General features: G+C 43.1%; 2 protein-coding genes and 1 long non-coding RNA gene across 8 annotated transcripts; all 3 read left to right on the top strand.

Moving 5' to 3' along the window:
• The first annotated feature begins 5 nt into the window (after nt 1-5).
• On the top strand, nt 6-26,364 carry LOC109895571 (lactoylglutathione lyase). 2 transcript variants are annotated; one of them, XM_031830544.1, is made up of 7 exons: nt 235-467; nt 1,872-1,937; nt 15,954-16,036; nt 16,557-16,697; nt 19,516-19,583; nt 19,998-20,087; nt 25,964-26,364. In XM_031830544.1, the coding sequence occupies exons 1-7, from the start codon at nt 399-401 to the stop codon at nt 26,053-26,055; spliced, it is 609 nt and encodes a 202-aa protein (XP_031686404.1). In that variant the 5' UTR covers nt 235-398; the 3' UTR covers nt 26,056-26,364. The 2 variants fall into 2 exon arrangements, with proteins under 2 accessions (XP_020344944.1, XP_031686404.1); XM_020489355.2 differs by lacking the exon at nt 1,872-1,937 and having other exon boundaries at nt 6-467.
• A 7,637-nt stretch (nt 26,365-34,001) lies between these two features.
• On the top strand, nt 34,002-35,129 carry LOC116374770 (uncharacterized). The gene is made up of 3 exons (XR_004210710.1): nt 34,002-34,106; nt 34,276-34,433; nt 34,787-35,129. It is a non-coding gene; the product is annotated as an uncharacterized LOC116374770 (long non-coding RNA).
• A 19,188-nt stretch (nt 35,130-54,317) lies between these two features.
• LOC109895572 (BTB/POZ domain-containing protein 9-like) lies at nt 54,318-67,735 on the top strand. 5 transcript variants are annotated; one of them, XM_020489360.2, is made up of 11 exons: nt 54,319-54,497; nt 57,429-57,641; nt 58,339-58,702; nt 58,992-59,262; nt 60,361-60,580; nt 60,943-61,062; nt 61,354-61,463; nt 64,706-64,895; nt 65,061-65,168; nt 66,228-66,306; nt 67,141-67,735. In XM_020489360.2, the coding sequence occupies exons 2-11, from the start codon at nt 57,457-57,459 to the stop codon at nt 67,318-67,320; spliced, it is 1,827 nt and encodes a 608-aa protein (XP_020344949.1). In that variant the 5' UTR covers nt 54,319-54,497; nt 57,429-57,456; the 3' UTR covers nt 67,321-67,735. The 5 variants fall into 5 exon arrangements, with proteins under 5 accessions (XP_020344945.1, XP_020344949.1, XP_020344948.1 ...); XM_020489359.2 differs by having other exon boundaries at nt 66,228-66,333; nt 67,141-67,472; XM_031830543.1 differs by lacking the exon at nt 54,319-54,497 and adding an exon at nt 54,984-55,179.
• Nucleotides 67,736-72,089: the final 4,354 nt, after the last annotated feature.

Genomic DNA, 72,089 nt, shown 5'->3' with positions numbered 1-72,089 from the left:
AACTCAATTCGACCTTGCACTCTTTCTAAACAACACAATTTTTAAATACTTTGGCATAGCGTTTGTCTATAAAACGTAGTCCACTGTGTTCGTAACATATTATAGTTATGGGAACATAAACATGTATTGAGATCAGATGTTTCTTCGATGAGAGAATTTGCAGAATGTCGTCCCAGTTTCACTTAGTTCCATCCTCTTCTCTCACTCCCATATATGGTGGTGAGAACACGTTCTGAACGGTTGCTTAGCTGTTTAGCCCTGACTGACGTAGCTAGACGCTCCCAGTCGAGACGTTTTTGGAGGGGCTCTTTACTTCCTCACTTCAGTGGCCGTGCCTTGCTGCTCACCAACAATCTAGCACTCCTCCGTCTTCTTCTAGAGGTAGATATCCAAGCAAAATGACCGACCAAGGCTTATCAGACGAGGCCGCGGCAGCAGCGTGCAAAGATGGAAACCCACTTACGAAGGTGAGTAGCTATATCTAGCAGTCCACTCTTGAATTCTGCCCAAGTGGAACTCGCAATACTAAAGTTAGGCACATAGGCCGGTTATGCAGTTATGCAGTAGCTTTACAGCTGGGCTCACGCGCAGGTGAACGTCGTCTGCCAGATGCAACGTTTGCAAAAGTGAAATAGCTTTTGCTGTTTGTGTCTTATTTATAGACTTAGTGCATTCTACTGATACACTGTCCGCAGTGCTACTAACTATGAAACTCTATACTTCGAAGTGACATTTGGACTTTGTAGGGATACATCCGACCATGTTTGTTGTGCCTCTGCTAGCACTGATAGTGTATGCAACTGCAAAACAGGAACTCGGTGTACATTTTTTGCCCACTCTTCTATAGAAATTGACACACACACTTAGGCTTTACATTGACTTACTTTACTCCATTTCTGTTATGTAATGATGCCGTATTGGTGGTGTTTATTTGCCAGCCAGACCTAAGTCTGTGATAAGCAAGTCCGTGTTGAGCGCTTGTGTAGGCCAGAGCGTCCCTGTATTACTGATACTTGACTGTATATCATGCTATTACAAACTCGCATCTACGGTGTTTGTAGTCGCAACAGTTTTTTAATAAGAACTTAAATGTTTCATTCTCGTACACCTTTCCGGACATTAAGAAACGACGTGCTACCTTTTTGTAGCATTTCTATGTTCTATAACACCAGATCGGTTGCTCAGCAACAACACAGCTGCTTGCACCACGCTGCCAGTCGTAAGAATTGTATGCGAACAAGCCTAGGCTATTGTGTGTATATAGCTTACTGTGGTCAATCAATACACGCAAACAGGTATTTTGATTAGCTAGCTAATGTTACCTAGCTAACGTTAGCGTGCTTGGACAAAGTCCAGCAGCTAGCCTCTGACTGTAACTAGCTAAAACCAGTCAACTGAAAGCTAACCTAGCTAACGAACGGGCAAGTACGTTAAAGGTAGCTACCCAATGAATGTGTTTTTTTGCTTATCTAGCTAAGGTAAAGTTATACCAGTCGGATGAGAGCTGAAATATGCTAGATCTCGGCCCAGGCGGCATCCCTAGACGTGTCCTCAGAGCATGCGCAGACCAGCTGTCTGGAGTGTTTCCTGACATTTTCAGTCTCCCTATCCCTGCCTGCTGTCCCCATTTGCTTCAATATGTCCACCGTTGTTCCTGTACCCAAGAAAGCAAAGGTAACTGAATTAAATGACTATCGGACTAATTTCTGTCATTATCATGATGTGATTTTGAGGCTCCACCTTACCTGACACCCTAGACCCACTGCAATTTGCATACCGCCCCAATAGACCCACAGATGATGCCATCACACTGCCCTATCCCATCTGGACAAGAGGAATACCAATGTAAGAATGCTTTCCATTGACTACAGCTCATCAACCCTGTCCTGTGCAACTGTGTCCTGGACTTCCTGACGGGCTGCTCCCAGTTGTTGAAGGTAGGAAACAACACCTCCACTTCGCCAATCCTCAATGCAGGGGCCCCTCAAGGGTGCGTGCTCAGCCCCCTCCTGTACTCCCTGTTCACCCATGACTGCGTGGCCACACATGCCTCCAACTCAATCAAGTTTGCAGACAACACAACAGTAGGCCTGATGACCAACAATTACGAGACATTATACAGGGAGGAGGTGAGGGCCCTGGGTGAGAGATTATTTTCCTGGTACCAAACTCAACAAAACAAAGGAGCTGATCGTGGACTTCAGGAAACCGCAGAGGGAGCACACCCCTATCCACATCGACGGGGCCGCAGTGGAGAAGGTGAAAGCTTCAAGTTCCTTGGCGTACACATTATTGATGTTCTGAAATGGCCCGCACAAGCAGTGTGGCAAAGAAGGTGCACCGGTGCCACTTCAACCTCAGGAGACTGAAGATATTGGGCTTGGGCCCTAAAACCTTCACACAATTTTACAGATGCACAATTGAGAGCATCCTGTTGGGCTGTATCACCGCCTGGTACGACAACTGCACTGCCTGAAACCTGCAGAGCTCTCCAGAGGGTGGTGTGGTCTGCACAACACCTCACTGGGGGCAACCTACCTGCCCTCCAGGACACATACAGAACCCGATGTCACAGGAAGGTCAAAAAGATCAAGGACATCAACCACCCGAGCCACGGCCTGTTCACCCCGCTATCGTTCAGAAGCCAAGGTCAGTACAGGTGCATGAAAGCTGGGACCGAAGCTGTTTTCTAACTCAAGGCCATCACGGCCGGCATCAAGGCCGGCTTCCACACGGTTACTCAACCCTGCATCTTAGTGGCTGCTGCCCTATAAACAAAGACTTGTAATCACTGGCCACTTTAATAATGTTTACATACTGCTTTATTCATCTCATATGCATTCTATTTGAGCAATGTCGGAGTGGCATTTACTGAAACTAATATTTATATTTTTCTTCCAGTCTTTTACTTAAATTTTTGTGTTGTAAATTGTTTGAGTTTTTTATTTTTACAGGGACAGTGCACATTAATCAACGTTTCAGTAAAAGTGACGGTTTTAGCCAGCCGGCTAAATTTCAACCGCAGTCCCTGGGCAGGTTATTAAAAACAATTACAATATAGACAATAGCAACATAGAACAAGCAAGACATAGGACAAGCAAGACATAGCATACAGACAGAGCAACATAGGACAAGCAAGACATAGCATACAGACAGAGCAACATAGCATACAGACAGAGCAACATAGGACAAGCAAGACGTAGCATACAGACAGAGCAGCATAGAACAAAAAGCAGCAAGTCAAACATACTACTGCACTGTTAGATACTACACCACTGTTGAAGCTAGGAACACAAGCATTTTGCTACACCCGCTATATATACGCACACAGTTGAAGTCGGAAGTTTACATACACCTTAGCCAAATACATTTAAACTCAGTTTTTCACAATTCCCGACATTTAATCCAAGTAAAAATTCCCTGTCTTAGGTCAGGACAGGTCAGGTCTTATTTTAAGAATCTGAAATATCAGAATAATAGTGGAGTGATTTATTTAATCTTTTATTTCTTTCATCACATTCCCAGTGGGTCAGAAGTTTACATACACTCTATTAGTATTTGGTAGCATTACCTTTAAATTGTTTAACTTGGGTCAAACGTTTTGGGTAGCCTTCCACAAGCTTCCCACAATAAGTTGGGTGAATTTTGGCCCATTCCTCCTGACAGAGCTGGTGTAACTGAATCAGGTGTGTAGGCCTCCTTGCTCACACACACTTTTTCAGTTCTGCCCACACATTTTCTATAGGATTGAGGTTAGGGCTTTTGTGCTTGGGGTCATTGTCCATTTGGAAGACCCATTTGCGACCAAGCTTTAACTTCCTGACTGATGTCTTGAGATGTTGCTTCAATATATCCACATTTTCACATTTTCATGGCAGTTTCGGAGCAGTGGCTTCTTCCTTGCTGAGCGGCTTTTCAGGTTATGTTGATTTAGGACTTGTTTTACTGTGGATATAGATACTTTTGTGCCTGTTTCCTCCAGCGTCTTCACAAGGTCCTTTGTTGTTTTTCTGGGATTTATTTGCACTTTTCGCACCACAGTACGTTCATCTCTAGGAGACCGAACACGTCTCCTTCCTGAGCGGTATAACGGCTGCGTGGTCCTATGGTGTTTATACTTGCATACTATTGTTCGTACAGATGAACGTGGTACCTTCAGGTATTTGGCAATTGCTCCCAAGAATGAACCAGACTTGTGGTCTTCAATGTTTTTTTTTAGGTCTTGGCTGATTTTCCCATGATGTCAAGCAAAGAGGCACTGCGTTTGAAGGCAGGCCTTGAAATACATCCACAGGTACACCTCCAATTGACTCAAATTGTAGAATAATAGTGAAGGCATCAACTATGAAATAGCACACATGGAATCATGGAGTAACTTTTTTTTTTAAATGTTTTGGTTTCTTCCAAGTAGCCATCCTTTTCCTTGATGACAGCGTTGCACTCTCTCAAGCAGCTTCACCTGGAATTATTTTCCAACAGTATTGAAGGAGTTCCCACATATGCTGAGCACTTGTTGGCTGCTTTTCCTTCACTCTGCGGTCTGATTCATCCCAAACCATCTCAATTGGGTTGAGGTCGGCGGATTGTGCAGGCCAGGTCATCTGATGCAGCACTCCATCATTTTCCTTCTTGGTAAAATAGGTCTTACACAGCCTGGAGGTGTGTTGGGTCATTGTCTTGTTGAAAAACAAATGATAGTCCCACTAAGCCCAAACCAGATGGGATGGCGTATTGCTGCAGAATGCTGTTGTAGCCCTGCCTTGAAATCTAAATCAATCACAGACCGTGTCACCAGCAAAGCATCCCCACACCATAACACCACCTCCTCCTTGCGTTATGGTGGGAAAAACACATGCAGTGATCATCTGTTCACCCACTCCACGTCTTACAAAGACACGGCTGTTGGAACCAAAAATCTCACATTTGGACTCATCAGACCAAGGGACAGATATCCACTGGTATAATGTCCATTGCTCATGTTTCTTGGCCCAAGCAAGTCTCTCCTTATTGTTGTCCTTTTGTGGTGGTTTTCTTTGCAGCAATTGGACCATGAAGGCCTGATTCACGCAGTCTCCTCTGAACAGTTGATGTTGAGATGTGTCCATGATGCATTTATTTGGGTTGCAATCTGAGGTGCACCAGAGGTACCTCTGGGTCTTCCATTCCTGTGGCTGTCCTCATGACAGCCAGTATCATCATAGCGTTTTTGCGAATGCACTTTTTCAGTATTGACTGACCTTCATGTCTTTAAAGTAATGACGGACTGTTTGTTTCTCTTTGCTTATTTGAGCTGTTCTTGCCATAATTTGGACTTAGCCCTATTTGGTTAAAGACTGTCTTCTGTATACCACCCCTACCTTGTCACAACACAACAGATTAGCTCAAACACATTAAGAAGGATAGAAATTCCACAAATGCACTTTAAACAAGGGACACCTGTTCATTGAAATGCATTCCAGGTGACTATCTCATGAAGCTGGTTGAGAGAATGCCAAGAGTGCAAAGCTGTCATCAAGGCAAAGGGTAGCTACTTTGAAGAATCTCCAATATAAAATATTTAGATTTTATTTTTTTGGGTTACTTATTTGGTTGTCTTCACTATTATTCTACAATGTAGTAAATAGTAAAAATATAGAAAAACCCTTGAATGAGTAGGTGTTCTAAAACTTGACCGTGTGTATAGGTATAATTTCCAATTTAACTTAATGATTTCTACCCATTTTGATTTATAAAATAAATCCCTTCTGAGCCTAGTTTAACTGTAGTTCTCTATCAGAACCCAAAATACAAGCTTGGTTAACTCTGATGTTAATAAAAAAAACACAAACAAAATTCTCACAACATGGTTAAAAGGATAATTTTCATACCATGGATGGTCAGTCCTTGCATTCTTAACTCTGTCTAAACATTTTAGTGGTTACATTTCTCCAGCCCTATCCCAGCTTTTTACCCGAACAGGGCTGGGAAAGCACTTTATTGTTTCAATTGCTGATTGGCGCTTTAAGAGGGTGATACTTTGGCAGATAACTTTAAGATGGGTAAGGTAACTTAAACAAAAAAACACCATACAATTGTTTTTATTTATCTGAACGATTGTTCGTTTTGCTGTAAATGGCTATTTTATGGTTGTAAGTGAGAATTAACTGACACTTTATGTTTTGCGGTTCTGAGTAATTATTTCTTCAGTAAGGATTACTATACATGTATTCGTGACCTTGGCTATAGAAACTTGTTGATTGTATGATCAATATATTTTTTGTGGTGCTGCTAAATATTTCCAATAGGTTATTTTTATTTCACCTTTTATTTAACCAGGTAGGCTAGTTGAGAACAAGTTCTCATTTGCAACTGCACCTGGCAAAGATAATGCATAGCAGTGTGAACAGACAACACAGTTACACATGGAGTAAACAATTAACAAGTCAATAACACAGTAGGGAAAAAAAGGGAGTCTATATACATTGTGTGCAAAAGGCATGAGGAGGTAGGTGAATAATTACAATTTTGCAGATTAACACTGGAGTGATAAATGATCAGATGGTCATGTACAGGTAGAGATATTGGTGTGCAAAAGAGCAGAAAAGTAAATAAATAAAAACAGTATGGGGATGAGGTAGGTAAAAATGGGTGGGCTATTTACCAATAGACTATGTACAGCTGCAGCGATCGGTTAGCTGCTCAGATAACAGATGTTTGAAGTTGGTGAGGGAGAGAAAAGTCTCCAATTTCAGCGTTTTTTTTTTTTTTTTTTTTGCAATTAGTTCCTTTCACAGGCAGCAGAGAACTGGAACGAAAGGCGGCCAAATGAGGTGTTGGCTTTAGGGATGATCAGTGAGATACACCTGCTGGAGCGCGTGCTACGGGTGGGTGTTGCCATCGTGACCAGTGAACTGAGATAAGGCGGAGCTTTACCTAGCATGGACTTGTAGATGACCTGGAGCCAGTGGGTCTGGCGACGAATATGTAGCGAGGGCCAGCCGACTAGAGCATACAGGTCGCAGTGGTGGGTGGTATAAGGTGCTTTAGTGACAAAACGGATGGCACTGTGATAAACTGCATCCAGTTTGCTGAGTAGAGTGTTGGAAGCAATTTTGTAGATGACATCGCCGAAGTCGAGGATCGGTAGGATAGTCAGTTTTACTAGGGTAAGTTTGGCGGCGTGAGTGAAGGAGGCTTTGTTGCGGAATAGAAAGCCGACTCTTGATTTGATTTTCGATTGGAGAGGTTTGATATGAGTCTGGAAGGAGAGTTTACAGTCTAGCCAGACACCTAGGTCCTTATAGATGTCCACATATTCAAGGTCATAACCATCCAGGGTGGTGATGCTAGTCAGGCGTGCGGGTGCAGGCAGCGAACGGTTGAAAAGCATGCATTTGGTTTTACTAGCGTTTAAGAGTGTTGTATGGCATTGAAGCTCGTTTTGGAGGTTAGATAGCACAGTGTCCAAGGACTGGCCGGAAGTATATAGAATGGTGTCGTCTGCGTAGAGGTGGATCAGGGAATCGCCCGCAGCAAGAGCAACATCATTGATATATACAGAGAAAAGAGTCGGCCTGAGAATTTAACCCTGTGGCACCCCCAGAGACTGCCAGAGGACCGGACAGCATGCCCTCCGATTTGACACACTGAACTCTGTCTGCGAAGTAGTTGGTGAACCAGGCAAGGCAGTCATCCGAAAAACCGAGGCTACTGAGTCCGCCGATAAGAATATGGTGATTTGACAGAGTCGAAAGCCTTGGCAAGGTCGATGAAGACGGCTGCACAGTACTGTCTTTTATCGATGGTGGTTATGTAATCGTTTAGTACCTTAAGCGTGGCTGAGGTGCACCCGTGACCGGCTTGGAAACCAGATTGCACAGCGGAGAAGGTACGGTGGGATTCGAGATGGTCAGTGACCTGTTTGTTGACTTGGCTTTCGAAGACCATAGATAGGCAGGGCAGGATGGATATAGGTCTGTAACAGTTTGGGTCCAGGGTGACTTCCCTTTTGAAGAGGGGGATGACTGCGGCAGCTTTCCAATCCTTGGGGATCTCAGACGATATGAAAGACGTTGAACAGGCTGGTAAATAGGGGTTGCGACAATGGCGGCGGATAGTTTCGAGCGAGTAGCTGCGGTGGTGGTGGGGGGGGGGGGGCGCGGAGCTGTTGGCCGAGGTTGGAGTAGCCAGGCGGAAGGCATGGCCAGCCGTTGAGAAATGCTTGTTGAAGTTTTCGATAATCATGGATTTATCGGTGGTGACCGTGTTACCTTGCCTCAGTGCAGTGGGCAGCTGGGAGGAGTTGCTCTTGTTCTCCATGGATTTCAGTGTCCCAGAACTTTTTGGAGTTGGAGCTACAGGATGCAAATTTCTGCTTGAAGAAGCTGGCCTTAGCTTTCCTGACTGACTGCGTGTATTGGTTCCTGACTTCCCTGAACAGTTGCATATCGCGGGGACTATTCGATGCTATTGCAGTCCGCCACAGGATGTTTTTGTGCTGGTCGAGGGCAGTCAGGTCTGGAGTGAACCAAGGGCTATATCTGTTCTTAGTTCTGCATTTTTTGAACGGAGCATGCTTATCTAAAATGGTGAGGAAGTTACTTTTAAAGAATGACCAGGCATCCTCAACTGACGGGATGAGGTCAATGTCCTTCCAGGATACCCGGTCCAGGTCGATTGGAAAGGCCTGCTCACAGAAGTGTTTTAGGGAGCGTTTGACAGTGATGAGGGGTGGTCGTTTGACTGCGGCTCCGTAGCGGATACAGGCAATGAGGCAGTGATCGCTGAGATCCTGGTTGAAGACAGCGGAGGTGTATTTGGAGGGCCAGTTGGTCAGGATGACGTCTATGAGGGTGCCCTTGTTTACAGATTTAGGGTTGTACCTGGTGGGTTCCTTGATGATTTGTGTGAGATTGAGGGCATCTAGCTTAGATTGTAGGACTTCTGAGGTGTTAAGCATATCCCAGTTTAGGTCACCTAACAGAACAAACTCTGAAGCTAGATGGGGGGCGATCAATTCACAAATGGTGTCCAGGGCACAGCTGGGAGCTGAGGGGGGTCGGTAGCAGGCGGCAACAGTGAGAGACTTATTTCTGCAGAGAGTCATTTTCAAAATTAGTAGTTCGAACTGTTTGGGTATGGACCTGGAAAGTATGACATTACTTTGCCAGCTATCTCTGCAGTAGACTGCAACTCCTCCCCCTTTGGCAGTTCTATCTAGATGGAAAATGTTATAGTTGGGTATGGAAATCTCAGAATTTTTGGTGGCCTTCCTGAGCCAGGATTTAGACACGGCCAGGACATCAGGGTTAGCAGAGTGTGCTAAAGCAGTGAGTAAAACAAACTTAGGGAGGAGGCTTCTGATGTTGACATGCATGAAACCAAGGCTTTTTCGATCACAGAAGTCAACAAATGAGGGTGCCTGGGGACATGCAGGGCCTGGGTTTACCTCCACATCACCCGCGGAACAGAGGAGGAGTAGTATGAGGGTGCGGCTAAAGGCTATCAGAACTGGTCGCCTAGAGCGTTAGGGACAGAGAATACAAGGAGCAGATTTCTGGGCATGGTAGAATATATTCAGGGCATAATGCGCAGACAGGGGTATGGTGGGGTGCGGGCACAGCGGAGGTAAGCCCATGGCAGTATAAGACCACAAATGAAATGTATGAAGGTTACTCATCCCTGGAAGCACCCCCTAATTTTAACAGGTTACTATAATGACTGTTTGTTATTACTATGTCTATCTTGAACATTAATGCAGTAACCTATGGTCCAGGATAAACACATTTTCCTATTGTGTTCAATGCCAAATCAACCAGCATCGAGCCACTGCCTTGTCGCACAAGTAACGTAAACTTACCCCATTCCGTACAAATGTGCGCAACCGCAACATTCAAACGAGGCTACAAAGAAAACTAATGGGACTGTAGCAACTGCGTTGACGTCAAAATCGGGGGTGTGTACTAGGTTTCTATTCAAGCGTTGATCGACATGGTAATGGCTCTATAGTACTGGAGAAAAGTTCAAAACTGACCCTCCATTACATCTTGACGTGTCATGTCGTAACGTACAGCACGCACAAAGCAACTATTTCTGTCTTACAATCTCTTTCCACCAGGTGTAGCACCTCGATCATCCTTTAAAAACAAGAAATGGACAGTGACAGGGGTAAGGGGGGGGGGGGGGTATACCTAGTCATTTTTTGCGTCATTATTCTCATTCTCATCATTCTCAGCTGCTGTTCACAAACCTTCAAATAGGTATGTAATGACACATTATATAAACTCTTAATAGTGTTTTATTTACATTTTAGAGGCGATAAGTTGGACAGATCGAGTGAAAAAAAGCAATTTTCCCACACAACATCTCTCCTTCTCACTATCACGCATTAGTTTAGCTTCCCCACCCGACATTTTTAAAAAGACCCGACGGGGCTCATTGCCTGCTTGAATTATGCAGAAACAGGCAGCGTTTAGGTCATGTAATTGATTGTTGGAAATGGGATAAATTGAAACTGATCAAACTGTACTGACTGATCAACCGTGTCAAGTTACTTTTGAAGTGTGTTCACAGAAAATTTGAATTCGCCATGCACAAGTAAAATGTAGTCGGCTGCACATGGTGCACCAGGGTAAAACATCAGAATCATTGCTTGCAGGACATGCTGTTTGCCAGCCTGGTCTCACACTCAAGACGTGTAAAGTGTCTAGCAACCATGAGATTTGAGTGTTCAAATCGCATCATGGACAACTTTAACATTTGAGCTAAATACCAACTTTGAAACTACTTACTACTTTTATTGCAACTACATACTACTTTGCAAATACTTAGCATGTTAGCTAACCCTTCCCCCAACTCTTTAACCAAAACCCTAGCCTAGCTAACATTAGCGTTGGCCACAAATTGAAATTCGTATCGTATGCATTGGAAATGTATAACATACTGTAAAAATTGTAACATAGGAGAAATGGATGATGGACATCCACATTTAATATACATCATACCAAATGAAGTATTTTGGTTTACATTGGATTTACGTACAGAAGGATATGAGATCAGGTTGCAGCAGCGTGAGGTCAAAAGGAAATTAGATGTTTTGACCATTCTTTATTTAATAGTTTAGACAGCCCCCTCCCGACAATAATTAATTAAAATATATTAGGTGACTCTTAAAGTCTTTGGGTTTGAAGTGGCAGTGAGTGTGATGGTGCATCTCACTAGAGACCAGCTTTCAAGGCCTTGATACATTGGATATTTTTTAGGCAATGTTGCTGGCAACGGAGTGGGATATGAGACATTTGAGCAATTAGCACATGGACATAATAGATTTCATACGAATCATATGTTAACTACATTTTCCCATTTATTTACTCCTCTCCTATAGCTTCTTGTTGCCTGTTGACTGCCACATCTGTACTGGAATTTCTTAGCTTATAGACAAGCAACAGAGGTGTTGCCGCTGCCCTGGGCATCCACTCAATCTACTGCCAGGCAAGTCAATGGCAATGCAGACAAAAGGATAACTAGAGTTAGAAAATGTTTTACTTCAAAATTATAAGCTAGGAAGTGTAAATGGTATTCATCAAGATGGCAAGCTTGTTAAACATACAAAAGATAATCTAATACAGAACTAAATGTACAATCTACATGGCTAGCAGAATACCAGATCTTATAGCCTTTAGCCATACCCTCATCCTACTCCTCTGTTCCTCTGGTGATGTAGAGGTTAACCCAGGCCCTGTGTGCCCTCAGGCGCTCTCATTTGATGACTTCTGCAACCTTCTGTTAACGTCAGAAGCCTCCTCCCTAAGTTTGCTTTATTCACTGCTTTAACACACTCCGCCAACCCTGATGTCCTAGCCATGTCTGAATCCTAGCTTAGGAAGGCCCCCCAAAATTCTGAATTTTCCATCCCCAATTACATTTTCCATCAAGACCGAACTGCTGAAGGGGGCGGAATTGCAATCTACTGTGGAGAGAGCCTGCAGAGTTCTGTCATACTATCCAGGTCTGTGCCCAAACAATTTGAGCTTCTACTTTAAAAAATCCATCTCTCCAGAAATAACTATTGATTTCATCCTGTCAAAGACTGGCTTTTCCATACACATTTGCATCCTGCAGCACTAATTCCAAAATGTTTTGGGACATTAAAGTCCATGGAGACTTTACAGTGCCCACTGCACTGAGACTAAGAAACACTGTCACCACTGATAAATCCACGATAAGCTAGAATTTCTCTACGGCTGGACATGCTTTCCACCTGCCCCCCCCCCCCCCGGCTTCTCCTTCACCCAAATCCAGACATCTGTTCTGAAAGAGCTGCAAGATCTGGATCCCTACAAATCAGCTGGGCTTGACAATCTGGACCTTCTCTTCCTAAAATTATCTGCCACTGTTGTTGTAACCCCTATTACTCGTCTGTTCAACCTCTCCTACGTATGACCTGAGATTCCTAAAGATTGGAAAGCGGCCACGGTCATCCCCTTCACAGGGGGAGACTTTCTCTAGACCTAAACTGTTAGACCTATAAAGCCAAGTGAACAAACAGATCACTGACCATTTCGAATCCCACAGTACCTTCTCCGCTATGCAATCTGGTTTCCGAGGTGGTCACGGGTGCACCTCAGCCACACTCAAGGTCCTAAACGACATCATAACCGCCATCGATAAGAGAGCGTACTGTGCAGTCGTCTTCATCGACACTGTTAACAAACCTCCAAACGACCTTCAACGCCATACAACACTCCTTCCGTGGTCTCCAACTGCTCTTAAATGCTAGTGAAAAGAAATGCATGATCTTCAACCGATCGCTACCCGCCCTCCCGACTAGCATCACTACTCTGGATGGTTCTCACTTAGAATATGTGGCTAGACTGTAAACTCTCCTTCCAGACTCACATTTAAGCATCTCCAATCAAAAATGTAATCTAGAATCGGCTTCCTATTTCGCAACAAAGCCTCCTTCACTCATGCTGCCAAATTTACCCTGGTAAAACTGACTATCCTTCCGACCCTTGACTTCGATGTCATTTACAAATTAGCCTCCCACACACTACTCAGCAATTTGGATGTAGTCTATTACAGTGCCATCCGTTTTGTCACCAAAGCGCCATTATACTACCCACCATTGCGAACTGTATGCTCTCGTTGGCTGGTCCTCGCTACATATTCATTGCCAAACCCACTGGCTCCAGGTCATCTACAAGTCTTTGCTAGGTTTAGCTCCGCCTTATCTCAGCTCACTGGTCGTCATAGCAACACCCACCCATAGTACATGCTCCAGCAGGTACGTCGGAAGTTTACATACACCTTAGCCAAATACATTTAAACTCAGTTTTCACAATTCCTGACATTTAATCCTAGTAAAAATGTCCTGTTTTAGTTCAGTTAGGATCACCACCATACATTCATCTCTAGGTGACATAATGCGTCTCCTTCCTAAGCGGGATGCCGTCTGCGTGGTCCCATGGTGTTTACACTTGCACACTATTGTTTGTACAGATGAGCGTGGTACCTTCAGGCATTTGGAAATTGCTCCCAAGGATGAACCATACTTTTTTTCTGAGATCTTGTCTGATTTCTTTTGATTTTCCCATGATGTCAAGCAAAGAGGCAGTGAGTTTGAAGGTAGGCCTTGAAACACATCCACAGGTACAACTTCAATTGACTCAAATGATGTCAATTAGCCTATCAGAAGCTTCTAAAGCCATGACATAATTTTCAAGAATTTTCCAAGCTGTGCACAGTCAACTTGGTGTATGTAAACTTCTCACCCACTGGAATTGTGATACAGTGAATTATAAGTGAAATAATCTGCCTGTAAACAATTGTTGGAAAAATGAATTGTCATGCACAAAGTAAATGTCCTAACCGACTTGCCAAAACTATAGTTTGTTAACAAGATATTTGTGGAGTGGTTTAAAAACTAGTTTTAATGACTCCAACCTAAGTGTATGTAAACTTCCTGACTTCGACTTTATATTTCACTGGTCATCCCCAAAGCCAACTCCTCCTTTGGCTGTCTTCCAGTTCTCTGCTGCCAATGACTGGAACAAATGGCAAAAATCACTGATGTTGGAGACATATCTGCCTTACCATCTTTAAGCTGCTCTGACAGCTGATGCTTACCGATTGCTACAGCTGTACACATCCCATCCGTAAATAGCCCATCCAACCAACTACCTACCTCATTCCTGTACTTTTTTCTGCTGTTTTGCACACCGGTATTTCTACTTGCACATCCTTGCACATTAAATTGTTGCTAGCAGCACAGTTGGTCACTAACGTTCTGGATAACATGAAAACAGCCTAACTTTAGCCCGTTTGGGCTCTTGATTGCCTTCGTGAGGTCGCATCAACGCTCGCATCAACCCGACTCCTCGGCCAGAGCGTCCAGTGTACGCTCTGAATTTCCGAACAGCACAGAGCGCACTCTGACACACTGGAGGCAATTTTAGGAACGCACCCTTTAAAGGCGCTACATGGTCATTTCGATGTCTACATTGGCCATGCAACATTTGCGTTGTTTTGGCCTCTGCAGAGGTCACGGCTATCTGGCTATGCCTCCGTAGGCTTCGCGATTGCGTCACACCATCCATACAGCGTCTCCGACCACATTTTCGGATCAAGCATGAATTGTCTCTTTATGCCAATTCAAATGCTTGAGGTACACATGGTACTTTTGTACACTATCAATACTTAAAATGTATGCTCTGTTCCAAATCTGAGTTCTCCCACCTGTTTTCATAATAATGCTGCCATTTATAAATGAGGCCATGTGCTCTTTTACTTGAGTTAGACAGCTGTGTACTACATTATTTAGGACATTTTTGTAGCTCAAGTTCTTTATTCAAGGATTTAGAGCACCTATCCAATTTCAGATTTGTAAATAAGTCTTAATTGTACAAAAGTGTTCAACATTTTTAATGACTATTTTACAGGTGTTTCTCAGCAGTTTAATTTTGAAGTGTTTGTACCAGGAGTTAACAACATTGCTCTTGATGATCCACAGCGGTATGCAGGCTTTTCTGCCCAGTGCTACCACACCTGATTCTACCACTCAGCTGTTCATCAAGACTTCAGCTCTTCAACGAGGCCATCAATTAGGTGTGGTTAGAACTGGGCTTGAACAAAAAAAACTGTATAAACCTGTAGCTTGTCTAAAGCAATTGTGGCCATCCCTGAGTTGTATTTACAAAGTTGACTATATCTGATGAATGTACATGTGGTTGTACATTTTTTTTTTTATACGTTTTTTGTTGTTCTACCTCAATTTTGTTTACAGGTAATGTACTACTAGTCATTTTCCCAGTGGAAAATCAGCTGTTAATATTAAATCAATACTAACTACATTATTTCTGACGCCAGTTGTCATTATTGTTTAAGTTTACTTTTATTGCTGTATTATGTTGCATCATCACCAAGGTTTTCCAGCATTCAGCTTTGACCTACTACAGTAGCTGTGTTGGTATTGTACTTCAAACTATGTGTGGGCAGTTTGCTTAGGATTCAAACCTTCTCAAACAGCCCAATTCATAATCTTCAGAGTGATACAGGCATTTACAGTGTCCTGCTGTTAAAAGGATGGGGGGGTGTGGGGGTTGCCTGAGCTGCAGACAGCTGTTTTGGTCCTCTAATACAGGACGATTTAATGGCGCAGTGTACAAAACAGAAACATTTTTATTTATTTATTTAGGACCGTATGACAAATCCTGCAAAGCACGACTGTCTCGGAATGTGCAGCGTGAGACTCCCATTACTGTACTGAAACATAATGATTAATCTTAGATCATTGTAGTTAGGAGTATGTTTGCTCCGAAACATGTCAGCAAGCATGAACGATTATTGAAGGAAATCAAGTTGCCACCCTGAATTTACAGGTGTACCTGTTTTTCAATGCTCACTTCTTTTTGGGGTAAACATAAGTCCTAGAATTAAGAATAATTCTTAGAATTGGGAATTCTGTTGTGTTCCAGGATTTCATGATGCAGCAGACCATGCTGAGGGTTAAGGATCCAGTGAAATCCCTGGACTTCTATACCAGGATCATGGGAATGACGTGAGTGCCAACCGTTGCCCCACCAATGTTGTCTCGTCATTGGATCACGAAATACAGTACCTCTACTCTTTCAAATAAAACTTTGACTAGATTAATTTCATGACAGTTTTAACCAAAGGAAATTGATTTAGGACGAGCAGTAATAGAAATAGGACGAGCTGGAGGCACTTATTTACTAACTTGACAGTTACTTAGTAAAATGCTACAATAAGCTAGCTTTGGTACCTGACTGGTCCTGCACTTCTTGGAATGAAGATGACAAGTTGGCTAAAGTATTAAACAAATGGCATAACCCTGAAACCAGCCTGAACTCTGTGCTCAACACGTGGCACACGTATTGAGCGCAGCTGTCAGGCTGGTTCATGAGACTATCGACTGGCAATAAGCAAATGGTGAAACACTACAATCCTCCTGACGGGTCAAGTGAGCAGATACTTTGTGATTTTCCAAAATGTAGTGCTGTTTCTCCCCTCATGCAGTCATACAACATGGGTAACTTTTCTTTGTCCCTTCCCTCCAGGTTACTCCAAAAGTTTGACTTCCCCTCCATGTACTTCTCCCTTTACTTCCTGGGTTACGAGGACAAGAAGGAGATCCCTGCTGATGTGAAAGAAAGAACGGCCTGGACCTTCTCCAGACGAGCCACCATTGAGCTCACACAGTAAGGCCGCTTTGGATTTTGGCCAATAGGCAAAAGCGCTCCTCACTATTCACAAGAGGCCTGGGCTTGATCAGAAGGTCTACTCTTACTCCAGTCCTAGAGATATCCTTGAAATGGTTTTTAGTGTGGGCGTGGTGTGAATAATCAGAGGAGCCAGGGGGGCTCAACTCCCCTGAAGGAGACGTTGGCTGCCCTAAATGCAACAAAAGTAAAACTGGGGGATCTTCTAAATAATTCCAATTTAACCATTCTCTAATTTGTTTAAAATGCAGTGGTAAATATGAACATTTACAAACACCCCCACCTCTGTCATGGTTTAAACCATTTTATTTGTGGCGGCGATGTCCATGCAGATTTTTGTTTTTGCCTCTGCTGATATTTGCCTTTGTACTTCCTCTTTTTTGCCAGTTGTTTTGACATGCGTCCTCGATAAAAAAAATTAAAAAAAATGCATTAGATGTACAGTGCATTTGGAAAGTATTCATACCCCTTGACTTTTTCAACATTTTGTTACGTTACAGCCTTATATTAAAATGAAGTACAATGAAGTACAATGAAGTACACAAAACAACCCCACAACATGTTGCCACCACCATGCTTTACCGTAGGGTTGTTGCCAGGTTTCTTCCAGACGTGACGCTTGGAATTCAGGTCAAAGAGTTCAATCTTGGTTTCGTCAGACCAGAGAATCCCTTTAGGCCCTTTAGGTGCCTTTTGGCAAACTCCAAGCGGGCTGTCATGTGCCTTTCTTAATTGAGAAGTGGCTTCCATCTGGCCACTCTACCATAAAGGCCTGAGATGCAGACATGGTTGTCCTTCTGGGAAGTTCTCCCATCTCCACAGTGGAACTCTAGAGCTCTGTCAGTGACCATCTGATTCTTGGTCACCTCCCTGACCAAGGCCCTTCTTCCCTGATTGCTCAGTTTGGCTGGGCGGCCAGCTCTAGGAAGAGTCTTGTTGGTTCCAAACTTCTTCCATTTAAGAATGATGGGGGCCACTGTTCTTGGGGACCTTCAATGCTGCAGAAATGTTTTGGTACCATTCCCCAGATCTGTGCCTCGACACAATCCTGTCTTGGAGCTCAACAGACAATTCCTTCAACCTCATGGCTTGGTTTTTGCTCTGACATGTGTTGTCAACTGTGGCACCTTTTGTATAGACAGGTGTGTGCCTTTCCAAATCATGTCCAATCGATTGAATTTACCACAGTTGGGCTCCAATTAAGTTGTAAAAACATCAAGGGTGATCAATAGAAACAAGATGCACCTGAGCTCAATTTTGAGTCTTCGTAAACGGTCTGAATACTTATGTAAATAGGGTATCTTTTTAAAATTCTTAATACATTTGCAAACATTTCTAAAAAGCTGTTTGCTTTGTCAATATGGGCTATTGTGTGTAGATTGAGGAAAAAATGTATTTAATCCGTTTTAGAATAAGGTTGTAATGTGGCGAAGGGGTCTGAATACTTTCCGAATGCACTCTGTTGATTTATCATTGTTAAATCAGCTGTTTAGCGCTCATTGCTTTGTTTTTCAGGTGCGTGCAGGTTTTAAAACTTTATTTTATTTTTTAACTTGAATACCTGATGATCGACAATATTACTGGACAACTAGCTACAGCTGGACAACTAGCTACAGCTGGACAACTAGCTACAGCTGGACAACTAGCTACAGCTGGACAACTAGCTACAGCTGGACAACTAGCTACAGCTGGACAACTAGCTACAGCTGGACAACTAGCTACAGCTGGACAACTAGCTACAGCTGGACAACTAGCTACAGCTGGACAACTAGCTACAGCTGGACAACTAGCTACAGCTGGACAACTAGCTACAGCTGGACAACTAGCTACAGCTGGACAACTGCATCCAAGTATATGTTAATGACATTAGGCCGATAGTTGACTCTTTCGGTCAGAAGCATTACATTTTGTAATGGCATTGGCATACATTATTTGGGATTTGTGTGCCCATGAGAATTGTTTTTACGGCAAAATGTAATTAAATGTTACATAGTTACGCTTACAGTGCATTTTTGAAACTTCCAAGATATGATTCGTACAGGGTTTAAGTTCTCTATTAAATTGCTAAATGCTTAATAATGTCATTGTCGATAAGGAAAGGTGTGTGACAACACTAATCTGTGAAGACTCCACGCATTAACTCATGAATTACGGACAACTCATGAACTACGGTGTAAAACATGTTTTGAATCAATTCTTGTGTTATATTGTATGTGGGCTACCTATTCTGCGTGTTCCTGTTTGCCTTGGCTGAGAGGGTAGGCTACCGGTAGTGGTATAGCCCACTTTTAAATTTAACTTAAAAAGCCATTGAAAGCATGGTGAGCGTTACTTTTTTGACCGCGACTGGCGAATCAGTCAATGCTACATCACTGGCTTCTGCTAGGCCTATTTGAAGTTCACAGTAATACACATTGTAGGCCAGCCTAATAAGTTGACCTTGTGTTTAGGGTGACCTTCCTGTTTTTCCTAGAAAGGTTTCAGCCTCATTTCAGGTGCCCCAACTTCTCAGGCTAAATTTATTTTAAATTTGTCAGCAAGACACACGTCTTACCATTCATCAAATGGCATGAGTAGACATGCAGTTTGGATGCTGGAATTGTTTTGAAATGGACGTACATGCCTACTTTTTAAAGGGATTTGTTTGACAATCAGATAAATGTCATGATGGGTTGTGTTCATGCCACATTAAAAGGTCCTTTTTTAAAATATTTTTTTTAAAATATCGGATGTGTGATCTTACATTCCTATAATTTGATAGTTTTGTATTGCATTGTTTTTTTTCTGTGCCTCCTAGTAACTGGGGCTCTGAGAGTGATGCTAGCCAGTCTTACCACAATGGCAACTCGGACCCTCGTGGCTTCGGTGAGTCTCTACTCTGCACTGAAGCTCAGTAATCATCCCATAGTACCTTGCCGTACCACTGTACATAAAGTCTACTGGAATAATCAATAATATTTTTCAGTTATAATGCATTGTAAGTCTTCTCATTGACATGTTTGACCCACTTTTGTCTTATTGTATATCTGTAAGAAGGACACTTTTTAAAAGGCCCATGCATGCTTATAACAAGTTATAAAGCATTATATCTGCAGGGTTCATTGTTACCCACCCTGACATTTTATATATTTTGGATTGTTATTCATCCTAATGGATAGTTTTTGTTCAAGACTTAGATATACACCCCAGCTGTTCTCCAAGTCGTTGAGGTGATTAACTGCATAAGTGGCGTAAACTAGTTAGTCAGCAATGTGCTATGTTCATTCTCTCGCATCATAGGGCACATTGGAATTGCGGTGCCTGACGTCTATGCTGCCTGCAAGCTGTTTGAAGAGCAAGCAGTCACCTTTGTCAAGAAGCCTGATGATGGTAAGAGTAGCCCCACAGTACTACTCACACTTGGCTTTTTTTGTAAGCAAGATTTGGGTGTGTGAAACATTTGCCTGGTGTCATAAAATATTTGAGACAAGATTGAAAAAGTGGGTTAAAAAGTGTGCGTGTGTTTGGACACCTACCCATTCAAGGGTTTTTATTTTTGTAGATAATATTGAAGATATAAAAACTATGAAATATCACATGGAATTGTGTAGTAACCAAAAAAAGTCTAAATCTATTTTAGATTCTTCAAAGTAGCTGCCCTTTGCCTTTGACAACTTTGCACACTCTTGGAATAAGTAGGCGTCTTCAAACTTTTGACTTGTACTGTATATGCAGTAAAAGTCAAAGAAGTTTGATAACATGACAATTCCCATTATTTGCTTGACTATGCCTTCTGGATACTTTCCTGCTGGGTTCCACAAAAATGAAGGCCCTAAGAAACCACCTCATGCTTTCACCCAGTCTTCCCCGTCAGACCCCAGGCTCCCAGAGGTGTTCCCAAGCCATTTTGTCATTTTCACTTTGCTCCCGATCTCCTTCCTCCATAGCCACCCGATCAATATACACGTGCGTTGGCCTTAATCATCTTTACTTTAAGATGAGGTAAAGTTGATTAATTCAGCACTGTAGCACTGAGTCATCTCACACTGCAGGAGATGTGATGCTATTATTACAGCAAACTTCCCCTTCGGTGATGTGGCCTCCTGTATACAGGGATCTGTGGCTGTTCTTTTAAGCGTTGTACCTTCTTTGACAAACCCATCACTAAAAGTTGACAATAGTGTCTGAAATGACAACACTATCTCTGCTACTCACCATGATCTGTGTATGTTTGACATTCAATTAAATTCATAGTTGTCTCTTGTGCACAGTTAGCTGTCCTTCCTCTCCTACAAGCCATCCCCTGTAACAATATACATAAAGTGGTATAGTTCCCCAGAGACTCTATTACCCACTTCCTTAATTTATGACCCCCACTTCCCTGTAATGTTAATGCATTGGTTTTTGGGACTCCACAGAATACACTGTCGGTCCTGCCAGACTCTGCAATTATAACAGCCTTATGCAAACATTGTCTCAAACACAGGCACTGCATGTACCTCGCCACCTGCTACAAATACATTTGTACTTAAATCATTCCAGCTCACCCATAACACATTAGTCACGACTACTAATCCACATCGTTATGAACATACTAAAACATTCAGGTCAAATAGTTCATTTCCACCAATCCTTCCTTTGGAACAATGATCACTCTTATGTTCCACGACACCTAGAAACATATTGACTTGAACATGGAAGATAGACAATACATGTTTAATAATTTCACACTACCCTTGATGCTACTAAGACTGGGGAAAGAACCATTTGTTCTGTTCTATGCCCATGGAATGCTAGTCTCCAAGCCAGTCTCCTTCCTCATCCTCGGGTGTTAACGCAAGACCGACTATGAGCCTTGTATGTAATTAATTGTACTGTATCATCCATTAATCCATATGTATTGATGCGCTTTAACATTAGGTTTCAGATGACAAAAACATCTGGTAAAACAAAACCCCTTCATCCAGTATCCCCTCATGGTTGGCCCAAGCTATCATATAGTGGCTTCTCTAACCTCCCTTCTTCAGCACTCATCCTTTTAGCGTCTTCATTGGTTCTTCAGATAAACTATCTTCCAAACGGCACATGGGTAACTCATGCCTGTCACAGTTGATGCCATGATAATGTCCCGATTTTCAATATCTGAGGACATTTTCAGATTTTTCCAAGTACACGAGTCTCTCACCTGAGCCGCTACCACCATTCTGTACAGTCTATTCTGTCTGGCTATAGTACATCAGCAGTATGAGAGGAGTTTGACCTTGATCTCACTTCACATGCACAGCCTCATGCCATACTCGTCACAGGTAGGAGTGGTGAGAAACAAGGTCGTAGTGAACGCCTTTGTCACTATTCTTCAGCCGGTTAGGGAGGGTTGAGGTTCACAATGTTCTTGGTCAAATTATCCACCCTATGCATCAAGATACCATCTGTGGTCACCTTCGCCATCTCGCAGTTACCGGGTCAGGGAGTTTGAGCTCTAACCCTTCGGGAGAAATCCCAACAATACAGCAGACCCAATCTGGTGAGATTTGTATCGAAACAGAGACAAGAACAACAGCAATACACATCACAATCCATTTGGAGTAACTGTCAACCATTACTAGCATGTATTTTCCTTTTTATATGCAGACTGAACTAAATACATTTGCATATTTACCAATGGGCAGGGTCCCAGGGAACTGGTTATTTCCCCTTGAACACTTGACTGTCATAGTGATTAAAAAACAAACACTGCCTGTTAAATCAAAAATAAACTAATTAGAATTACAGCTCTCTAACTCCATAAGGAAATAATTGTATCCCAATAGGTAATGGTAAAATAGACTATAGACAGATGTCCCTCATTCATATTAAACTTAAATCTCACAATTTCTATTGAGGTTGATCAGGCCTCACCAGAAAGTCAGGACCAAGGTCATTCAACACCATTAAGTGTTTTCTTTCCCTGTACTTCTTCAATTACCTTTTAACAACATTTCAAACATTTTCCATCATTCTGCAAACCCAGTTCACAACCAATTTTTAAGACCCCATACAATAATTCAAACACGATATTAACATATATTCATAACCGATGAGGTTGTGTGAATGGTAAACACTCGGGCTAAAACACACACATAGCCAGGCCTTACTTATCTGGGAGCTCCCTTTTACGGCCTAATCCGGATACTTTTATACTTAAAACTACAGAATTCCACTAACTGCTCTCCCAAGACCACAGTCTCGGGAAACATTCCAAAGAGATAGACACCCCCTCTCATGGAAGAGAAAGTGTACATTTTCGTTAGCATTCACTATGCTGCATCTTAATCAGAAACCCAAACGTTTTAATGAAACCAAACATTTTAAGTTCACTGTCCACCCTCCAATCATTGCTGTCAGAGCAGCGTTACCGATGGCTGTGTACGGGTACAGTGAATCTGTAAATAGCATGCCCAACTACCTCATCCCTGTGGTGTTATTTATCTTTTTGCTCTTTTGCATGCCAGTATCTCTACTTGCACATCTATCACTCCAGTGTTAATGCTAAATTGTAATTATTTCACCTCTATGGCCTATTTATTGCCTTATTTTCTGAGTTTGCTAGGAGTGTTTGGCCTGGTAATTTAATTTAGTATTTTTAGAATCTATTCGCATTTAATTTCGCATAGATTCTCAAACCCCAAGATGTACAAATTCTGTCAATGTACTCACGTACCCAGTCTTTTTGCAGCTGAGTACATCTACTAATTTTGGGTTTATCGGTTTCTTTTTTGTTGATAGAATGCTGACTTCAAAACGCTAGTGTATTGAGCTTGGGATTTTTCATTCATGTCGTTGTACCATATTACAACAGCATCTGAGTTCTTTATTTGATTGGAATTTTCACTCCGTAGGGAAATGCTGACCAATTTGCAAAAATGTTATGCATATTTGAGCCCAATTAGTAGATTCCTTGTGCACTTGGTTTAGTGCATCAATGGCTTTATTAAACTTTTCTTCTTCTCTTCTTTAAAAGGAGAATCCCAGCTGTCAGTCTCCATTTCAAAAGTTATTCCAACACCTCTCCGGACGGTGTCCAGGGTGTTTAGATCTTCTCACCCACGGCTCTAATACGCGCCAATTTGAACTATTTCATGTTGTGATATCCACTTCCCAGAGTAGTTATGGTATAGGTGCCTAATCATTTGGTCACGGGACCTGATACCTTATTAGAACCAGAACTAAAGTGTCTGCAAATGTATTACTGGAGGACACAGGTGACCTAATGTCTTCTTCCAGTGTTACGCCTCAAATATCACTGTTGTTGACAACACACACTACCAAAATTATTCAGTTGTTGTCTCCACAATCTGTCACGGTTCCTTGCCCCAATGGGGCATAAATCAACCTCTCTCCTTATTGCTACTGCTAATACAGACAATGTTCGAATATCTTCTTGCTTGAATTTTTTTTTTTACGATAAGTGTGGCTCTCATGAACATGCTGTGCTCCAATCTAAAATATTAGGGGGCTAAACCCTCCTAGGTATGCAGTGCCTGCAGTACCTAGTCCTACATCTCAACTGGGTTGAGGTCGGGTGACTTGTGGAGGCCAAGTCATCTGATGCAGCATTCCATCACTCATTATTGGTCAAGTATCCCTTGCACAACCTGGAGGTGTGTTTTGGGTTATTGTCCTGTTGAAAAACAAATGATAGTCCCACTAAGTGCAAACCAGATGGGATGGCGTATCGCTGCAGAATGCTGTGGTAGCCATGCTGGTTAAATGTGCCGTGAATTCTAAATAAATGACTGACCGTGTCACCAGAAAAGCACCATCACACCACCTCCATGCTTCATGGTGGGAACCACACATGTGGAGATCATCCGTTCACCTACTCTGCGTCTCACAAAGCAAGTCTCTTCTTATTGGTGTCCTTTTAGTAGTGGTTTCTTTGCAGCAATTTCACCATGAAGGCCTGATTCACGCAGTCTCCTCTGAACACTTGATGTTGAGGTGTGTTTGTTACTTGAGCTGCAATTTCTGAGGCTGGTAACTCGAATGCACTTATCCTCTGCAGCAGATGTAACTCTGGGTCTTCCTTTCCTGTGGTGGTCCTCATGAGAGCCAGTTTCCGCATAGCGCTTGATGGTTTTTGCGACTGCAAAAAGAAAGAAGAAACATTCAAAGTTCTTGCCATTTTCCAGATTGACTGGCCTTCATGTCTTAAAGTAATGATGAACTGTCGTTTCTCTGATTTATTTGAGCTGTTCTTGTCACAACACAACTGATTGGCTCAAACACATTAAGAAGAATAGAAATTCCACAAATGTACTTTTAACAAGGCACACCTGTTAATTGAAATGCATTCCAGGTGACTACTTCATGAAGCTGGTTGAGAGAATGCCAAGTGTGCAAAGCTGTCATCAAGGCAAAGGGTGGCAACTTTGAAGAATTTTAAATATAAAATACATTTTGAATTAATTTTTGGTTACTACATGATTCCATGTGTTTTTTGATGCCTTCACTATTAAAAACCCTTGAATGAGTAGGTGTCAACTTTTGACTGCTACTGTATTATATTTATATATAAACAGACTTGAGGATTGTTGTGCTAGCTAAGCTGCTGGCATTCCTCAATGGTGTTAGTGTTCATAGCTTAGCATGTTGCCAAACGGGTGAGGGAATCGTCATATTTGTCTAGAGTTCTCTGTAGTCAGGTAGTTAAAACAGGATTGGGTTACATGTAACCATTACGAGAACTGCCTTGGCAACATGACAGATCATTGATTTCACAAAGTGAGGCAGTTTTGGTCAATAACATTACCACTTCATGGCCACATTCAGAGGCATGTTCTATATGACATATCAAAGTTCACAACGTTGGGCCCTGCTGAACGTGGCCCAGGTGTTACTGTTGGTGGGTATGATTAACACCTTTTCAATGTGTGTTGCTTCAGTCACAGGGAAATCATCATCCTGGTGTTTTTATGGTTATTTATGTATGAAACCAGGAAGAGTCCATTTACTGTTTGGAGTTTACAGAAACGTTTTTGTAAATTCAATGAAGTAAATGGATAATGCAATTCTATAAATATATTTTCTTAGACGCAACAGTTCATTTAGGATATTTCTTACTCTGGAAATACTTTAAATCAGCTCATGTGTTCTTTGGATGTTTATATTCTATTCTTGCTGCAATGTGTATCCTGACCATTTTAATCAGGAGCATTTCTATCTATCTCATGGTGTTTTGTCTTCTACTCCATTCTCATCTCTATCGCCCTCTGCTCTACTCTCAGGTAAAATGAAGGGGCTGGCGTTTGTACAGGACCCTGATGGCTACTGGATCGAGATCCTCAGCCCCAACAACATGGTCTCCATCACCTCTTAAAGAGGCAACAAGGACCCCCCCCCAACAATTTAGGAAACCCCCCCCCAGTTCCATGAAGGATACTTATGGGAGTAGCAGTGACACGACATAAGGACAAGGCACACTTTTCTATTGTCTTGAGAGCTCGTGGCAATGAAATTCAGCCCGGCATTGGGAAAAGGGCCAATCGTAAAGAATTAGGGTTGTATTTCTCATTGAGTTTAAATGTCTGAGCGCAGGTTTGGCGGACATTTTGTTTTGAGTATACAGTGATGCCTGACTTAACCTTCTAATGTGCAGTAAAGCTAAACACCACTATTCAAAGCTACAGTTACTGTTGTCGTTTTTTCTTTACTTAAACTCTGTTTTACATGAAGGTAGAGTGAGCAATATAACATTAGTGGTAGTCTTGGCAGATTGGAATTCTGCTGTGGACCCTGCCACAATGCTGTCTGAAATGTCAAATTGTGGAGTCTACCTTTTTACGGTAGACTTATGCAATCATCAAACCTGTCTTTCGGTTTTACTTGTCCTGGGCCCGGTTTCCCAAAAGCATCTTAAAGAAGGCTAAGTTTATTGTTAGGATCCCATAGTTCTATTGTTCTAACGATGAGCTTTGCCGGAAGATGCTTTTGGGAAACCCGGCCCAGGGACTGTATCCACAAAGCGTCTCAGAGATGGAAAATTTGGTCGTAAGTGCTGAGAAGAGACATTTTACACCTAATCTTATGCTAAAAGCTATGCATGAAGCCTCTAGTCATAGGGGTCCTACCTAGTCGACATATGTAGGACACCTCATGAGGAGTTGGAGTTTAGTTGAAAGAATGTTTTGATATTTCTGTATGAATAATCTGGATCTACATGCTTTTGAAAATGATTTCATATGATAATCCTCCATTGTTTTGTCACCTACACCAGAGAAGTGCAGTGAAATGTGCTAATTTACAGGGTCAGCCATAATGGTACGGAGACCCTGGCGCAAATTAGGGTTATGTGCCTTGTTCAAGGACACCGACATTTTTCACCTTGACAGTTTAGGTAATCGAACCAGTGACCTTTAAGTTGCTGGCACAACACTATAACCGCTAGGCTAACTGCTGCCCTATAACTGCAGGTTAATAAATTAACACTTATTTTGATGATTTAATTAACCTTATCCTACATCTTGTGTCAAATATCCATTTGTAGCGCAATAACATGTTTTTAAAAAGTGCCTAAATTGGGCCTTTAACTTTGATTCTGTAAGATGAAAGATGAAATGCAACATTATTGGCAAGGGAAATGCCAGCGGTACCAAAGCGTGTGTTGATAAAGCTAACAGCTGCAACTTTAGTTTTAGGGGGGGGGGGGGGGGCATCATTTTTATTTATTTTTTCAGGGGTAGATCAGCTTTTATATTGTAGATTGTGGTTTACAGCAATGTAATGGTCTGCATTTCCAATTCCCCCCCCCCCCCCCCCCCCCCAATTTATTTGGAATATATATTTTCCTTTTAACCCTACCATTCCTCCACTAATTGAAGTAAACTAATGGACACTTAGGTTTCGACTTCCAGCTTATACATACTATATACATTTCACGGACACAGTATATTTGACGATAGATGTTTTGTTTTTAGTTCCATCCTTCAGCTCCACTCATGCCCTCCCAAATCTGAACACCATTGCCATCAATTTTTTTCAACTGTGCTGTGATGTTTCACAAGTTCGGCGTCTCTTTATTCTCATAGATTATACATATTGTAAATTACGTCCCTGCCTGCTTCTGGATTTACTGCCACCTGTACGGACACGTGTGAGTGTGTAAGAGAGAAAGGGTGAGAACATACAACTGACAAGTCCAAAATCGATGTCTACCTCTCAACAGATGTTATTTAACTAGGCAAGTCAGTTAAGAACAAATCCTTATTTACAATGACGGCCTGGGATTTAAATAAATAAAATAGAAATATAGGACCAAACACATTACAAGAAGACACAACACTACATGAAGAGAGACCTAAGATGACAACATAGCAAGGCAGCAACATAGCATGGTACAAACATTATGGGACACAGTCAACAGCACAAAGGTCAAGAAGGTAGAGACGACAATACATCACACAAAGCAGCCACAACTGTCAGTGTCCATGATTGTCTGAATGAAGAGATTGAGAACTGTCCAGTTTGAGTGTTTGTTGCAGCTCGTTCCAGTTGCTAGCTGCAGCGAACTGAAAAGAGGAGCGACCCAGGGATGTGTGTGCCTTGGGGACCTTTAACAGAATGTGACTGGCAGAATGGGTGTTGTATGTGAAGGATGAGGGCTGCAGTAGATATCTCGGAGGGTTTTATAAATAAGCATCAACCAGTGGGTCTTGCGACAGGTATACAGAGATGACCAGTTGACAGAGGAGTATAGAGTGCAGTGATGTGTCCTATAAGGAGCATTGGTGGCCAATCTGATGGCCGAATGGTAAAGAAAATCTAGCTGCTCGAGAGCACCCTTACCTGCCGATCTATAAATGCTGTCTCTGTAATCTAGCATGGGTAGGATGGCTGAATCAGGGTTAGTTTGGCTGCTGTGGTGAAAGAGGAGCGATTTTTTTTTTTTTTTTGTTTTGTTTTGTTTTTTTAAATATTTTTTTTAAATATATTTTTTAATTTTTATTTTATTTTTTAAAATTGAACCTTTATTTAACCAGGTAGGCTAGTTGAGAACAAGTTCTCATTTGCAACTGCGACCTGGCCAAGATAAAGCATAGCAGTGTGAACAGACAACACAGCGTTACACATGGAGTAAACAATTAACAAGTCAATAACACAGTGGAGAAAAGAAAAACAAGTCTAGATTTAACTTTAGCCTGCAGCTTTATGTGCTGAGAAAAGGACTGTCCACCTTCTAGCCATATTCCCAAATACTTGTATGCGGTGACTACCTCAAGCTCTAAACCGTCAGAGGAAGTAATAACACCTGTGGGAGGAGGGACATTCTTCTTACCAAACCACTACCTTTTTTATTGCTCTGTGCATCTAGTACCCGGGTGCGTTTAGTTTTTAGATGCACACACTAATATATTTGCCTGTGCTGTTATGTTGACTGTCTACACCCCAGCTGTCTTCGGTTAAAGTGTTAGACGCCCATCTAGGGTCAGCTGAGTCACTGGGACTGACTGACCTTTGAGCGCGGCCCACACACACAGGTCGGCCAGTGTCAGGCTGTGGCCCACCAGGAATGTGCGCAGAGCCAAGGCCATGTCCAGCTCCCCCAGGGCCGTAGCTAGGCCCGACTGGCCACACACGCGCCGCGTACTAAACTCCATCCAGTGGTCCACCTGGAGAGAGACAGAGGGGATGAAGGGGAGGGTATTGAAAAATAGACCAGTTGAGCAATAGTAAGGAGGGGAGGGGACCGAATGGCACACAATCTGAAATGCCTTGGATATAGCTGCATCGCAACTGATAAGGCTCAAGTAATAATAAGTTGATCCATTAAATAGCAGTGAATGGCTGAATTAATTTAGTGAAGGCCTCCAGAGTGGGGGATCGGTCTAAGGCACTGCATCATAGTGTTAGCTGCATTACTACAGATTCTGGTTCGATATCGAGCTGTGTCTCAGCCGGCCGCGACTGGGAGACTCATGAGGCGACGCACAATTGGCCTAGCGTCGTCTGGGTTAGAGGAGGGTTTGGCCGGCAGGAATGTCCTTGTCCCATCGCGCTATAGCAAATCCTGTGGCGGGCCAGGCGCATGTACGCTGACATGGTCGCCAGGTGTGCGGCGTTTCCTCTGACACATTGGCGTGGCCGGCTTCTGGGTTATGTATGCATTGTGTCAAGAACCAGTGCGGCTTGGCTGGGTTGTTTTTCGGAGGACCTTCGACAATCCTGAGTCCGTACGGGACTACCAATTGGATATGATAAATTAAGGATATTTTTTTATATAAAAATGTATTTAGTGGGGTCTCCATAACACGGCGAGAGCTAAATCTAATAATGCTGGGTAAATTATATTGATCGGATGACTATGACTTTGTAAATCACCCAGCAGTGCTATTTGTAAAGGGGGACAACTTGGCAGGGGCTCTGGGGGTCCTCCTGTTTTTTGAGGCAACTTAAGCACATTTCCTGCATTTCTACACAATCTAATATGGCCTTTCAAGCCATCTATTTAGAACAACAAAAAGCAAGCAAAAATGCCCACAGTCATCAATTTAGGTAAGAGGTTATTAAATGTTTAATTGATTGTTAAAGACTGAACTAGATCCATGATTATTCAATAATTAATATGGTGTTGCAACTTTTCCCAACAAATGAACTCATACAAATAAAGTACAAAGACAACCTTTGATTCTCAAGACATCCAAATTTCAGCCAGACCGCCCAGCCAACCCAAGCCTCCTACATGCCCGACCGCCACCAGTTTAATCAATAACTCAACTTTCTCCCCAACACAACTTCCTTCCCATCTTTTTCTCAAGGGAAAGTTTTGGAAAACAAAAGTTGAGTTAAAACGCATACACTATAACAGTGCACCCTCCATACAATTAATATCATAGGCCTAATAGTACTATAGAGCTATTTTTACTTGCACCGAATATACAGCTGGGTCACCCAGTCCTGCTCCTAGGGGTCCACGGCCCTGCAGTGCACCCAACACGCCACACTCAGCTTTAGGATCTTAGTGAAACATTCCTTATTGGTTTCATGTGTGTTAGGCGATGGCCAGAGTGACAACAGTACAGCAGATCCACAGGGCCAGGACTGAGCTGCCCAGCAGCAAGGGATTGCCTAAATCTCTTGACGTGGGTATGTTTTCAATAGACACTCTTAATCTTAAAACAAATCTAGTGATAAATCTACTGAACATAACATTTCTTCCATACATTGTGGGATGAAAACCAACTTTCCAATGAATGGCAATGCATTTATTAGCCACCACAAATGCTAGGTTACACAGTTTATTCTGATTAAATGTCCTGTATCAACATTTCCAAGCAAACAAAAACAGGGAGAATCTGTAGACAGAGTATCTCAGCCTTTGTCAGAATTCAGCCAGCCTTCAAAAGACCACAACATATGCAAATGTGTCCCCTTTTGTGCTTTACACCTCCAGCAGAATAATACCATTTCTGAGTGCATGATATTCAGTCTTAAACTGCCCCCAAAGGTAAGACTTTGTAGAGCTGCCTTTTGCAGCAATTACAGCTGCAAGTCTCTTGGGGTGTCTCTATAAGCTTGGCACATCTAGCCACTGGGATTTTTGCTCATTCTTCAAGGTAAAACTTCTCCAGCTCCTTCAAGTTGGATGGGTTCTGCTGGTGTACAGCAATCTTTGTCATACTACAGATTCTAAATTGGATTGAGGTCTGAGCTTTGACTAGGCCATTACAAGACATTTAAATGTTTCCCCTTAAACCACTCGACTTTTGCTTTCGCAGTATGGTTAGGGTCATTTTCCCGCAGAAAGGTGAACCTCTGTCCCAGTCTCAAATCTCTGGAAGACTGAAAAAGGTTTCCATCAAGAATTTCCCTGTATTTAGCACCATTCATCATTCCTTCAATTCTGACCAGTTTCCCAGTCCTTGCCGATATATAAAAATAAAAAAACATCCCCATAGCATGATGCTGCCACCACTATGCTTCACTGCGTGGATGGTGTTCTCAGGTTGATGTGTTGGGTTTGCGCCATGTGTTGGGTTAATTGGCCAAAAAGCTACATTTTAGTGTCATCTGACCAGAGTACCTTCTTCTGTATGTTTGTGGAGTCTTCCACTTTTCCAAACACCAAACATGTTTGCTTATTTTTTTTCTTTAAGTAATTGGAATTTTTCTGGCCACTCTTCCGTAAAGCCCAGCTCTGTGGAGTGTACGGCTTAAAGTGGTCCTGTGGAGCTTTGCAGCGCCTTCAGGTTTACATTTGGTCTCTTTGTTGCCTCTCTGATTAATGCCCTCCTTGCCTGGTCCAAGAATTTTGGTGGACGGCCCTCTCTTGGCAGGTTTCCATTTTTTAAATAATGGATTTAATGGTCCTCTGTGGGATGTTCAAAGTTTCTGATATTTTTTTTATAACCCAAACCTGATCTGTACTTCTCCACGACTTTGTCCCTGACCTGTTTGGAGCGCTCCTTGGTCTTCATGGTGCCACTTGCTTGGTGGTGCTCATTGCTTAGTGGTGTTTCAGACTCTGGGGCAGAACAGGTCTATATCTACTGAGATCATGTGACAGATCATGTGACACTTAAATAAAATCAACCTGTGCCCACCTAACTAATTATGTGACTTCTGAAGGTAATTGGATGCACCAGATCTTATTTAGGGGCTTCATAGCAAAGGGGGTGAATATATATGCATGCACAACTTTTCCATTTTTATAGAATTGTTTTAAAACACGGTTTTTTTTCGCTTCACTAATTTGGACAATCTTGTGTGTGTCTATTACATGAAATCCAAATAAAAATCTGCTTAAACTACAGGTAGTAATGCAACAAAAAAGTTACAACTCCAAGGGGATGAATACACTATGTGCTGCATCCTCTCAGGCACACCCTTCTCATTAACCCGTGGTGAGTTATTCACAATTTTCGTTGAACAAATGTTTTATAGGTAAGATGGTTAAATAAAGAGCAAAATGATTGATTATCCGGCCGCGACCGGGAGGTCCATGGAGCGACGCACAATTGGCCTAGCGTCGTCCGGGTTAGGGAGGGTTTGGCCGGTAGGGATATCTTTGTCTCATCGCGCACTAGCGACTCCTGTGGCAGGCCGGGCACAGTGCACGCTAACCAGGTCGCCAGGTGCACAGTGTTTCCTCTGACACATTGGTGCGGCTGGCTTCCGGGTTGGATGCGCGCTGTGTTAAGCAGTGCGGCTTGGTTGGGTTGTGTTTCGGAGGACGTATGGCTTTCGACCGTCGTCTCTCCCGAGGCCATACGGGAGATGTAGCGATGAGACAAGATCGTGAGTTGGCTTCAAACCAAGACAGGCCATTCCTTTATAATTTCTTTAAAATGTTCAGATGTTCAGAATGTGTGTCCTTTCCCTCTCCATTCTGCAGGACTACCTTCTGTATGGATCCAGATGTGACTGTCACAGCTGCAACATAACTATTCAACATGATAGCGTGAGTAGTTATTGGACGTTGAGTGTTTCCTTGAACTATGAATACTGCTCCAGTGTTAATGTTATGGTGTGACATTGGGTGTGCCGTGTTTTGGTAGCTTTCGTTATACTCAGGGGACCTGACTCAGACACAGTGTGGCAGCTTTATCCACCTGGTGGCCTGTAATAAGAATGGAGGCAACAGAGACAATGGGAGGAAGTCCTGCAAAGAGCTAATCTTTTTTCCATACTTCCTTATCGGCACGTGAATGTCATTTATGGTTTAGGTTCACATGCCACTTACCGGAGGTCCTCCTGTGTGTTCCAGTCTCCTGACCCCTGAAGCAACACTGCCACCACTGCTGCACCTTCAGCCCAGACAAAACGTTATACTCTGCTAGTGTCTCATGTAAACAAGGATGGACATTTCAAATTCCTTCATTAGAGTGTGACCACTTACATTGTTAATCACATGCCATTTATCCTACTTCCACTTGTGTGTTCCAGGCTGCCTGTTGCCAGAGCTCCGGAGACTTTGATTAACTGACTACAGTGAACCTGCAGGCCGCTGTTGTCACCAGGCTAAGTTCCCACACTTTCTTAGCAGAGAGGATCCGAGATGGACAAACTTAGCAGAAAATCAAATGGTACATTAGTACAGCATATTGGTTAAGTCAAAGATTCTGTTTATATCTTACTCTCTACATTTGGTTATGTGTTGTCTGACTAGTACACCCTACTGTCTTTCAGTTGGCTTTAGTTCTGCATTGACTGAACACATCTTTATCATCGAGTTTAGTTTTAGCACTACATACATACAGTACATTTGAAATGTTCTGTATTCTAGTGTCCCTGTGTGTCTACTCCCACTGTCACTGAGGTCGCTGAGCCGTTGGTGAGAAACAGGGCATCGGTCAACGTAGCTGACCTGTGGAATTTCGCCTCTCTGAGGCTGCAGCCAAGGGAAAATAGCTAAGAGATCTGCTGATGCTCAAGGTTAGTCTTTCTTCCTGTGCCTTTCCTAATGGATCTTCAAAAATAATTGTTTGATTGACTGAAGGCTACTTGGATGCTTTAAAAAAAAAGGTCATTACCATGCTCTATATATATATATATATATAAATAATGATATCCTAATCTGTCTGTGTGTATCCCCACCAAGAAGAACTGTAATGGTAACATGTCTTTGGACATGGTGAAGGAGGGAGACACGGGCATCCAGGACAAGCTGGAAGGAGATGCTGCTCTCCTTGAGCACGGGGCGGACGACAACGCTCAGGTCAAAGGAGGCTCATCTCCCTGCGCAACACAGCCTGATATGGGGTGAGTCACTACAAAGAATACATCAGGCCCTTGAAGACGTTTTACATACTGTACGGTTTGCTATAAGGTTTTTACAAAGACATAGATGACGCATACAAAACACATACTCTGACATTGGCCTATGTAACGGCTTGGATGTCATCAGGCTTTAGAAGACATTGTATGCATTGTTTAGTTCAGAAAACCATCCCTTCCATCACTTAAAATATCACACATTCTGTGATGAGACAGTGGAAAGCCTGCATATGTATTAGTGTGAATGTCATCAAGTCTTTAGGCATGTCATGGGGATATTAAATCATGTCCTCTGTCTCTCTTGCTTTTTTTCTTCTGTCCTCTTCTCTCCTCTACAGCACATGCACATTGCGGCCCTCCTGATCAAGTACAATGTCCGTTTGAACACCACAGACAAGTAGTTAGCCTTCAACCTGCTCCGCATGGCAGTGCAGAATGTAAACATAGTGAATGTATACATGTTATCTCTATTTGAACAAGTCTTCGACTTGCAATGACATAGTCTGGTCACAATATTTCCAATCCAATATAATTTGACACACATGGCTAGAGAAAACCCTTATCACCCAGTACCTCTCCATCTGATCATGTCCTCCTCCTTCCTCATACTGGGGCGGCAGGGTAGCCTAGTGGTTAGAGCGTTGGACTAGTAACTGGAAGGTTGTGAGTTCAAACCCCCGAGCTGACAAGGTACAAATCTGTCGTTCTGCCCCTGAACAGGCAGTTAACCCACTGTTCCCAGGCCGTCATTGAAAATAAGAATGTGTTCTTAACTGACTTGCCTGGTTAAATAAAGGTACATTTGTTTTACAATTTTTTTTTTATACTGAAGATAATGTATATGTGCCCTGTTGATAGACACTATGCCCCGAGAAGCGGGATCACCAGCTCAAACTGTCCAATCTCTGGAGTGGACAACAGACATTTCTCAAATCTGTGCTTGACTCGGCCCATGTGCCACCCAGCCAAATGGACTAACGCATGAATAATTTAGCTGAATATTTTGTGTGTATTTCATACAAGCTTGCAGGTTATGTTATTTCTTTGCAACTCACAGAAAATGTGTAATCATATTCTGTAATCGTGTCCCTCAGGGCTACAATGTTAAAAGTCCATTCCCTTATACACTGAAGTGAACTGATGCACAGTGGACCAGCAGCAGTCAGTTTGTAACCTGACACCACTGGAGGTCTTGATGGTATTTGTGAACAAGAAAGAAAACAAGTAGGCACTCAGTAAAAGCACAAAGCTTTTGGGAACTATTTACAGGTAACATATATAAAAGAATACATATAAGTAGGACCAGATCAGCCTATAGTTTACAGCAACATGAACGTGACCATATCCCTGGCCAACGCCAGGGAGCTCCCTCATCCCAATACCACTCCTCCTCCTGTATGTCCTACTCGCCCATTAGGAGTGCCCACTGAAGCTCCCTTGTCTTCATTTGTTCAGGGTTTGGGAGGGCACTGGGTAAGGTCCGCATGCTTCCCAGCCAAAACACGCCACCTCATCGGCGATTGGTCAACAATAGAGACTCTTTAATGAAGTGCCTGATGTTGTTCATCGAGAGACGACTCGAGAAATACTGCACCAAACATCCTAGTCAGATGCAAAATTGTGCGACTAAGATCTCCTCGGCAAAAAATGTTGTGCCCGAATAGCCGGGAAAAAACTTAACGAAGTCCAAAACGATCAATAATCGTCACAAAATGTTTGTAATATATGCACTGTTATTTGAACTGTTTGGGCTTGGAAGCAAGCGGACACTTTTAAGCCATCCTCACATAAAACGTAATGGCCCTGGCCTATTTCTGCGTTTTTCACCCCTTGAGGCAATTCTATATATTTTTAGATGCCATCCACCATAGCCTTAAAGAGTTTATACAGTGAGGGGAAAAAGTATTTGATACCCTGCTGATTTTTTGTACTTTTGCCCACTGACAAAGAAATGATTAGTCTATCATTTTAATGGTAGGTTTATTTTAACAGTAAGAGAGAATAACAACAAAAAAAATCCAGAAAAACGCATGTCAAAAATGTTAGAAATTGATTTGCATTTTAATGAGGGAAATAAGTATTTAACCCCCTCTCAATCAGAAAGATTTCTGGCTCCCAGGTGTCTTTTATACAGATAACGAGCTGAGATTAGGAGCACACTCTTAAAGGGAGTGCTCCTAATCTCAGCTTGTTACCTGTATAAAAGACCTGTCCACAGAAAGAATCAATCAATCAGATTCCAAACTCTCCACCATGGCCAAGACCAAAGAGCTCTCCAAGGATGTCAGGGACAAGATTGTAGACCTACACAAGGCTGGAATGGGCTACTAGACCATCGCCAAGCAGCTTGGTGAGGAGGTGACAACAGTTGGTGTGATTATTCGCAAATGGAAGAAACACAAAAGAACTGCCAATCTCCCTCAGCCTGAGCTCTTTGGCATCAACTCAACTCGCCGTGTTTGGAGGAGGAGGAATGCTGCCTATGACCCCAAGAACACCATCAAACATGGAGGTGGAAACATTATGCTTTGGGGTGTTTTTCTGCTAAGGGGACAGTACAACTTCACTGCATCAAAGGGACGATGGATGGGGCCATGTACCATCAAATCTTGGGTGAGAACGTCCTTCCCTCAGCCAGGGCATTGAAAATGGGTCGTGGATGGGTATTCCAGCATGACAATGACCCAAAACACACGGCCAAGGCAACAAAGGAGTGGCTCATGAAGAAGCACATTAAGGTCCTGGAGTGGCCTAGCCAGTCTCCAGACCTTAATCCCATAGAAAATCTGTGAAGGGAGCTGAAGGTTTGAGTTGCCAAACGTCAGCCTCAACCTTACTGACTTGGAGAAGATCTGCAAAGAGGAGTGGGACAAAATCCCTCCTGAGATGTGTGCAAACCTGGTGGCCAACTACAAGAAACGTCTGACCTCTGGGATTGCCAACAAGGGTTTTGCCACCAAGTCATGTTTTGCAGAGGGGTCAAATACTTATTTCCCTAATTTAAAATGCAAGTCAATTTATAACATTTTTGACGTGCGTTTTTCTGGATATTTGTTGTTATTCTGTCTCTCACTGTTCAAATAAACCTACCATTAAAACTATAGACGGATCACTTCTTTGTCAGTGGGCAAACGTACAAAATCAGCAGGGGATCAAATACTTTTCCCTCCTCTGTGTGTGTGTGTGTGTGTGTATATATATATATATGAGAGAAGCACATCATAGACAAGGGCTATTAGTTTTATGTGAGGGTGCGGGATGTTGAGATTGATTAAATTACATAGTTTTTAGTTAAAATATTCCTTTGTAAATAGATATCTGAACCAGGGTTACTCTGATTAAGCAATTGTTGATTGTTTTGAAAACAGGATATAAAGAACCTCATGCTGAACTCATTGAATTGACAGGCTGAAGAGTTCTGGCAGGGGTAAGAGAGGATGGTCCACCTATATTCACAGAAAGTCGTATCAGACATCACTCCTAATATTGGTTTGACATCACTCACAATATCAGTGGCTATATATGTTGTGAGCGTCTTATAGAATCCTGGTGGAGTTGATAAACTAATAGTACAAAAAGCTTTTATCATATTCTGTATGTCTTTATATTAGCCAGGTGACTGTACTGATTAATTGGGACACAGCTTGAATTATACATTGGTTTGTTAAATTGGTATATCAAAACTGCATACGTTTTTACTAACTTTATTTTGCATTGTGTTAAACAGAATATATCATACAAATGTCTCCTGAGGTGCACATACAGTTGAAGTCAGAAGTTTACATACTCTTGAAGTAATTCAAACTAATTTTTCAACCACTCCACAAATGTATTGTTGACAAGTTTAGTTTTGGCAAGCCGGTTAGGACATCTACTTTCTGCATGACACAAGTAATTTTTCCAACAATTGTTTATTTCACGTATAATTCACTGTAACACAATTCCAGTGGGTCAGAAGTTTACATACACTAAGTTGACTGTGCCTTTAAACAGCTTGGAAAATTCCAGAAAATGGTGTAATGGCTTTAGAAGATTCTGATAGGCTAATTGACATCATTTGAGTCAATTGGAGGTGTACCTGTGGATGTATTTCAAGGCCTACCTTCAAACTCAGTGCCTCTTTGCTTGACATCATGGGAAAATCAAAAGAAATCAGCCAAGACCTCAGAAAAAAAATGTAGACCTTCACAAGTCTGGTTCATCCTTGGGAGAAATTTCCAAATGCCTGAAGGTACCACGTTCATCTGTACAAACAATGGTACGCAAGTATAAACACCATGGGACCACACAGTCGTCATACCGCTCAGGAAGGAGACACTTTCTGTCTCTTAGAGATGAACGTTGTCACGTTCGTCATAAGAATTATCAGACCAAGGTGCAGCGTGGATATGGTTTCCACATATTTATTAACTGAAATGCACAGAAACAATAAAGAATGAACGAAACGCGAAGACAATGAAGTGCTCACAGCAACGACACAACCAAGATCCCACCAACACAGGTGGGAAAAATAACTATTTAAATATTATCCCTAATTAGAGACCACGACTACCAGCTGCCTCTAATTGGGAATCATACAAAACACCAACATAGAAACAAGAACACAACATAGACATAGATATACTAGATCACCGCCTAGTCACGCCCTGACCTCATACACCATAGAGAAACAATGCCTCTCTATGGTCAGGGCGTGACAAACGTACTTAGGTGCGAAAAGTGCAAATCAATCCCAGAACAACAGCAAAAGACCTTGTGAAGATGCTGGAGGAAACGGGTACAAAAGTATCTATATCCACAGTAAAACGACTCCTATATCGACATAACCAGAAAGGCCGCTCAGCAAGGAAGAAGCCACTGCTCCAAAACTGCCATAGAAAAGCCAGACTACGGTTTGCAACTGCACATGGGGACAAAGAAATGGCCTCTGGTCTGATGAAACAAAAATAGAACTGTTTGGCCATAATGACCATCGTTATGTTTGGAGGAAAAAGGGGGAGGCTTGCAAGCTGAAGAACACCATCCCAATCGTTAAGCACGCCGGTGGCAGCATCATGTTGTGGGGGTGCTTTGCTGCAGAGGGACTGGTGCGCTTCACAAAATAGACGGTATGAGGAAGGAAAATGATGTGGATATATTGAAGCAACATCTCAAGACATCAGTCAGGAAGTTAAATCTTGGTCGCAAATGGGTCTTCCAAATGGACAATGACCCCAAGCATACTTTCAGATTTGTGGCAAAATGGCTTAAGGACAACAATGTCGAGATATTGGAGTGGTCATTACAAAGCCCTGAACTCAATCCATAGAAAATTTGAGGGCAGAACTGAAAAAGCGTGTGCGAGCAAGGACGCCTACGAACCTGACTCAGTTACACCAGCTCTGTCAGGAGGAATGGGCCAAAATTCACCCAACTTATTGTGGGAAGCTTGTGGAAGGCTACACAAAACGTTTGACCCAAGTTAAACAATTTAAAGGTAATGCTACCAAATACTAATTGAGTGTATGTAAACTTCTGACCCACTGGGAATGTGATGAAAGAAATAAAAGCTGAAATAAATCATTCTCTCTACTATTATTCTGACATTTCACATTCTTAAAATAAAGTGGTGATCCAAACTGACCAAAGACAGGGACTTTTTACTAGAATTTAATGTCAGGAATTGTGAAAAATGGAGTTTAAATTTATTTGGCTAAGGTGTATGTAAACTTAGGACTTCAACTGTATAGAGCAAGCTAGAAGCACTGTCCTCATAGTCCTGAATTACTTGCATACACAAAATGTTCTTCATGTTTCCAGTGGTTGTGACAGGGTTGTGTGGTGGTGCTTAATGCCTGCAGATGTCCCCTCCCCCACTGATCCACGACCCCGCTCTTAGCTCGTGCTGGAATGCATGTGCAAGCTGCTGCACACACTGTGCTCGGCTGGGCTCCAGTGCTAGTGCACATGTACTAATGGGATCCTGAAACTTGAACTAGTAAGATGTCAGCCCCCACGAATCAGCTTACGCAAGTAGATTTTGGTCGGGTATCTTGGAGGCTGTCTCTAGTTCTTATTATAGCTCAATGGGACAAAAATGCTGTCTTCTATAGCAGGTGGCGTTGTTTCGTTTCTTTCGCTCACCAAGCAAGGAGTTTTTGTATGGAGGTCAATGAGAGGGTGTCGAATTTGGTTCACAAAAAATGTAATGGCTTATTTGCTATGTGAGATTTATTTGATCTCATAGACGTTTTGTACACTTTATATCGGAGTTGTCTCAAGATGGCTATGCATATTCATGACAAGTGGCTAGTAGCATCGTTTCTCTCCATTGAATACAAGCGGTTGACATCAACACCGCTTCATTGGAGTTGTTTCGAGATGGCTATGCATATTCATGACATGTGGCTAGTAACATAGCGTCTCTCTCCATTGAATACTTGCTGTTCAACATCATATTCAATAAGGCACTAAAATAACGAGATGTATCCACCAATCCTAAGTGAGTAATAGGTGGAAGCTTGACAGCCTGCTGTTCTACTCTTTGGACAACAAATCTCATTGTTAGGGTGGAGACATACACTACCGTTCAAAAGTTTGGGGTCACTTAGAAATGTCCTTGTTTTTGAAAGAAAGGCACATTTTTTTGTCCATTAAAATAACATCAGAGGGGAGCGGGTGCTGCGCGAATGGGGACGAGCTGTCACTTATTTTTTCTCAAGAAAAACTGCTAGGGTAGCTGTAAATGTGAAAGTAGACCAACTGAAGGGGAAGATTCCCGGTGTTTGTGATGCTTTTCATTTGGTGCTGATGATGGGTTCAGATTTTTTTACTTTAAATATTATTAACCATTAGTTATAGTAGAGACATGAAGGGTGCCATAGTCTGGTTTCTACACCAGAAGTTAATGGTTATATGTAGGAGGAATGTATATGGCGGATGCAGTTAAGCTTGGAATGTACTGAGTGAGGGAAAGAATCACATGTGGCAGGAACTGATAAGGATGGAGATATGTGGATTAGTAAGGAAGGGGGTCGAGGTCAGGTCACATTAAAGGAGAAGGAACAGTTTATTGCCAGCATCACTTAATTTCCTGCCTAGCAATAGAGATGTCCTCCTTCTCTCTAAACATTATGTCACCCAAATTGGGGTGTATATATACTACCACTGGTGAAAATATGTGACTCAGCACCTGGATTCGGTCTTATGTTGCAACATTTGAATTTCTGTTTTTATCATTGGGTAAAAGTAGAGACAGAGCTACAAAATGGCATATCATACACTGCATTTGAGGAAACAATGGGAAAGTAACTCACTTTTGAGAACCATCTTTCAATGTATTCGTACTACTATTGGAGAGCCCTTCTTTGTTTACACTCATTCAGCATTTTTCACACCCTCTTAAGCCTTAGCCCCACCCGTCTCTTCAAGGGTTGATCCAACTGTTCTGTACTAACTTGCCAGCTACTTCCAGACGAGAGAGAGAGAAGAAAAAAAACACAGCTCACTGAACATTACTGGCCCTGTGGTTTCACGTTCAGAGCGCACACTGGAAGCTCTGGCCAATAAGTGGGGTTGTTCCGAATGCTCTGACCTCACAACTAGTCCAGCACCCAAGCTAACATTGGCTAGCTACTTCCAGACACATAATGAGAGAACACCCCACTCTGACAATTTTACTCGCCCTAGCAGAGCTGGTTAGGCTTTTTTCATGTTATCCAGAGTGTTGGTGACTAACTGTGCTGCTGGCAACAATTGAAATACGCTTTGTTGCCAACATTTACTGACACCGGACATATTCAACAGGTGTTGAGCATTTAAAATGCATCAGTTATTCTGCGCTCTGGCACACTAAGACGAGAGTCTTTTGTTAAGAAATCTACAGTGGGGCAAAAAAGTATTTAGTCAGCCACCAATTGTGTAAGTTCTCCCACTTAAAAAGACAAGAGAGGCCTGTAATTTTCATAATAGGTACACTTCAACTATGACAGACAAAATTAGGAAAACAATCCAGAAAATCACATTGTAGGATTTTTAATGAATTTATTTGCAAATTATGGTGGAAAATAAGTATTTGGTCACCTACAAACAAGCAAGATTTCTGGCTCTCACAGACCTGTAACGTCTTCTTTAAGAGGCTCCTCTGTCCTCCACTTGTTACCTGTATTACCTGTTTGAACTTGTTATCAGTATAAAAGACACCAGTCCACAACCTCAAACAGTCACACTCCAAACTCCACTATGGCCAAGACCAAAGAGCTGTCAAAGGACACCAGAAACAAAATTGTAGACCTGCACCAGGCTGGGAAGACTGAATCTGCAATAGGTAAGCAGCTTGGTTTGAAGAAATCAACATTGGGAGCAATTATTAGGAAATGGAAGACATACAAGACCACTGATAATCTCCCTCGATCTGGGGCTCCACGCAAGATCTCACCCCGTGGGGTCAAAATGATCACAAGAACAGTGAGCAAAAATCCCAGAACCACACGGGGGGACCTAGTGAATGACCTGCAGAGAGCTGGGACCAAAGTAACAAAGCCTACCATCAGTAACACACTACGCCGCCAGGGACTCAAATCCTGCAGTGCCAGACGTGTCCCCCCTGCTTAAGCGAGTACATGTCCAGGCCCGTCTGAAGTTTGCTAGAGAGCATTTGGATGATCCAGAAGAAGATTGGGAGAATGTCATATGGTCAGATGAAACCAAAATAGAACCTTTTGGTAAAAACTCAACTCGTCGTGTTTGGAGGACAAAGAATGCTGAGTTGCATCCAAAGAACACCATACCTACTGTGAAGCATGGGGGTGGAAACATCATGCTTTGGGGCTGTTTTTCTGCAAAGGGACTAGGACGATTGATCCGTGTAAAGGAGAGAATGAATGGGGCCATGTATTGTGAGATTTTGAGTGGAAACCACCTTCCATAAGCAAGGGCATTGAAGATGAAACGTGGCTGGGTCTTTCAGCATGACAATGATCCCAAACACAAACCCGGGCAACGAAGGAGTGGCTTCGTAAGAAGCATTTCAAGGTCCTGGAGTGGCCTAGCCAGTCTCCAGATCTCAACCCCATAGAACATCTTTGGAGGGAGTTGAAGGTCCGTGCTGCCCAGCAACAGCCCCAAAACACCACTGCTCTAGAGGAGATCTACATGGAGGAATGGGCCAAAATACCAGCAACAGTGTGTGAAAACCTTGTGAAGACTTACAGAAAACGTTTGACCTCTGTTATATACCCTTTGTTGGCAATGACAAAGTATTGAGATAAACTTTTGTTCTTGATCAAATACTTATTTTCCACCATAATTTGCAAATAAATTCATAAAAAATCCTACAATGTGATTTTCTGGATTTTTAGTTGAAGTGTACCTATGATGAAAATTACAGGCCTCTCATCTTTTTAAGTGGGAGAACTTGCACAATTGGTGGCTGACTAAATACTTTTTTGCCACACTGTAGCTAGATGGCTAGCTAGGTAAACAATGGATCCCAACGCATGATGGAACGTTAGTTAGCGAGCCAGCCAGCTAACATTAGCTAGCTAGCAGTACACTTTAACAATGGACCATAATCACAACTCATGACGTTACTACCATTCATGAATCTGCAGGTAGCAAACCAACCAGGTTCTATGGCTATAGCTAGTCAAGCAAATGTGTCTGAGATATGAAGAATAAGATCATACACATAACGTTAGTTAGCGTCCCAGCCAGCTAACATTAGCTAACAGTACACTTGAAAGGAAACCACTCTTGTCAAAATTATAAATGTGTAATATCTGAATCTTACCAGTACACATCCATGGTTGGACCCATCTCCTGTCTGATGCCATTCATGGCTGCATTAGTTTGACGATGTAATCCAGACTGGTGTTTTCTCCATCTCCTTAGCTATCAAACTTGAATTCTACTGATTTCAAAACTCGGTCCTCCAGAAAGTGGAGAGCATACACATAACATTAGCTAGGTAACAGTACACTTTAACTTTATGCAGTTTTACTACGCAATTTTTTAAAATAAGTTAAAGCCGCGTTTGACATGATTACCTAAACATACTGACCAGCTATATGGTCGACCAATCCAAACTCATCTCTCGTCATGTCCAGCCCACTCATTATCGCAGCCAATCATGGTTAGCGGGAAGGTTGCTCACTTTTTCTGTGGCTAAACCAACTAGGCTTGTCATTTTAACAATTGTATTCGTATTTACAGATGGCATACAAGTTTGATATTAAAGCACATGAAAGTTCACATATTCAATAAGGCATTTCTGACAAATGCATTTTAATAAAAAACATTTTTTTACTTTCAAACAGCTCAACTGTGAAGTTGTGACATGCGACATACGCCTAGTTTCCTGAATCGGGTCACATATGTCTTTGTCTGTTCAGTTGTTCGATCTTTTGGGCGAATAAACTTGGTTGGAGCTTTCATAGCATCCTTCAATTTCTTACTCTGATATTTATAACCTAACAGTGCGACACAGACAGGATGGCATGAGTGGTGAAAGAGAAGAGTCATAGTCTGTTCCTTTTGAGTTGAGTCTATGCCTGACAAAGTGATGTTTGGATATTTCAGTTATCCCGTACAAGCTTATGTGCCAAATCCATTACGTTGTTACAGGTATCAAGCTTATGGGCATGTGCCAGCAGTGTGTAGGAGGGAGGTTCCAAGGTGTGAGAAGTGTGCAGAAGGGCTTGATTCAAAGGAATGTATAGTATTGGGGAAAGAAGCAGTATGTGTTAATTGTAGGGGTGCTCATGGGGCTGGCGATCAGAAGTGTCCGGTGCGAGAGAGGCAGGTTGAGGTTGCCTGGGTTAGAGTAGTGCAGAGGGTGTCCTATGCTGAGAAAAGAAAAGTGGAGGAAGATGGTTCAAGGGGGAAGGATCCTCAGAGGATTTTGGCAAGACAGATCTTCCAAAGGTGGGGGAGTGGCAATCTTTACCAAGGATCACCTTCCGTGCTCAGTTGTCTCTACCAAGTCTGTCCCCAAACAATTTGATTTGCTGGTTTTAAGAATTAAACTTTTAAATAGCTCTTTGTTGACTGTTGCTGGGTGCTATCGTCGTCCATCAGCACCAGCCTGTACACTACCTGCCCTAAGCTCTCTCCTGGCCCCTTACACTAAGTCTGAATTTGTCCTGCTAGTTGACCTAAACTGGGACATGCTTAAACCACCTGACCAAGTCCTAAAGCAATGGGACTCCCTAAATCTTTCTCAGATTATCACCAATCCCACCAGGTATGACTCCAAACACCTAGAAAAGGCTACTCTCCCCAACATTATCCTCACAAATGATCCTGATAGGTATCAGTCTGGTGTTTTCTGTAATGACCTTACTGATCACTGTTTTACAGCCTGTATTCGTAATGGCTGCTCAGTGAAACGACCTGTTCTGATTTGTCATAGACAGTTGCTAAAAAAAACTTTAATGAGCAAGCCTTCCTTCATGAACTGACCTCTCTAAAATGGTATAGAATCAGCTTGATCCCCTCTGTCAAAGATCCTTGGACCTTCTTTTTTGATATTTTCAGTGGTATTGTTAACAAACGCCTCCCATAAAGAAAATGAGAATTACAAACAGGTTCAGCCCCTGGTTCGACTGTGATCTTGCAGAGTTACTCCATCTCAAGAATTGCATTTGGCGAAAGGATCGGCACATGTATACTCAGGCTGACTGGCTCTCATTCAGGCAAATGAGAAACAAGTGCACTCAGGCTATCCGGAAGGCCAAAGTTTGTTACTTTAAGGAGCAGTTCTCTCTCTGTGGGTCTAACCCCAAGAAGTTCTGGAAAACGGTTAAAAACCTGGAGAATAAACCCTCCTCATCACAGCTGCCCATGTCCCTTAATGTTGATGATGTGGTTGTTATTGACAAGAAGCACATGGCTGAGCTCTTTAATCACCACTTCAGTAAGTCAGGATTCCTATTTGACTCAGCCATGCCTCCTTGCCCGTCCAACATGTTCTCATCTCCCACCCCTTCTAATGAGACTATCCCCGATGCTTTTCCTTCCTTTTCTCCTGCCCCTCTACAAAGTTTCCCTCTGCTGGCAGTCACTGAGTCTGAGGTGCTAATGGAGCTCCTTAAATTTGAACCCCAAAAAACATCTGGGTTAGATGGTTTAGACCCTGTCTTCTTTAAGGTTCCTGCCCCTATCATCGCAAAGTCTATCTCCAACCTTTTTAACCTCTCTCCTTTCTGGGGAGGTTCCCATTGCTTGGAAGGCAGCCACAGTTTGTCCTTTATTTAAAGGGCGCGATTAAGCTGATCCTAACTATTATAGGCCTATTTCTATTTTGCCCTGTTTATAAAAAGTGTTGGAAAAACTTGTCAATAATCAACTGACTGGCTTTCTTGATGTCTATAGTATTCTCTTGGTTATGCAATCTGGTTTCCGCTCAGGTTATGGATGTGTCACTGCAACCTTAAAGGTCTTCAATGATGGCACCATTGCCCTTGATTCTAAGCAATATTGTGCTGCTATTTTTATTACCTGGTTAAAGCTTTTGATAAGGTAGACCATTCCATTCTTGTGGGCCGGCTAAGGAGTATTGGTGTCTCTGGGCGGTCTTTGGCCTGGTTTTCTAACTACCTCAAAGAGTGCAGTTTATAAAGTCAGAAAATCTGCTGTCTCAGCCACTGCCTGTCACCAAGGGAGTACCCCAAGGCTCAATCCTAGGCCCCACGCTCTTCTCAATTTACATCAACAACATAGCTCAGGCAGTAGGAAGCTCTCTCATCCATTTATATGCAGATGATAGTCTTATTCTCAGCTGGCCCCTCCCCGGATTTTGTGTTAAATGCTCTACAACATAGCTTTCTTAGTGTCCAACAAGCTTCCTCTACTCTTAACATTGTTCTGAACACCTCCAAAACAAAGGTCATGTGGTTTGTTAAGAATAATGCCCCTCCTCCCACAGGTGTTATTACTTCCTCTGACGGTTTAGAGCTTGAGGTAGTCACCGCATACAAGTTTTTGGGAGTATGGCTAGAAGGTGCACTGTCCTTTTCTCAGCACATATCAAAGCTGCAGGCTAAAGTTAAATCTAGACTTGGTTTCCTCTATCGTAATCACTCCTCTTTCACCCCAGCTGCCAAACTAACCCTGATTCAGATGGCCATCCTACCCATGCTAGATTACGGAGACATAATTTATAGATCGGCAGGTATGAGTGCTCTTGAGCAGCTAGATGTTCTTTACCATTCGGCAATCAGATTTGCAGATTTACTCCTCTGTAAACTGGTCATCTCTGTATCCCCGTCGCAAGACCCACTGGTTGATGCTTATTTATAAAAAACCTCTTAGGGGGGAGTGAGGCCTATCTGAGATATCTACTGCAGCCCTCATTCTCCATATACAACATCCGTTCTGCCAGTCACATTCTGTTAAAGGTCCCCAAAGCACACACATCCCTGGGTCGCTCCTCTTTTCAGTTTGCTGCAGCTAGCGACTGGATTGAGCTGCAACAAACACTCAAACTGGACAGTTTATCTCAAGCTCTTCATTCATAGACTCAATCATGGGCACTCTTACTGACAGTTGTGGCTGCTTTGTGTGATGTATTGTTTAATCTACCTTCTTGACCTTTGTGCTGTTGATTGTGTCCAATAATGTTTGTACCATGATTTTGTGCTGCTACCATGTTGTGTTGTCATGTTTTGCTGCCTTGTTATGTTGTCTTAGGTCTCTCTTTATGTAGTGTTGTCTCTCTTGTTGTGATGTGTTTTGTCCTATATTTATATTGTATTTATAAAATTAAAAAAAGAAGAGCCCAGACCCCTGTCCCCACAGGAGGCGTTTTGCCTTTTGGTAGGCCGTCATTGTAAATAATAATTTGTTCTTAACTGACTTGCCTGGTTAAATAAATAAAACATTTACATTTGGACTCATCAGACCAAAGTACAGATTTCTACCGGTATAATGTCCATTGCTCGTGTTTCTTGGCTGAAGCAAGTCTCTTCTTATTATTGGTGTCCTTTAGTAGTGGTTTCTTTGCAGCAAATCGACCAACAAGGCCTGATTCACGCAGTCTCCTCTGAACAGTTGTGATGTGTGTTTCTTGAGCTTTGTGAAGTATTTATTTGAGATGCAATTTCTGAGGCTGGTAACTAATGAACTTATCCTCTGCAGCAGAGGTAACTCCGGGTCTTCCTTTGGCGGTTCTCATGAGAGTCAGTTTTATCATAGCGCTTGATGGTTTTTGCGACTGCACTTGAAGAAACTTTCAAAGTTCTTGACATTTTCCGGATTGACTGACCTTCACGTCTTAAAGTAAGGATGGACTGTCGTTTTATCTTTGCCTATTTGAGCTGCTCTTGCCATAATAGCCTTGTTTTTTTTTACCAAATAGGGCCATATTCTGTATCCCACCCCTCCTTTGTGACAACACAACTGATTGTCTCAAACATATGAAGAATTTTGACATTTTTTAAAACTATTTAATTTACCCTTTATCTCCCCAATTTTGTGGTATCCAATTGGTAGTTAGTCTTGTCTCATCGTTGCAACTCCCGTACGGACTCAGGAGTGGCAAAGGTCGAGAGCCGTGCATCCTCTGAAACACAACCCAGCCAAGCCGCACTGCTTCTTGACACAATGCCTGCTTAACCCGGAAGCCAGTCACACCAATGTGTTGGAGGAAACCACGTACACCTGGTGACCGTGTCAGCGTGCATGCGCCCGGCCTGCCACAGGAGTCGCTAGAGCGCGTTGGGACAAGGATATCCCTGCCGGCCAAACCCTCCCCTAACCCAGACGATGCTGGGCCAATTGTGCGCCACCCCATGGATCTCCTGGCCACGACCAGCTGCCACAGAGCCTGGACTCGAACCAGGATCTCTAGTGGCACAGCTAGCACAAATTCACTTTTTAACAAGGCACACCTTGTTCAGAGTTTGTTCTGTTAGGTGACCTAAACTGGGATATGCTTAACACCCCGCCAGTCCTACAATCTAAGCTAGATGCCCTCAATCTCACACAAATCATCAAGGAACCCACCAGGTACAACCCTAACTCTGTAAACAAGGGCACCCTCATAGACGTCATCCTGACCAACTGGCCCTCCAAATACACCTCCGCTGTCTTCAACCAGGATCTCAGCGATCACTGCCTCATTGCCTGTATCCGCTACGGAGCCGCAGTCAAACGACCACCCCTCATCACTGTCAAACGCTCCCTAAAACACTTCTGTGAGCAGGCCTTTCTAATCGACCTGGCCCGGGTATCCTGGAAGGACATTGACCTCATCCCGTCAGTTGAGGATGCCTGGTCTTTCTTTAAAAGTAACTTCCTCACCATTTTAGATAAGCATGCTCCGTTCAAAAAATGCAGAACTAAGAACAGATACAGCCCTTGGTTCACCCCAGACCTGACTGCCCTCGACCAGCACAAAAACATCCTGTGGCGGACTGCAATAGCATCGAATAGTCCCCGTGATATGCAACTGTTCAGGGAAGTCCGGAACCAATACACGCAGTCAGTCAGGAAAGCTAAGGCCAGCTTCTTCAGGCAGAAGTTTGCATCCTGTAGCTCCAACTCCAAAAAGTTCTGGGACACTGTGAAGTCCATGGAGAACAAGAGCACCTCCTCCCAGCTGCCCACTGCACTGAGGCTAGGTAACACGGTCACCACTGATAAATCCATGATTATCGAAAACTTCAATAAGCATTTCTCAACGGCTGGCCATGCCTTCCGCCTGGCTACTTCAACCTCGGCCAACAGCTCCGCCCCCCCCGCAGCTCCTCGCCCAAGCCTCTCCAGGTTCTCCTTTACCCAAATCCAGATAGCAGATGTTCTGAAAGAGCTGCAAAACCTGGACCCGTACAAATCAGCTGGGCTTGACAATCTGGACCCTCTATTTCTGAAACTATCTGCCACCATTGTCGCAACCCCTATTACCAGCCTGTTCAACCTCTCTTTCATCTCGTCTGAGATCCCCAAGGATTGGAAAGCTGCCGCAGTCATCCCCCTCTTCAAAGGGGGAGACACCCTGGACCCAAACTGTTACAGACCTATATCCATCCTGCCCTGCCTATCTAAGGTCTTCGAAAGCCAAGTCAACAAACAGGTCACTGACCATCTCGAATCCCACCGTACCTTCTCCGCTGTGCAATCTGGTTTCCGAGCCGGTCATGGGTGCACCTCAGCCACACTCAAGGTACTAAACGACATCATAACCGCCATCGATAAAAGACAGTACTGTGCAGCCGTCTTCATCGACCTTGCCAAGGCTTTCGACTCTGTCAATCACCATATTCTTATCGGCAGACTCAGTAGCCTCGGTTTTTCGGATGACTGCCTTGCCTGGTTCACCAATTACTTTGCAGACAGAGTTCAGTGTGTCAAATCGGAGGGCATGCTGTCCGGTCCTCTGGCAGTCTCTATGGGGGTGCCACAGGGTTCAATTCTCGGGCCGACTCTTTTCTCTGTGTATATCAATGATGTTGCTCTTGCTGCGGGCGATTCCCTGATCCACCTCTACGCAGACGACACCATTCTATATACCTTCGGCCCGTCTTTGGACACTGTGCTATCTAACCTCCAAACAAGCTTCAATGCCATACAACACTCCTTCCGTGGCCTCCAACTGCTCTTAAACGCTAGTAAAACCAAATGCATGCTTTTCAACCGGTCGCTGCCTGCACCTGCATGCCCGACTAGCATCACCACCCTGGATGGTTCCGACCTAGAATATGTGGACGTCTATAAGTACCTAGGTGTCTGGCTAGACTGCAAACTCTCCTTCCAGACTCATATCAAACATCTCCAATCGAAAATCAAATCAAGAGTCGGCTTTCTATTCCGCAACAAAGCCTCCTTCACTCAAGCCGCCAAGCTTACCCTAGTAAAACTGACTATCCTACCGATCCTCGACTTCGGCGATGTCATCTACAAAATGGCTTCCAACACTCTACTCAGCAAACTGGATGCAGTCTATCACAGTGCCATCCGTTTTGTCACTAAAGCACCTTATACCACCCACCACTGCGACTTGTATGCTCTAGTCGGCTGGCCCTCGCTACATATTCGTCGCCAGACCCACTGGCTCCAGGTCATCTACAAGTCTATGCTAGGTAAAGCTCCGCCTTATCTCAGCTCACTGGTCACGATGGCAACACCCATCCGTAGCACGCGCTCCAGCAGGTGTATCTCACTGATCATCCCTAAAGCCAACACCTCATTTGGCCGCCTTTCGTTCCAGTACTCTGCTGCCTGTGACTGGAACGAATTGCAAAAATCGCTGAAGTTGGAGACTTTTATCTCCCTCACCAACTTCAAACATCAGCTATCTGAGCAGCTAACCGATCGCTGCAGCTGTACATAGTCTATTGGTAAATAGCCCACCCTTTTCACCTACCTCATCCCCATACTGTTTTTATTTATTTACTTTTCTGCTCTTCTGCACACCAATATCTCTACCTGTACATGACCATCTGATCTTTTATCACTCCAGTGTTAATCTGCAAAATTGTAATTATTTGCCTACCTCCTCATGCCTTTTGCACACATTGTATATAGACCCCCCCTTTGTTTTCTACTGTGTTATTGACTTGTTAATTGTTTACTCCATGTGTAACTCTTTGTTGTATGCTCACACTGCTATGCTTTATCTTGGCCAGGTCGCAGTTGCAAATGAGAACTTGTTCTCAACTAGCCTACCTGGTTAAATAAAGGTGAAATAAAAAAAATAATAAAAAAATAAACACCTGTTAATTAAATGCATTTCAGGTGACTGCGAGTCAGGCCTAATCACCCAACATCAGTGCACAAGGTCACTAATGCTTTTGTGGCTGAATACTGCAGGGACTTGCTTCCAATGTTCCAACATCTAATAGATAGTCTTCCCAGAAGAGTGGAGGCTGTAATAGCAGCAAAGGGGGACCAACTCCATATTAATGCCCATGATTTTGGAATGATGTTCGAAGAGCAGGTGTCCACATACTTTTAGTAATGTATTGTATATGCTTCTGTAAGATAGGCATTTTAGCGTGCATAGCGATGGTTATCAACTGTACCACAGAGATGGAATGTTAGTCACAGAAAATAAAGTTTGTGGCGGGTGTACGAGATTTGACGTCAGAAGATTTAGAGGGTGTGTTGAGTGGTGGAGTCCCATCCTCCCAGGCCATTGGCCTGAGGTAGGACCAGATAGGTTTAAATAGTGGAATAGGGTGGTGGGTTTTCAATGAATGTAGGATTAGATGGCAGGGCATTTTCTATTTATATTTTCCCTTTCCCTTTATTCCTTGCAAAGTATAAGGGACCCCAGTCTAATTGGTGGCGGTAATGCAACATGTATTGGATTCCAAGTGCCATTAAACCTCATTATATCCAAATCTCTGGTTGATTTTACTGCTGGCTTAGACTTTGTCTGGGCAGTGTCTTAACATCATCCTACAACCTTCTCTGAACTGGGATTTTTCTTCTTCTTAAAACAGGTTTTAACAGGATTCCTAGAACCTTTTCCAAGATTCTTTGTGGATACGGGCCCTGGAATCTATCTGGTAAAGAAACCACAATTTCTGAAGACTTTCAACACTTGTTTGAAGTGTAGTAGGATTTCATAGAATCTGCAGAGAATTTGCAGCAACCAGCATACCACCCTGCATTCCACTGCTGGATTACCACTGACGCTAAGCAGGTTTGGTACCTGGATGGGAGGCCAGATGCTTCTTGAAGTTGTGTTGGTGTGTGAGTAGGAGGCACTCTTTCCTCTGATCCCAGGGCAGTTATTGGGGACATTATCCTTTGTGGGGTTCTGTCTTTTGGATGGGACATTAAAAGGGTGTCCTGACTATCTGTGGTCACTTATTGTAAGAGTAGGGGTGTTAAACAAATCAAATCAAATGTATTTATATAGCCCTTCTTACATCAGCTGACATCTCAAAGTGCTGTACAGAAACTCAGCCTAAAACCCCAAACAGCAAGCAATGCAGGAAGCATGGGGGCTAGGAAAAACTGCCTAGAAAGGCCAAAACCTAGGAAGAAACCTAGCGAGGAACCAGGCTATGAGGGGTGGCCAGTCCTCTTCTGGCTGTGCCGGGTGGAGATTATAACAGAACATGGCCAAGATGTTCAAATGTTCATAAATGACCAGCATGGTCAAATAATAATCACAGTAGTTGTCGAGGGTGCAACAGGTCAGCACCTCAGGAGTAAATGTCAGTTGGCCTTTCATAGCCGATCATTCCGAGTATCTCTACCGCTCCTGCTGTCTCTAGAGAGTTAAAAACAGCAGGTCTGAGACAGGTAGCACGTCCGGTGAACAGGTCAGGATTCCATAGCCACAGGCAGAACAGTTGAAACTGGAGCAGCAGCACAACCAGGTGGACTGGGGACAGCAAGGAGTCATCATGCCAGGTAGTCCTGAGGCATGGTCCTAGGGCTCAGGTCCTCCGCGAGAGAGAAAGAAAGAGAATTAGAGAGAGCATACTTAAATTCACACAGGACACCGGATAAGACAGGAGAAATACTCCAGATATAACAGACTAACCCTAGCCCCCCGACACATAAACTACTGCAGCATAAATACTGGAGGCTGAGACGGGAGGGGTCAGGAGACACTGTGGCCCCATCTGATGATACCCCCGGACAGGGCCAAACAGGTAGGATATAACCCCACCCACTTTGCCAAAGCAGAGCCCCTACACCACTAGAGGGATATCTTAACCCCAGTGTCTTGCTTAAATTCCCAATCTGACCACCATTGTACATAAATTATGTACAATATTTTAGCTGATTCAATTTCAAAATGCTTTATAGTCAAATATCAAAATGCATTAATTTTATGCATTAATATTTTTTGCGAGCACACATTTTGTTGGTAGGTAGGATATGTATGTATCCTCGCCACAGAGGCGCTCATAAATGACTGATTACGTAACTGCCGCATTTCATTACTTAACAACATCCGGTTAGCATCCATAGCTACTTGTTTGCAACTAAAATCCCTGTGCTTGATATTGCATCTTTGTTATTTGACTTTTGCCACTGACAGTGTTCAGGTTTGCTAAAAGAAGGTGCTGTTACTTGAAAGGGGCAGACAAGATAACGACTTCAGCTCAGGTAAGGAAATCGATTTATTTGATAGTTACGTTAGCAGAGCAAGCTAGCTAACCAGAGCTAGCTGGCTAACGCTGGGAACTTATTTACGTCGATAAGCCTCCCGCGGCGTATGGCTATTTAATAGTGTCAGTGATTGAACTACACGCACATGTCAGTGAGATAAATAAACTGGCCAATTAACGTTAGCTGGATGCGACCTCCGTTGTACTAACTATGGGGTGACTAACGTCAAGATGGCGACAAGTGCGGTCGCTACAACCGTGTCCGGCTAATTTAAACTTTAATATCCTTCAAACTTTTTTTTTTTAAGAAGCCATGAAAAAACTTAACTAGGACTATAAAATAATTCCTCCATTAGTCGAACGAACCTTCTATAACGTGTCGCAAGAGGAAAATGTAAATTAGGCTAAGCTAGCCACAATGATGCTGTGAAGAATAGAAACGTTAGCTAGTTACTGAACATGATTACTCGACAGACATCCCCTTGGCTCTGACTCATCTGAGGACGACATGCTTACTGGTGCGGAAGGGGTTTTGAGTGACTCGGATATCGCAGACCCAAATAAAGCCCTGCCCACAAGATGAAGCGAAATCATATCGCTCTTTATGATCTGCATGCGAACATCATCCAAGGAATTACGCGGTTAAAATCGACGAGAGGGCTGACAACCTGGAGAAGATGGTGAGGGAGAACGCATTATGCGTCTGTGAATGTTGCATTTAGCGAGATTCAAGTTATCAACAAACGGGGTTCCAGAAGAGACCAACGAAAATGTAAAGGTGATATCAGCCTGAATGTGGCACCTGAGCTTTGAAAGAAGTACATGGATAATGCTGTGGATGTTGCCCATCTCCTTGGAGGTCAATAAAATAAATGGTCCCGCTCGGTGAATCCTGTTTGCATCCCGGTTCGCGAGTTTTTGTTGTAAACCGTTGAATCACTTCAACTTCACAGAGAAGTTCTTACTTTCTATTATTTTATTTGACTTAATGGATTTGAAGCTGGTTACTGTTTTCTATTTTGGAAAGACTGCGATGCGGATCTTATTTTTGTACAAGAGACGCATTCATGCTCGGAAAACAATACTTTTTGGAAATGTCAATGACATGGTTAGCGAACGGCTCTCTTGATTCAGCGGGGGTTGCCATTCTAGCCCACAATTTTAAAGGCAACGTTTTAGTGTCTAAAGGACAGTGGTTATTGATATTCCTGAGAGACAATGTGTAATACACTGAGTGTACACAACAAAGAATGACCTTCCCTTTTGCCCTCAGAACGGTCTCAATTCGATGGGCTATGGACTCTACAAGGTGTCAAAAGCACTTCATAGGGATGCTGGCCCATGTTGACGCCACAGTTGTGTCAACTTGGCTGGATGTCCTTTGGGTGGTGGACCATTCTTGATACACACGGGAAACTGTTGAGAATGAAAAATCCAGCAGTGTCACAGTTCTTGACACAAACCTGTGTGCCTGGCACCTACTACCACACCCCTTTCAAAAGCACTTAAATAATTTTCACCCTCTGAATGGCACACGCATAATCCATGTCTCAATTGTCTTGAGTCTTAAAAATCCTTCTTTAATCTGTCTCCTAATCTTTTCATGCATAAAATTAACTTAATGGGTGGAGAAAAAAAAACGTGAAAAATATATTTCTCATTTATTTTAATATATTATATAACATCCTTAATAGGTATAAATAGCAAATTATCAAAGTATCTAGTGTTTGTCAATGTAACTTGTCTATAGTGTAAAATGCTTTTTTGTGTGTCTCTGGTTTTATGCTTTTGTTGTGTGGTGTTTTGCACAAAATTCGTGTGACTCAATACAAAAAAAAAACTGCTAGCAAGTCATCTAGTAGAGTGTCGGGTAGCTAATGTAATGTTGTCAACAATTTGATATCTAGTTAGCTAACAGTTGGTATGGTCAAAGTGATAGACCATAGCCTGTTGTTTCCAATGGTAGCAAATTAATCATAGTGGGCAGAGCCAAGCACGAGCTAGTGGGATCCTATTGGTGTGTTCTTGCATTTATTTGCATATTTCTGTTAGGGAACGCCTACTCTGAAGTGCACGTGTGCAATAACTCAATTAGCCATGCACTCCTTCTAAACTAATTTTTATTTTTTTTACTTTGGCAATGGGTAAAGTTTCCAAAACGCAGTCCACTCTGTTTGTTACAGATTTTGGTTTTGGGAAACAGAAAACTGTATGGAGATTAAATGTTTAATCGATGAGAAAATTGGCAGAATATTGGCCGAAATCTATCTTGCTCCATCTTCTCCCACTTGCTGCCCACTGGGCTTCTTTGCATCACCATATTTGGTAGTGAGTGGAAACTCCAACCGGATGCTTTAGTTATAGAGCAATGAGAGACATTTCACAGGATCTATCTGTGGTATGGCTGTGATAGGTTTACTGTATGTTCTCCATCAGATAGCTATGTCATCATTGCCATCTCACACCCCTAGTTTCATTGCCAAATGATCAGAACTTGGACTGCACGAATAGCATGACCTACTGTACGTTTGACAAGTGAATTTTATTAATGGCAGCTACTTCCTCAATAACAAGGTTACTTTCTTGTCTTGAGACTGACCTTTTGGAGCCCTTGACACACTTTAATTAGTAAAGGTGGTGTCTTATAGGCCTAGATTAACCTAACCTAATTGTTACTTTTCAGGAAATGACCATACTGTGCATGATATCCAAATTGCAGTTGTGGTTCTGATTCATCAGTGACTCGTTCCAGAATTCTGATCGCTTTGTAGCCTATAGGCATATCTCGGATACCAATGCCAAGAATGTGTTCAATAACATTCTCTAACCCACTTAGTCACGTGACTTGGCTTTGATTTAAACTGAAATTCATTGAAAAATAAGCAGTGAATGTAAAATGACTCCTCTCTCTCTCTCTCTCTCTCTCCAGATGTGACGGTGCCGTCTTGCTGTGTGCCATGAGTAACAGCCACCCCCTGCGGTCACTGACCTCGGTTTCAGAGATAGACCACCTGCACCTGCTGTCGGAGCACCTGGGCGCTCTGGTGTCTGGCGAGGAGTACAGTGATGTCACCTTTGTTGTCGAGGGGAAGCGCTTCCCTGCCCACCGGGTCATCTTGGCGTCACGGTGCCAATATTTCAGGTAACTAGGGCTGGGACTGTTATTGGCCAGCCAAATTACTGCGTTTACCGTAATACATTTTTAAAGTTATTTTTTTAAAGACTCACATTTGATCCTTTCCTCTGTTCATGACTGCATGTGCTGCTGCAGGAGAGGGGCGATGCCTAGGCAACCAAAGACTTGTTTGCTACAACATCTGTCATGCTTCAGCTAGGAGCAACAATGTTTCATGTCCATGTTAGTGTAGAGACCATGTTCCAGCAGAAACTGACTCAACCACACATATCACGGCTGTCTGCTTTGTCAGTTGTTATGAGGCTTATTTTATTTTCATGACGGTCTTCATCCATAATCGTTGGTAACAGTTATACGGTAATTGTGCCAACCCTACTACTGACTACAGGTTACTTTAGTAACTGTCTCTGAAGTCTAAACCATGAGTAGGCAAGGCTGGGTCGTGTTCATTTAGGGCACGAAGATTAGCGCATTCTAGCCAATTGGTCAAGGTAATCCCTCCCTGTTTGTTTGTTTGGTGCCTAAGGAACATGACACTGGTCCTTGTATCATAACCAATGTATCCATTTGAGATTGACCCAACTAGCCTATTTGAATCAGGTGCTGCAGTGCTGGGTTGAACCTCCCATAGCTCTTCAGGTTGAAGGTGCTCCCAACCCCTTCTTTACACAAACCTGACAAGCATCCCTCCATCCCTCCACAGAGCCATGCTCTTTAATGGCATGAAGGAGTCCCAGCCCCAGGCCGAGGTGCCCCTGGAGGACACGCAGGTCGAGGCATTCTCCATGCTCCTGCAGTACCTGTACACGGGCCGGGTGAGCCTGAGTACAGCCCGCGAGGACGTTTTACTGGACTTCCTGGGCCTGGCGCACCGCTACGGCCTCCAGCCACTAGAGGACAGCACCTGTGAGTTTCTGCGCACGGTGCTGCACACGCAGAATGTATGCTTGGTGTACGATGTGGCCAGCCTCTACTGCCTGGGGGGCCTGGCGCAGGCGTGCTGCGCCTACATGGACCGGCAGGCGCCCGAGGTGCTGGCATCAGACTGCTTCCTCACTCTCTCTAAGGTGAGACAGTGGCAAACGTAGAAGGGAAGGGTGATATGCAAATACCTAGTTATAAAGTGCTATAGATTGATAAAAGGTAAAGCTGTATGGAAAGAACTTAAAGGTATGATGAGATGGATGGCTGGACAAACGAACAGTTGAAAGAAGTTATGATGACGGTATGGTTGGATGGATGAAAGTATGATGCATGGATGGATAAAAGTTGACACTATATTAATGGTGGATGGATGAAAACATATTTTGATGGATTTAGATGAAAAGGGTCCATGTCCTTTCTCTCCCTCTGCAGACTGCTCTTCTGGCTGTGGTGCAGCGGGACTCGTTTGCCGCCACCGAGCGGGAGATCTTCCAGGCGCTGTGCCGCTGGTGCCGGCACAACTGTAACAACGAGGTGGCAGCGCAGGAAGTGATGTCGGCGGTGCGCCTGCCCCTCATGAGCCTGATGGAGATGCTAAATGTGGTGCGGCCCTCTGGCCTCCTCAGTCCCGACAACTTGCTCGACGCCATTCAGACGCGCTCGGAGAGCCGCGACATGGACCTTAACTACCGAGGCATGCTCAGTGAGTAACTGGTCAACTATCCAGCCATAATAACACTATTAAACGTGGACATCAATCTTTGCCAAAACTGTGGTGGTGTGTCTACTTGTTGAAATTACACTGAACAAAAATTTAAATGTAACATCTAACAATTTCAAAGATTTTATTGAGTTACAGTTCATATTAGGAAATCAGTCAATTTGAAATAAATTCATTAGGCCCTAATCTATGGATTTCACATGACTGGGAATACAGATATACATCTGTTGGTCACAGATGCCTTAAAAAAAAAAGGTAGTGGCGTAGATCAGAAAACCAGTTGGTATCTGGTGTGACCACCATTTACCTCATGCAGCACGATGCATCTCCTTCGTGGAGAGTTGCTCAGGCGGTTTGGTGGTTGTGGCCTGTGGAATGTTGTCCCACTTCCAATGCAATTGTGTTCGTTGTCTGTAGCTTATGCCTGCCCATGCTATAACACCACTGCCCACCATGGGGCACTTTGTTTACAATGTTGACATCAGCAAACCACTCGCCCACACAACACCATTACACGCCATCTGCCCGGTACAGTGGAAACTGGGATTCATCCGTGAAGAGCACACCTCTCCAGTGGCCATCGACAGTGAGCATTTGCCCACGGAAGTTGCCGAACTGCAGTCAGTTCAGGACCCTGTTGAAGACTACGAGCACGCAGATGAGCTTCCCTGAGACTGTTTAAGACAGTTTGTGCAGAAATTCTTCGGTTGTGTAAACCCACAGTTTCATCAGCTGTCTGGGTGGCTGGTCTCAGATGATCCCGCAGGTGAAGAAGCCGAATGTGGTCCTGGGCTGGTGCGGTTACACGTGGTCTGAGGTTGTGAGGCTTTTTGAAATGAATGGGATCTTTTATTTCAGCTTATGAAACATGGGACCATGTTCAGTATAGATAGAGAATGATTAGTAAATGTAAGCGCATTAACTGGGTAGCATTTTTTTAGCAAATAGTAATGGTGACTGATGGTATCTTCTGTGAGGATGGTGTTATGCTTCCCCATTCACCTCTTTCTAATGCTTTTGAATACAACAGTAGCTGATACCAAAAGTGACCTAAACGGTGCCCCTTGACCCCCCCACCAGTCCCTGAGGAGAACATTGCCACCATGAAGCACGGTGCCCAGGTGGTGAAGGGCGAGCTGAAGTCTGCCCTGCTGGACGGAGACACGCAGAACTATGACCTGGACCACGGCTTCTCCCGGCACCCCATCGAGGAGGACGGGCGAGCAGGCATCCAAGTCAAGTTGGGCCAACCCTACATTGTCAACCACGTACGCCTGCTGCTGTGGGACCGCGACAGCAGGTAACACCATTGACAAATTGTTGGTGGTGAAGGTTTCTTTCTTTTTTTCTTCTTGTAATTGCACATCTCCATGATGATATTATTGGGGTTCCTTAGACAAACACTTCAGCCAATTTGAGATTCAATCTTTGCATTGCAACTGCAAAAGAGAACCCCGTAACACCTTTCAAACCTGGGTGAAATTCTTCATTCATGTTAGGCAGTCTGAATGTTCACTATTCTGCTTGCATTTTCTTTTTTGAAATAGATTTTGATAGATTCTGTTTCCATATATTAATGCATCTGTTGGATTGTGTCAAGAAGTTAGTATGACCCTAAGCATGGATTTGTGATACTGTACATCACTCTTTCTCTCTATCTAGGTCGTACTCTTACTATGTGGAGGTGTCTATGGATGAGCTGGACTGGGTGCGTGTAGTGGACCACTCCAAGTTTCTCTGTCGTTCCTGGCAGAGTCTATTCTTCACAGCGCGTGTCTGCAGGTAAACTAACACACAGAGACCAAACCGCAAAGCAAAAACTTGCTTCCCCCTCCTATTATAAATGAGAATTTTGAAAATCATTGTAAATAAGAATTGGTATTGAAGGGAGTTGCCTGGTTAAATTAATGAATTTGACATTTTTCAATGGGGGTAAAATGACAACTGTGGATGTATTTGGTTAAATATGATGGTTTAGCATAATAATGCACCTATAGACTACTGTGATATGGTATCTTTACATTCATACAATTTGGCTACTTCTCTCATGAGCTGTTTTGTTTTGTCTCACAGGTATGTACGCATTGTGGGGACACACAACACCGTGAACAAGGTGTTCCACCTGGTGGCCTTTGAGTGCATGTTCACACAGCGACGATACATTCTGGAGAAAGGACTCCTGGGTAAGGATGTTTTTCTGTCATTTCTTGGGGATATTTTCATAGCTTTTCTATTAGGGATTGGGTGAAATATGTCCCCAGATCAGTTTTCTTTGTTTAGTATGCCAATACTGAATGTCCATAGAGATACTAAGGGCTGGTTTACTGAACCTATATGGAAACAAAAATATAAACGCAACAGTTCATAAAATAAAATCAGTTAATTGAAATAAATAAATTAGGCCTTAATCTATGGATATCAGTTGACTGGGAATACAGATATGTATATTTTGGTCACAGATACCAGAAAAAAGGTAGGGGCGTGGATCAGAAAGCCAGTCGATATCTGGTGTGACCACCATGTGCCTCATGCAGCACGACACATCTCCTTCGCATAGAGTTGATCAGGCTGTTGATTGTGGAATGTTGTCTCACTCCTCTTCAATGGCTGTATGAAGTTGCTGGATATTGTCAGGATCTGGAACATGCTGTCGTAGGAATTGTGTATAGATCATTGCAACATGGGGCCATGCATTATCGTGCTGTAACATGAGGTGATGACGGCGGATGACTGGCACGACAATGGGCCTCAGGATCTCATCACGGTATCTCTGTGAATTCAAATTGCCATCGCTAAAATTAAATTGTGTTTGTTGTCCGTCCGTTGGTTGTCTGTGTTCACAATATTGACATCAGCAAACCGATCTCCAACACAACGCCTTACACGCTTTCTGCCATCTGCCTGGTACAGTTGAAACTGGGATTCATCCATGAAGAATGCACTTCTCCAGCGTGCCAGTGGCCATCGAAGGTGAGCATTTGCCCTCTGAAGTCAGTCACCACGCCGAACTGCAGTCGGGTCAAGACCCTGGTGAAGAACGACGAGCACGCTGATAAACTTCCCTGACACTGTTTCTGACAATTTGTGAAGAACGTCTTCGGTTGTGCAAACCCACATTTTCATTACCTGTCCGGGTGGCTGTTTAGAGACGATTCCGCAGGTGAAGAAGCCTGATGTGGATGTCATGGACTGGTGTGGTTACACGTGGTCTACAGTTGTGAGGTTGGTTGAACGTACTGCCAAATTCTTTAAAACAACATTGGTTGTGGCGTATGGTAGCAAAGTGAACATTCAGTTCTCTGGCAACAGCTTTGGTGGATATTCCTCCAGTCAGCATGCCAATTGCACACTCCCTCAACTTGAGGCATCTGTGTCATTGTGACAAAACTGCACATTTTAGTGGCCTTTTATTGTCCCAGCACAAGGTGCACCTGGGTTGATCATGCTGTTTAATCAGCTTCTTGATATGCCACACCAGTCAGGTGGATGGATTATCTTGGCAAAGGAGAAATGCTCAATAGCAGGTGTCGTGTCTTTGGCTATGCCGGATTAAGTGAAATGACATGCTATTCTATAAAATCCTTTCTCTGTAATTAATGTTACCTGATTGAGCTAATCATGTAAATGTAATTAACTCGAAAGTCGGGGCACCAAAAAATTATATTTATAGAGCTGTTATCTTCCGAATAAACTCTTAAAGACCTAGTAATGTGTTACATCAATAGCAGTCAATATTAATCGTCACCTTATTATTATTATTATTATTATTATTATTATTATTATTCAGTCTCATCTGAAAGCTGTAAATTCTTGGTTATCTTCACGAACCCTGGCTAACAAGTTGAATCAGCAATACAAAATTGGGTTTAATTATTTATTTACTAAATACTAACTAATCACACAGAATCTCATATACACAGAATGAATCTTACCTTGATTACAAATTATGTCATAAAGGAAAACATCCCTAGCGGATGGAACAGATATGACAGCTGGTTACACAAAGAAAAGGGGGCTGGGTTTGAGTGAAAGAGCGGGAAGACTTGAGGAACAAAGGAAGAAGCCATGCTATCGTAAATACAGTATCTTATGCATTCTAAATTACTGCCCATTTGGAAAAGGAAAATGCAAAAAATATTTACTCTGAGCTGCGCTTCAATAGTTTGGCGGTAGATGGAAGGCCGTGTTGCCCAACAGTCTTTTGAAGAGTGTCTCTGGTGGGGAATGGGATACGTTTTAGTGTCTTCGTTGTGTGGTAGACGGGATACTCTGTCCTCTCCTAGCCCACGTTTACAGCGGCCGCTGCTAACTCAACGGCTAGGAGGTATCACTTCTGTAGCGAATAAGAGTTCAAAGTTCATTCGCAACCAAAGCTCACGCTGAGGTTGGCTTCATTCTGTAGTTACTATCTGAATCCTTCTGATGTCGGACCGTCATCCTAATGTACCCGGAACAGGAGGTTACATTTTCGTCAAGGCTTTATGTAGTGGTGGGAGAAGGGTGTGTTTCATAGTTTATAGCCCATGTCTCTTCACAGGGGAGGGCCACTGATTGAGCAGAGCAGTAACCTTATGAAAACCCAATCTCTCATTTGGAAGCTAAAATGACATTTAATCTTTTCACCAATAATTTTATATTTAGACATTTGAATTGCACAACAATTTCATGTGAATCTGATAACTATAATGTGTTGACTTTCCCAGATACAGTTTAGGTCGTCCTGTCATCAGTCATAATGTCTCAGATGACAACCGAACTGACATCATAGTCATTAAGTACCAACGCATATTTTCAACTGGTTATATTACTGAAATATGGTTCCTTTCCTTCCACTTGTTTGATGTTCCCAGACTCTGTTTAACAAAGGCTATTCAAGAGTCCCTCTGTAGAGTCAAGAGAGAGGGAAGGGAGAAAGGTATTTATGTGGGGGGGGGGGGGGGGGGGGTCATTAACCTTACCCACAGGCCAATGTCATGATCAGGGATGTGAACAAATTTGTGTGAGCTGAGCTTGTGCGAATGAAATATTTCTGTGATCTTTTATTTCAGCTCATGAAACCATGGGAACAACACTTTACATGTTGTATTTATATTTTTGTTCTGTATATTTTGAGCCTATTACTGGATTAAAAAGCACAAATACTGAAGCATGTTTCTAGTCAGCACATGTATTCAAAAGGTCTCCGTTGGAGTGCTGATCAAGGATCTGGTCCTCCTTGTCTATCTTATTCCTTATGATCTACAAGGCTAAAATAGATTCAATATCACCACTTGTACTTTTACTTTGGGAATTTCCAGTACTTGACTTAGTCCCAGTTTTCCAGACCCCCGTTGATTTTCTTGTAAGAAACCTCTTTTGGGCCTTAACAGCCCAATGTGATTAAGCTACTAGCCAAATCCCTCACTCACCATTCCCTCTATTCAAGTCCCCGACCGTAACGTGGCAACCATCGCATGCGGGGCCAGTGTGATCGAGGGTGTGAGCCGGAGCCGCAACGCCCTGCTCAACGGGGACACCTCCAACTACGACTGGGACTCGGGCTACACCTGCCACCAGCTGGGCTCAGGGGCCATCGTCATCCAACTGGCCCAGCCCTACATGTTGGGCTCACTCAGGTAAGGGGGCTGTGCCTGATAATGGCACCCTATATAGTGCAGTGCACTAATACAGTGCACTACTTTAGCCAGAGTTGATGCCATTGTCATCCAGCTCAGGTTGGGGGAGTGACCGAGGCCCTGCCCTCAGCATCGGTCCAATTGTTTGTGTGTGTTTCTGGACAGACTGCTGCTCTGGGACTGTGATAACCGCAGTTACAGTTACTACATCGAGCTGTCCACCAACCAGCAGCAGTGGACCAAGGTGGTGGACCGTACCAAAGTGGCTTGCAGGTGAGAATGTGAATCCCCGTTTTAATGTATTCTTCTCTTCTCCCTCTCTTCTCTGCTGGTCTCTGTTATTTGCTTACTGTTTATTTATTTGATTTGATTTTTTGTGGACAACTGTAAATTGTAAGTTTCCACTGTAGGGAAACATGGACAAGGAAAAAGAATGGAGCCTTTTTTTAATAGGGTTGTGAAAATCCCTGTTTTTGTGACAAAAAAAGAACTCTAAGCAGACCAAACTATTTGACATAAACCGGCTTTATGTCAAATGGTATGTGCTATAGCTTAGACAGTAAACACGTCACTCAACATAATGTTAGTTTCCAACATTAGAAACTAGGAATTTTAAATCTGCTTCATGTTTAAAAAATAATGTATGACCTCTTCATGTTTGGCTTCCTTGCCACACTTTTTCTGAGTATCATGATACTTGTCACAAGCCTACTTTTTGGTTGTCAAGGTTTTGCCTGCTCTACAACTACTTAAATGTTGCAGGAGTAGCATTTTATCTAACAATTTTAGATTGGCCGTAAAAATTAAAAAAGACAGCCACTTAAGCTTATGACCGTATCGATCAAACTAAAGATCTGTTGGTCAGATCGGGGCGGCAGGGTAGCTTAGTGGTTAGAGCGTTGGACTAGTAACCGGAAGGTTGCAAGATCGAATCCCCCTGAACAAGGCAGTTAACCCACTTTTCCTAGGCCGTCATTGAAATTAAGAATTTGTTCTTAACTGACTTGCCTAGTTAAATAAAAAATAAAATAACTCTAGAATTTAACAAGAAAAGACAACAATGCGTCACTCACTGACTCACTATATATTTAAGGACTAAGCTTTTTGTTTACATTGTTCAAAATCCAACTACTCTGCTCTAATTTATTGGACACTTGTCAAATACAATATGATGGAATGCATCCCAAATGGCATCCTATTTCCAACAGGTCCTGTAAGGAATCTAGAGCAATTAGGGACATAACCATAGAAATATCAACTTTTTATTTATTAATTGGCCCATCCTCCTTGGAGGACAAAAGAATATCAACATTGTTTGTCTTGGTGTTGAAGGTCTTGGCAGACGCTGGTGTTTGACAAGCACCCCGCCTCCTTTGTGCGCATCGTGGGGACCCACAACACATCCAACGAGGTGGGGAGAGATGAGCAGGCTCGGGAAGTGAGCTGAACCTCGATGAGTCACACACCCCTAATGGTGTCCCAAAGCTGTCTCTCTTTCCTTATTTTCTGTCTTCCATCCCTTTATCTTTTCCTCTTCCATTCCTCCCCCTCTTTCTCGCTCACCCTTTCTCCCTTCTACATGCTACCTAATTTTTCATCCATCCAAAGTAACACACCTGCCTTTCTTTCTCGGGTCATTTCAATATGATGTCTGACCACACCATGTAGAAAAGCATTTTAACAATCAAACATGTGTAAGCAGTTGATGTTGTTCTTCAATAAAACAGATCCCAAAGCAAATCGGGTGAATAAAATAGGTTTATTCAAAGAGAACAAATCTTAGTTATGCTGCAAAGTAGGTAATTCTTCCAAGTCCTCAGCGATTCTCCTCCACAGAACAAAGTGACAGGATATAATTTATAACTCAACCCTAGCCTGTGGTTGACCAATTAGAATTTATTGCAATAAAATGGGGCCAATACCAAGTATCCTGTTTCAGTCTCAATGTATAGACAATTTGAACCAATAAGAACTTGCCACATGTGTCCCGGACTGAAATTCCTCCCATGTCTCTTACCCATTACTCTTCAGTTCCCCATTACAGAAAAACAACTATTTCCATTGATCATTAATTCCCTCTTGACCTTAAGTCCTCTGCGTTGTGTATTTATCTTTGAATATTCTTAGACATGCATAGCTGTAAAAGTAACCAAATGTAAACATACTTTCTGAAATAATGAAAATCACAGCACTTGCACTGTATTTATTATTTGAATCTGTATTATAACCTCTCTCTGCCCCTCAGGTGTTCCACTGCGTCCACTTCGAGTGCCCCGCCCAGCTCGACACAGAGGTCAAAGAGGGCAGCCCGAACTCTAAGTCCCAGCAGCCTCCGCTACAGCCCCAATCACCCTCCCAGTCCCAGCTCCAACTCTCCACCCGGCCTTCCTCTGCCTCCTCGTCCTCACACTCCCACCCCCTCTAAGGGGTTTGCCAACCCCAACCTCCCCCTTAGACTCCAGGAGAAAACCACAGACACTACCTTAGGCATCTCAATCCACACAAGCTTCTTTTGTGATGTTACTCGACATAATATGCTGCTCAAATGAAATAAATATATATTTATATGAAATTAAACCCTTGTTGTTGAATGTGATGTTTAAGTTGATGTTGTGCCTGTTCAACATTTCTTTTTACTTTTCAAGAAGCAGCTGATTCTTCATTTTAATGACCAATTTAACCATCCCATCCATATTCACTCCATTTACAGTGCTTTCTCCATGTGTTTGGAAACTAAAGCTACAATTGTTCTTTTAGCTCTCTACTCCAGTGTTTCAGATTTGATGACAAGACAGAATTCAATAACAAGCATGAATTAATAAAGCATTTATGCAATCAAATGTACATTTCATGGAATCAGATTTACAAACTGGGCTAGACTTTAGATCAAATGATGAACCCTAAATGGTAGGTATAGAGATGGAGGTGGTGAGCTTTGGGCCAATCCGGAATGAATGGACCCCTAGACGCTATGCCATATGCACTTGTAGGATGTCCACTAAATTACTTTTGATTCTGTAACTCTATGCTTGTGGAGATGTGATAGAAGTTGACCGGTGCACCACAGTATGAGTCTTGAACAATGAAATTGTTCCAATAGTTTTTCCACAATTAATTTTTCCCATGGGGGATTTTAGAAACACTTCAAATGTGTTTCGTGTAGGCTTTCCCTGGTGTGCCGTTTTGATAACCGTGTAAATCTCTAGGAAAGTGTGACTTATCAATATATTTGCTTGTATTTTACCCCCCCCCCCCCCCCCCCCCCCCAAAAAAAAGAAAAAGAAATGCTTATCAGCGGCTAATGTGTTCATATTTTCTGAGATGTGAATACCAAGTATGTCTACTTCACCATCCGCCCATTTTTATTGGTAAACTACAAGGTAGTGTAAACATTTTCTTTTAACGATCCAATACTTAATATGGTACACTTATCATAATTAGGGTTTAGATATTCAATGAGACTGCAGGGATCCAGATTGCAGATTTAAGAAAAAAACTTGAGTCATCGTTGACACTTTTTTTTCCCCCATCCCCTGGATTTCTAACCCCTTGATGTTCTTGTTGGATCTCATTTTAATAGCTAGCATTTCAATGGCCTTAAATAGATATGGAGACAACGGACAGCCTTGTTTTACTCCTCTTAAAAGCTCAATGCTTTCTGAGAAGTAACCGTTATTTACTATTTTACATCTGGGGTTGATGTACATAACTTTAACCCATTGTATAAGAGATTCACTGAAATTAAAGTACTCCAGGCCTTTATATATACATTCTAGACATACTTTATCAAATGCCTTTTCAAAATCTTCTATAAAGACCAGGTCTGGTATCTTTGATGTTCCATAATGTTAAATTGTTTCAAGTAATTGTATATTATCTCCAATATATCTTCCATGTAAAAAGCCTGTCTGATCAGGATGAGAAATATCTGGTAAAACCTTTTTTATTCTATGCACTATGCATTTCACCAGGATTTTTGCATCACAACATTGAAGTGTAAGAGGCATCCAGTTTACATGGACTGAATCTGTATACTTGTTTAAAAAGTAATGAAATTATACCTTGTTGAGTACCTGAAAGGCGACCATTTTCATAGGAATAATTAAAACATGCTAATAAAGGATCTTTGAGTACATAATAAAAGGTCTGATATACCTCTACTGGTATAACCTCAAGCCCTGGGGTTTTTCCAGACTGAAAAGATTGAATTGCCTCAAAGTTCCTCCTCTGTAAATTGGCCATCACACAGGTCTGAAGTGGTCAACCCTCAGAGTATCGAATGAGACTAATGTATTATCAACAAATATCGAGCTGTGTGTCGCAGCCGGCCGCGATTGGGAAACCCATAAGATGGCACACAATTGACCCAGCATCGTCCTTGTTAGGAGAGGGTTTGGCCGGCCGAGATGTCCTTGTCCCATTGCGCTCTAGCGACTCCCGTGGCTGGCCGTGCGCATGTACGCTGATACGGTCGCCAGTTGTACAGTGTTTCCTCCGACACATTGGTGCTCCTGGCTTCCGGGTTAAGCGAGCAGTGTGTCAAGAAGCAGGCTTAGCAGGGCCGTGTTTCCCGAGGATGCATGGATCTTGACCTTCATCTCTCCCGAGTCCCTACGGGAGTTGCAGCGATGAGACAAGACTAACTAATAATTGGATATCACGAAATTGTGTAGAAAAAGTGGTTTAAAAAAAGCACCATGATGATTAAGTGTCCATATAGCTGCACCATAATATTTGCACTGTTAAGCATAGTGTGGCTCTGAACGAACTTTATTTAACTCTCTGCAAACTGGAAACGATTTATCCGGAGGCTGCATTCATTGTAGCTGGGGATTTTAACAAGGCTAATCTGAAAACAAGACTCCCTAAATTTTATCAGCATATCGATTGCGCAACCAGGGGTGGAAAGACCTTGGATCATTGTTACTCTAACTTCCGCGACGCATATAAGGCCCTGCCCCGCCCCCCTTTCGGAAAATCTGACCACGACTCCATTTTGTTGATCCCTGCCTACAGACAGAAACTAAAACAAGAGGCTCCCATGCTGAGGTCTGTCCAACGCTGGTCCGTCTTGGAGTGTGGTGACTCCACACTCCAAGACTGCTTCCATCACGTGGACTGGGAGATGTTTCGTATTGCGTCAGATAACAATATTGACGAATACGCTGATTCGGTGTGCGAGTTCATTAGAACGTGCGTTGAAGATGTCGTTCCCATAGCAACGATTAAAACATTCCCTTAAACAGAAACCGTGGATTGATGGCAGCATTCGTGTGAAACTGAAAGCGCGAACCACTGCTTTTAATCAGGGCAAGGTGTCTGGTAACATGACCAAATACAAACAGTGCAGCTATTCCCTCCGCAAGGCTATCAAACAAGCTAAGCGCCAGTACAGAGACAAAGTAGAATCTCAATTCAACGGCTCAGACACAAGAGGCATGTGGCAGGGTCTACAGTCAATCACGGACTACAGGAAGAAATCCAGCCCAGTCACGGACCAGGATGTCTTGCTCCCAGGCAGACTAAATAACTTTTTTGCCCGCTTTGAGGACAATACAGTGCCACTGACACGGCCTGCAACGAAAACATGCGGTCTCTCCTTCACTGCAGCCGAGGTGAGTAAGACATTTAAACGTGTTAACCCTCGCAAGGCTGCAGGCCCAGACGGCATCCCCAGCCGCGCCCTCAGAGCATGCGCAGACCAGCTGGCCGGTGTGTTTACGGACATATTCAATCAATCCCTATACCAGTCTGCTGTTCCCACATGCTTCAAGAGGGCCACCATTGTTCCTGTTCCCAAGAAAGCTAAGGTAACAGAGCTAAACGACTACCGCCCCGTAGCACTCACATCCGTCATCATGAAGTGCTTTGAGAGACTAGTCAAGGACCATATCACCTCCACCCTACCTGACACCCTAGACCCACTCCAATTTGCTTACCGCCCAAATAGGTCCACAGACGATGCAATCTCAACCACACTGCACACTGCCCTAACCCATCTGGACAAGAGGAATACCTATGTGAGAATGCTGTTCATCGACCACAGCTCGGCATTCAACACCATAGTACCCTCCAAGCTCGTCATCAAGCTCGAGACCCTGGGTCTCGACCCCGCCCTGTGCAACTGGGTACTGGACTTCCTGACGGGCCGCCCCCAGGTGGTGAGGGTAGGCAACAACATCTCCTCCCCGCTGATCCTCAACACTGGGGCCCCACAAGGGTGCGTTCTGAGCCCTCTCCTGTACTCCCTGTTCACCCACGACTGCGTGGCCACGCACGCCTCCAACTCAATCATCAAGTTTGCGGACGACACAACAGTGGTAGGCTTGATTACCAACAACGACGAGACGGCCTACAGGGAGGAGGTGAGGGCCCTCGGAGTGTGGTGTCAGGAAAATAACCTCACACTCAACGTCAACAAAACTAAGGAGATGATTGTGGACTTCAGGAAACAGCAGAGGGAACATCCCCCTATCCACATCGATGGAACAGTAGTGGAGAGGGTAGCAAGTTTGAAGTTCCTCGGCATACACATCACAGACAAACTGAATTGGTCCACTCACACAGACAGCATCGTGAAGAAGGCGCAGCAGTGCCTCTTCAACCTCAGGAGGCTGAAGAAATTCGGCTTGTCACCAAAAGCACTCACAAACTTCTACAGATGCACAATCGAGAGCATCCTGGCGGGCTGTATCACCGCCTGGTATGGCAACTGCACCGCCCTCAACCGTAAGGCTCTCCAGAGGGTAGTGAGGTCTGCACAACGCATCACCGGGGGCAAACTACCTGCCCTCCAGGACACCTACACCACCCGATGCTACAGGAAGGCCATAAAGATCATCAAGGACATCAACCACCCGAGCCACTGCCTGTTCACCCCGCTATCATCCAGAAGGCGAGGTCAGTACAGGTGCATCAAAGCTGGGACCGAGAGACTGAAAAACAGCTTCTATCTCAAGGCCATCAGACTGTTAAACAGCCACCACTAACATTGAGTGGCTGCTGCCAACACACTGTCAATGACACTGACTCAACTCCAGCCACTTTAATAATGGGAATTGATGGGAAATGATGTAAATATATCACTAGCCACTTTAAACAATGCTACCTTATATAATGTTACTTACCCTACATTATTCATCTCATATGCATACGTATATACTGTACTCTATATCATCGACTGCATCCTATGCC

Source organism: Oncorhynchus kisutch, linkage group LG8 (genome assembly GCF_002021735.2).
Source record: "Oncorhynchus kisutch isolate 150728-3 linkage group LG8, Okis_V2, whole genome shotgun sequence".
Taxonomy (NCBI): domain Eukaryota; kingdom Metazoa; phylum Chordata; class Actinopteri; order Salmoniformes; family Salmonidae; genus Oncorhynchus; species Oncorhynchus kisutch.
The sequence above is the reverse complement of the archived record's forward strand: the minus strand, read 5'-3'. Positions and strand labels throughout refer to the sequence as shown.

Bases quoted from the DNA above. Each gene is read 5' to 3' on its own strand.
- LOC109895571 (XM_031830544.1), top strand. From the start codon at position 399: ATGACCGACCAAGGCTTATCAGACGAGGCCGCGGCAGCAGCGTGCAAA. The intron at 1,938-15,953 runs GTAGGAAACAAC...GTTGTGTTCCAG, and splicing joins GCTGCTCCCAGTTGTTGAAG to GATTTCATGATGCAGCAGAC. The intron at 16,037-16,556 runs GTGAGTGCCAAC...CCTTCCCTCCAG, and splicing joins ACCAGGATCATGGGAATGAC to GTTACTCCAAAAGTTTGACT.
- LOC109895572 (XM_020489356.2), top strand. From the start codon at position 57,457: ATGAGTAACAGCCACCCCCTGCGGTCACTGACCTCGGTTTCAGAGATA. The intron at 58,703-58,991 runs GTGAGACAGTGG...CTCCCTCTGCAG, and splicing joins GCTTCCTCACTCTCTCTAAG to ACTGCTCTTCTGGCTGTGGT. The intron at 59,263-60,360 runs GTGAGTAACTGG...CCCCCCCACCAG, and splicing joins TAACTACCGAGGCATGCTCA to TCCCTGAGGAGAACATTGCC.